The sequence below is a fragment of the Musca vetustissima genome, unplaced genomic scaffold, assembly GCF_032173495.1.
Source record: "Musca vetustissima isolate MV318-11 ecotype Yass unplaced genomic scaffold, APGP_CSIRO_Mvet_v1 utg18445, whole genome shotgun sequence".
Classification (NCBI taxonomy): Eukaryota; Metazoa; Arthropoda; class Insecta; order Diptera; family Muscidae; genus Musca; species Musca vetustissima.
This window is the reverse complement of record NW_026886584.1, coordinates 1-72,089: the sequence shown is the minus strand read 5'-3', so window position 1 is coordinate 72,089 and position 72,089 is coordinate 1. Positions and strand designations below refer to the sequence as shown.

Below are 72,089 nucleotides of genomic sequence, written 5' to 3'. Positions count from 1 at the left end.
TCCACTTTATGGGCTAACTCACATATATCGGAACCTTAAAATTTGATTTTTTTTTGGGATCTTGGGCACGTTTTTCATACGAATTGGCTGTAATTTGGTATTTTGGGTTCTCTATGTTTACCAAAACTTTCTACCAAAAAGTATCAATATCGGTCCACTTTTAACTATAGCTTCCATATAACAGAACCCCCCCATTTTCGATATTTTAGGTGTTCTTGGGTATGTTTTTGAACCGAATTGGTTGTATTTTAGCTTCTCATTGGGTACCAAAGCATCATACCAAAAATGATCAACATTGATCCATTTTTAGCTATAGCTTCCATATAACAGAACCCTTCACTTTCGATATTTTGGAGATCTTGGGCACGTTTTTCAACGGAATTGACTGTAATATGGTATTTTTGGATCTCTTAGGAAAAAAAAATCTGTTCCAAAAATTATCAATATTGGTCCACTTTTTAGACTAGCCCTCATATATCAGAATGCCAAAATCTTCGATATATTGGGGATCTTGGGCACGTTTTTCATCCGAATTGGATGTAATTTGATATTTTGGGTTATCATTGTGTACCAAATCTTCCTACCAAAAATTATCAATATTGGTCATATTTTTCGTATAGTCCCCATATAATAGTTCGGTATTTTAGGGATCTTGTCCACGTTTTTCATCCGAATTACCTGTAATTTGGTATTTCGGGTTCTCATTTAGTACCAAATCTTCCTACCAAAAATTATCAATATTGGTCACATTTTCAGTATAGTCCCCATATAACTGTACTCAAAATTTTCGATATTTTGAGGATCTTGGGCTAGTATATTGGTTTCTCATTGGGTAGAAAATCTTCCTGCCAAAAATCAATATTGATCCAGTTTTAGCTATAGCTTCCATATAACAGAACCCTCCATTTTCGATATTTTGAGGATCTACTTAACCCAAACCTTTACCCCACAGTGAACTTAAATCCAAGTTGCAGATTTCCAACTCCATCGGTTCACCCACAATTCGAATCTAGTACACAGTAGTACCAATTTCCAAACCTTCCTGCATACCCCAATCCTACACCTCCACAGTGATCATAAATCAACATTTCAGGATTGCAACTCTATCGCTTCATCCACAACGTAAATTGTACCTAATTTGGTACACATTAGTACAAATTTCTAAAACTTTTTACATATCCCACCCTAAAAATGATCTTAAATCTTAATTTCAGGGTTCCAATTCTATCGCTTCATAAACAACTTAAATTGTACCAAATTTGGTACACAGTAGTACAAATTTCTAAAACTTCCTACATATCTCAATCTTATACCTCAACAATGATCCTGACTCCAAATTTCATGATTCTAGCTCTATTGCTTCATCTAAAAGTCAAATTGTACCAAATTTAGTACCATTTAGTACCCATAAGTAATAATGTCTTTAACTGAGTCCTGCCCTTGTATTCTATAACTTTTTAACTACATTCGGTATTGTCTATTTTATAACAATTTCATTTGTTTGTTTTATTGTTTTTACAATAACAAAAGAAAGTTAAACAATATCGAATGTTGTTAAAAGTTAGATAATAGGCCTACTGATCCCAATCCAACACCCCTACAATGATCCTGGCTCCAAATTTCATTTTTCACGCTCTATTGGTTCACCCAAATTCAAATTGTACCAATTATAGTACGATTTAGTACTTTTCGTACACAAAAGTAACAAATTTCGAAAAACTACGTACATATCCCAATCCTACATTCCGACTGTAATTTTACGAATTTCCAAAAACCCCAGCTGTATCCCCCCAGCTGTTTATCTTTGTCATTAATTTTATATTTATTTTTAAATTGATTAATACTTTAAACATTTATTTTTTATTTATTTTAATATGTCATACTTTATTTTTATGCAATTATTTTTATTTATTTTCTTATGTTTCTTATTTTTTTTTGTAGGTTTTTATTCTGGTAATATAATTTGTTAAAATGTTTATTCATATATTTTTCTTTTGTTTATTAATTTTTGTTTGATTTGATAATGTAATTTATTTATAATTTAATTTTTTGTGCATAAAAATATGTTTATTTTATTGAGTTTTAATATTTATTTTAATTTTATTTATTATTTGATTTATTACTTTTTATTATTTAAATATCATATTTATAATATTTATTTTTTTATTAAATTATTTATTTTATTTACCATTTTTTTCTTTTTTAAAATTTATTTATTTTTTTAACACTTCTTGCCTAAAGGTATTCCCCCGAAAACCAAACCCAATTTGACTTCATTGATATGTACATTAAACTCAATTTGTTCTTGTTGTTATTGTATTAAATAAACAAATAATAAACAGAAAATTTGTAGTACCTATTTACGATTAAAAAAAATATTCCACAAACAAACCGGTCGGTCGATCTAACTCCAAAGACAAATAACTAATCGAAAATAATAAACTGTTATATTTTAGTACACATCCCATAGCAATTGGCCAACTGTTGTTGTATTTCTTGTGTATAACACACACACAGAGAGCCCCCTATTATTATTATTGGGGGAAAAAGATAAATAAACAAAACAAAACAAAACAAAAAATATCTCACACCTCATTTCATCAGAAACACAGAGGCAAAGGTGAGTGAGCATGGTTGTGTGGTGTATTAGAGAAGAGTTATAAAACCGGTATATTAGATGATTGTGTGAGATGTCGAGAGAGAGAGAGAGGTGGTAGGGAGTGGGAGAGTAAAGGTGTTGTTAAATTATCATCTCACAATCGTCATCATCATCATGGGATTGATTATTATTATTTTTATTTTGTATGATTTTTATTTTACGACACAACAAATAAACGTCAATAATATGTCTGGCTGTTTGTCGTTGTTGGTGTGTTGCTTCGTCACTCGGTTGGATGGTTGGTTGTTCGGTCGTTTGTGTTCATTTCGGTTTGCTTATAAGAAACCGACAAAATAATAACCGTGAAAACAAATGAGCACACACAATAAATCCGATTTAATATCGATAAAAACGAATGAACTAACAAAACACGAGCAACAAACCAAAAAAAAAAACACAGTAACAACAACAACAATAATAATAATAAACACTTGAGGGAGAAAAATACCGATACATTCAAATGAGATGTGTTGTGATGCCAAACAGACAGACAGAGAGCAGTGGCAGAGATTTGGGGATTGAGAGGAATGGGGAATAGACTGGGGTATGTGAAAGGAATGAATGGGAAAAAAATATCTCTCTGTGGCCTACAAACAACGACAAATTGTTTGAAATGTTTTGATGTTGTTGTTGTTGTTTTTATTGGATTTGCATTCTCACACAACGCCGCATCATTTTTAATGGGCTCTCCTCTCACATATGAAAATTGTGAGTTTTGTTTTTTTATTAGGTGGGAGTGGAGTCAATCAAATCAACGATATGAAACACAACAAAATCAAATAAAAACAAACACAGTGTGACGAATGTTAGCGTAAATTGTTAATTTTATATGGAAAATATTAAATTTTGCATGGGTAATTTAATATTTAAAATGAATTTTCAAAAAATTAAATTGTTTATGGGGAAGTTAATTTGCTTGTGGGAGGGAATATTTTAGAATTCAAAGAAATATTAATTGGAAAAATATTATTAATAAACAATAAAATTTAATGGGTCATGTCTTAGATATTAAATGGAAATTGGGATGTCTTTATGGTAATATTAGAATGAATATGGTCCATTAAAAACTGTTCAGACCCGAATCCGGAAACAAATGTAAAATAAAATTGGAATACATAAACAATTTCTTAATTTTTTCAAGTATTAACAAGGGGGAGAGAGGAGTATATATTTTTTGTTGTAGTAAAAAATAATGAGTATAATAAAAAATGCGTGAATGTTTTGCTTTAAAAAAATTTTAAAATTTATTTTGTTTGTAAAATAAAAAAATTAAAAATGAGTTATTTTTTTGGATCTATCGGATTTATAAAAATGCCAATAAGTTTATAAATAATCCATATAATAATTTATAAAAAATGAATACAAAAAATTTAAATTCATGAAAGCCCAAATGTTTCTCCCATGTCATTCTCAAGCGTTAGGCGAAAAGACCTTGACATCATAATTTGAAATTGACCAAAGAACTGCATTCAAGCCCTTCAAGAGGCATCGATTTTTTAAAGAATATTTTTTTCAAGGGCAATGGGAGGATGCGATTGTTTAAAAATATTTTTTCTATGCCTAGAAGAGGGGTGAATTATTATTACAGAATATTTTTACAACGACTCCAGGAGGCGTGGGTTTTTTCCAAGCCTATGAGAAGCTGGGATTTTTTAAAGAATATTTTTTACGGCCTAGAAGAGACCGGGTATTAAAAAAACATTTTTAAGGCCCACACGAAGCGTGGATTTTTTAAGAGTATTTTTTCAAACCCAGTAATTGTCGTGGATTTTTTAAGAGTATTTGGGTGGATATTTTAAAGAATATTTTTTGAAGTCCACCAGGAGATTCCAAACAAAATTTTCTATGTTTAGATGATATTTAGAAGATCATCAAACGTTAGAACATCTGTCAAGGGCTTCAAGAGGCTTGACATTTTTGAAGAATATTTTTTCATGACTTATAAGAGGAAGACATTTTTCAAGGCCTTTAAGAGGCATTTGGATTTGGCGTGGATTTTTAAAACATTTTTTCCAGCCCTATGAGAAGCTTTAATTTTTTAAAGAATATTTTTCAAGGCCTATAAGACCTGCGGATTTTTAAACATTGTTTTTTAATGCCTCAAAAAGGGCATCGATTTAAAAAAAATCCAAGAGGTGTGGATTTTTTAAATAATATTTTCAAACCTTACAAGAAGTGTGGATTAATTAAATAAGCATGATGAGAATCTTGAAGGATTTAAAAAATATTTCGCAATTAAAAAAAAATCTTGTTATGGCCTTCAAGGGGCGTTGATATTTTTAAGGAATATTTTTTCCAAGGCCTATAATAGGCGTGCAATTTTTAAGGCAAATTTTTTTTCAAGACGTGAATTTGTAGGGAATATTTCTTTCAAGGCCTTCAGTATACTTGGACTTATTAAAGAATATTTTTTCCAGATATCCAAGAAACGTGGTTTGAAATTTTTAAAGAACATTTTTCAGGGCCTACAAGCGGCATAGTTTTTTTTGAAGAATTAGTTTTACGGCCTATTAGAGTCGTGCATTTTTTACAGAATATTTTATTAAGGCCATAATATTCATGGCCATTAGAAGGTTCCATACAAGTAGATTTTCTAAAGAAGATTAGAAGATTTTCTAAAGATCATCAATCTTCACGAAATTTTGCATATAGGATGGGACCTTTAAATTGATACCAATTATATTGTCGTATGTCGTAGAGGGCGGAAACATAGCGCTGATCGCTTTTAAATTTTGCATGAGGTTCCGGTTATGGTCAAGGACAACGCCTATAATTTTCGGTGATGATCAGATAATAATTTTGGGATGAAATGGACCGAAAATTTAATTTTTGTGTTTTTTTTTTCAAGACGATCTATAAGCCACAATTTAAAGACGAACATCACTGTGCAACCCACGGTTAAAGGAAACTGCACAAGTAATTAGAAGGGCTGTACTCAATATTAGTAATATTCGAAAAATGTGTCAGTGTAAGGAAGAGTATGTATCTAGAGGATGTAACTATCACGAAATATTGCCCAGTCTCAGAATAAAAATCCGCAGAAAGTTAGAGTTCCGTGGTAGTAGGGTATTGTGTGGTCGGTCCCGTCCGACTATACTGCTCCGCTCACTGGTTTATCATTTTAATTCATTAAAAAAAATTGTATGCCAATTTAACTAATTTAATTTTTTTAATTATATTTTTTAAATTTATTTTTTTAATAATTTTTATTTTTTTAATACTTTTTTTTTAATTTAATTTGTCATTGTTTTTAATTTAATGTTTTTTATTATAATATAATAATAAAACAATTTTATTTTTTATAATTTTTTTAATTTTTTTTCTAACTAGCCTCCCTATTATTCATAACTTCAAAAGGCATCATCAATTACCTGTTTAAATTTTCTCTCTCTCTCTCTCTCGCCAACTCTTTTTGCGGTATTTTTTGATTTACCTTCTCTCCACTAAACCCTGTCAAAAGAAATCTTTTGTAACTCTTCAAAAACACTTAACACCCCAAGAGAAACAATACCCCGAACATCAACTTATCATTAATCATGTCAAAGATTAATTTGCTTTAAGGCAAAATTATCATCAAAAATCAAAGCAAAGACAAGACAAACCGTATTAAAGTCATTTTGTTACACTGTGCCATCAGATTATGCTCAAACAACCGTAACAAACAATAATGCACACACACTTAAACACTCTCAGAGAATTGCTTACTAATTGAGAGGAGGTGTTAAGCAACAAGACTAAACTATTCTGTATGTGAATGCACTATTAGAAATAATGATAGAAATAAATGATTGTTGTTGCTGTAGCAGCGGCTACAGGTAAAAATAAACAAAGAAAAGAAAACAGTTTATTTTTTTCAACATCATTAAAAAGTTGATGGCTAGCCTAGAGATGGGCAGTGGGTAAATACCCAAAGGGTAAATACCCGGTAAATTGGGTAAATACCCGGTAAATTGGGTAAATACCCATTTGTGGGTATTTATTTGGGTATTTACTATATTGAATCGGTAATACAACATCTTGCACCCTATTTCCGGGTTTCTGTTATCATATCGATTTAGAATGGATAGTTTTACGATACTTTAAAGACGTGGGTAAATACTTGGGTAAATACCCGAGTTTTTACCCAAAAATTGGGTATAAACTCATTAACTGCCGAACCACTTGACATAGGCGGCCAAAATTTTGCACACATGTTTGACAAAGCAAATATAGAAATCCAACATGGGGACCCTGGGTCCAAGTTTTGATATAGCCCCCATATAACCGTATCTCCCGATTTAAGGTATTTTTTGCCTATTAGACACATTTTACAACCAAATTGGCTGTAAGTTGGCACAGAGTGTTCTTTTTGGGTACAAAATGTCCATGCAAAATTTTATGTATGTAGGTCCACGTTTACTGCTAGCCCCCATACAAAGGTACCCCTATTTTGAGTATTTACCCAAAAATTGGGTATAAACTCATTAACTGCCGAACCACTTGACATAGGCGGCCAAATATTGGCTCAGATGGTTTTTATATCAATACAAATATTGAAATCCAAAATGGGGTCCCTGGGTCCAAGTTTTGATATAGCCCCCATATAACCGTATCTCCCGATTTAAGGTATTTTTTGCCTATTAGACACATTTTAAGGCCAAATTGGCTGTAATTTGGCACAGAGTGTTCTTTTTGGGTACAAAATGTCCATGCAAAATTTTATGTATGTAGGTCCACGTTTACTGCTAGCCCCCATACAAAGGTACCCCTATTTTGAGTATTTACCCAAAAATTGGGTATAAACTCATTAACTGCCGAACCACTTGACATAGGCGGCCAAAAATTGGCTCAGATGGTTTTTATATCAATACAAATATTGAAATCCAAAATGGGGTCCCTGGGTCCAAGTTTTGATATAGCCCCCACATAACCGTACCTACCGATTTAAGGTGGTTTTTGACACAAATGGTTCAAAATCAACATTATTTCCTGTATGGGAATTGGGGTCTTCCAAACACACGTCAATTAGTTCGGCTGTTAAATATATATAAATACCCAAAATCAGGACCGTTATATAGGACAGAAAACGTGGACCAGAGTAAACAATTGGTACTCATTGAGAACTCTCTGAGCCAAATTCCAGCCAATAAAATTGGCTAATAGATAAAAATTACCTAAAATCGGGAGCTACGGTTACATGAGGGCTATATCAGAACTTGGACCCAGAGACCCCATTTCCCACACCAGTATTTGTATTGATATAAAAACCATCTGAGCCAATTTTTGGCCGCCTATGTCAAGTGGTTCGGCAGTTAATGAGTTTATACCCTATTTTTGGGTAAATACTCAAAATAGGGGTACCTTTGTATGGGGGCTACCAGTAAACGTGGAAGTACATACATAAAATTTTGCATGGACATTTTGTACTCAAAAAGAACACTCTGTGCCAAATTGCAGCCAATTTGGTTGTAAAATGTGACTAATAGACAAAAAATACCTTAAATCGGGAGATATGGTTATATGGAGGCTATATCAAAACTTGGACCCAGGGACCCCATGTTGGATTTTTGTATTTGCTTTGACATTAGAAACATGTGTGCAAAATTTTGGCCGCCTGTGTCAAGTGGTTCGGCAGTTAATGAGTTTATACCCTATTTTTGGGTAAATACTCAAAATAGGGGTACCTTTGTATGGGGGCTGCCAGTAAACGTGGACCTACATACATAAATTTTTGCATGGACATTTTGTACCCAAAAAGAACACTCTGTGCCAAATTACAGCCAATTTGGTTGTAAAATGCGACTAATAGACAAAAAATACCTTAAATCGGGAGATATGGTTATATGGGGGCTATATCAAAACTTGGACCCAGGGACCCCATGTTGGATTTCTATATTTGCTTTGTCATTAGAAACATGTGTGCAAAATTGTGGCCGCCTATGTCAAGTGGTTCGGCAGTTAATGAGTTTATACCCAATTTTTGGGTAAAAACTCGGGTATTTACCCAAGTATTTACCCACGTCTTTAAAGTATCGTAAAACTATCCATTGTAAATCGATTTGATAACAGAAATCCGGAAATAGGGTGTAAGATGTTGTATTACCGAGTCAATATAGTAAATACCCAAATAAATACCCGCAAATGGGTATTTACCCGGTATTTACCCACCCCTTGGGTATTTACCCGGTAAATACCCGGTAAATACCATCTCTAGGCTAGCCATCATATCGCCGCCCCCTTAACAAGAAAAGTAGAAAAAAAACAAAAGGAAAGGAAAAATATATTGATAGATCTTACAAAACACTTGAAATGAGAGAGATAGAGAGAGAGAGAGAGGAGAAGAGCTCCATCATTAATTCTTCTCAATCATAACCTATCACAAGATGCAGGAATGGATAAAAAATCCGTTATGTAGTTATTTAGGAGAATATTTATAGAAAAGTCCAAATACTGATCTCTGTTACCCGAAGCCGGATCAAATCCATACAACGCCTATAAAAATTAAATATTTGTTAAATGCTATCACAGTTTTGGAATTGATTTTGAATATCTTAATTTGCATAGTGGTGATGTGGAGTACACAGATTATTAATTCTCATAATGAAGGGCATCGATAGAATATCATTGTAGGGTATTTTGATCATAGAAGACCACTAAAGGATCGTCTGACCATAGAAGACCTCTGGAGGGTATCCTGTCCATAGAAAACCTCTGGTGGTTGCACTGGCGATTAAAGGCCGCTGAATGCTCTCCTGACCATAGGAGACTATAAAAGACCTCTGAAGGGTCTTATGGCCATAAAAATCCCTGGAGGGTTTTCTAACTATAACATAATTTCTTCTAGATTTAGATAACATATGAGAAGTCTTTGTTTTGGTGCTGTCGAAAACCTTCCGGAGAGTCTTGTAGCTATTAGACAAATTTATCATAGCACCAAAAGATCTTTGGAGAATCTTTTAACTGCAGACTACCTCAAGAATCCCTTCTGGATTAAGGATTGGGTCTTGTAGCTATAGAAGAGCGCATAAGAATCTATAGCTATATATATATGACTTAAATATGACTTCTGTAGGACCAGATAGTTATAAGAGAAACAATTGGGTCCTCAGTCTAAAGAAGATACCGGGAAGGTCTTATAAATACAGAAGATTTCTGGAGGATGAGATTTCGAACAGTTCTTTAATATACAGAATATATTGAGAAGAACTTCTAGGTACAGAAGATCTCTTACTTACTATTGAAGACCTCTATATACGACCTCTGAAGAGTATTCTAGCTAAAACCTGTAGAGGATCGACTCATAACAAGCTAGAAGAGCTGTATAAGATATTTTAAAAATAAAAAGACCTTTGAAATGTCTTCTGACCATCAAAGTATCCTGGAGGGTCATCTGGTCATAGAATAATTATATCCTATAACCTCTTCCAAATATAGACAACTTCTAGAGATTCTTCTAGTAACATAAACCCTATGGAATATCTCTGATAGGTATTCTTGCTGTAGAATTCTTTTAAACGTTCTCCTAGCTTCCAGAAGTTATTATTCTTAAAAAGGATATCTCAGGGATATCACAGAAGATCTCTTTTTTAGAAGTTAATTCACGTCTTGACGCCAACAAAGACCACTGAACGGCCTGCTGGCTATTGGAGACTTTAAGAACATCTTCCAAGTATAAAAGATCTCCTGAGAGTCTTCTGACAACCGAAAATCTCAGGAGGGTCGTTCAGCTATAAATGTTATTCTGGATGTAGAAGGCTTATGGAGGTAATCCTGGCTTCCAGGAAGTTAATTTATCTTCCGAAGACCACTACAAGTCCTTCAATGTTTAGAAGATTTGTTGTCTTCACTTCGAACACCTCCTGAAGGGCATTCTAGCTTATATAATCTCTTCCAAATATAGAAGTACTCTTGAGGGTTTTCTAGCAGTAAAATCTCCCACGAGGGTCTTTCAGCTATAGAAATCCTCTGAAAGGTTATTTTGGAAGTAGAAGACATTTAGAAATTCAACTAGCCTTCAAAAGGTATATTTTCTTCAGAAGACCCTTACAAGATCTACAGTGTACAGAAGACTGAACTTCTCTATATAGAAGTTCATTCAGCTCCTAAAGGGCCTTCTAGTCATCATAGAGCTCTGAACAGTCTTCCGGTCTAGAAGAGGAATTTCTAACAACAGAAAACCTCAAGAGTTTCTTTTAGATATAGAAGACCTCCGAAACGTTAGTCTGGCTGATTGATTTTTAGCTTCGAAAGGTTCTCCACTATAGACTACTTCTGGAAGGACTTCTGGCTATAAACGACTTCTGAAGCATCCTCTGGCAATAACAAATACTCTGGATAATCTTCCAACTACGGTATTATTAATGATCTCGGAAAGATCCGAAGGCTTCTAGGAGTCGTATTATTCCTATAAAATACTCTTCAAAGATCTCTTTGTCACATTCGAATTAAAAAACTAGACTGGGAGTTCTTTAACCTTCTGTAGAAGTTTAAGAGGGCTCATATCCCTACAAAAATGTCTATGCTCTTACTACTCATTCGATCTAAAAAATCAACCTGGAAGTTCTTCGAAGTTCCTTAACCTTTCAAAAACCTTTAAGTCTCATATATGGAAACCTCTTTGTCACATTCGAATTAAAAAACTAGCCTGGGAGTTCTTTAACCTTCTGTAGAAGGTTAAGAGGGCTCATATCCCTACAAAAACGTCTATGCTCTTCCTACTCATTCGACCAAAATCAACCTGTAAGTTCTTCGAAGTTCCTTAACCTTCCTAAGGCCTTTAGACGTCTCATATATCTATAAAATTGTCCTAGAAGACCCTTTATACCTGAAAGGATTTTTAAAATGACATCTGGCTCCAAAGGCCTCAGCAATATGTTCCCTTAAAGCTTCGTCTGGCTCCAGCAACATAAAACTTTCGTAGCATCTTCTAGCTATAGGAGGTCTTTTACTGGTTATTCTGACTTGAAGATTCGCGAAGACCTCTAAGAGGCTGTTATCCCTACAAGTTCCGCCGTGGAGTCCCATTTCGAACATACGAACTAGAAAACCTAGCTGGAAACACTTTAACTTACCTAAGACTCTATAAGGGACCTCATTGTCCGTGCTCTCCTTATCTACCCATACGACCTAGAAAAACATAGAAGTACTTTTGCCATCCGAAGATCTCTAAGATGTTGTTATCTCTACAAGATCCTCCGTGAAGTCTCCTTTCGAACATAGGAACTGGAGAACCTAGATGGAAGCTCTTTAACCAACGGAAGATCCCATATGAAGCCTCATATCTCAAGAAAATTGCCCCTGACCTCCTTATCTACCCATACGACCTAGAAAAACATGGAAGTACTTTTACCATCCGAAGAAGCATCATATTCTGGAAAGCTATCTCTACATTCTCTATCTCATATCATTAGAAAATATAACTAAAAGACCCCATATTTACCCATAATCAACATTGAAACCCCACCTAAAAGGCCCTTCTCCGCCCATTTCGATAAACCTTCGTTTTAGCCCGTTTACTTTGTACTAATTAATTCTATAAAAATCACTCACATAGTCTGTCAAATTTAATTGCAACAACAACAACAACACAAACAAAAACTATATTTCAAACATCTGGTTATATACAACAACAAAAAGAACAACATCATGCCTATTATTGACTTACCTACATACCACATATCTATCAAACGGTTATATCTCGAAATATTTAAAAAAAAAATTATACATAACAATATATGGGTATGTATCCATCATTTAAAAACAACAACAACAAAAAGAGCACACACACTCACTCATCAGTGGCCACACATATTCACACGTTAATTATACGACAACTGGGCTGGCTGGCTGACTTGACGATTTATCTCCTCCACCTCTCACCCAATAACAAATTATCATCAATTCGTTCGTTTAACTGGCTCGTTTAACGATTGACACGGCCGCCGCCGACGACAACAATAAAACAACAGCAATCAATGTGCCGATGATGATGAAGGCGGTAATGATGGTGATTGCATGGAGAGGGAGGAAGGGGGAGAGGAGAGAGCATACGAGTGAGAATAAATAAATAAATTATTGCACGAACATGACGACTATGTAAATATTTAACTAATTTGTTGTCATCGGCCAAAAGCACACACACACACACACGAACATACACACAAATTGTGGCTGAGACTTAAGGTTGGTCAGACACAAGCTAAGCATCAAAGATAAATTGGGGGGGACCCAGCCATCACACCGTTTCATTTCATATTTCATGTTAGGGCCGGTAGTTTGTTAACAATAACAACACTTCCCTGCTGCGAGCAAAGATCCATGTGTATCTTATATTACCACTTTATTTCTACAGACAATTGTACTAGTTCAAATTTCAACAATTTACGAGTAGAGTTTGGTTTGGGACACTGATTGTAGTGTATTTCTACTGACAATGTCGACAGTTGGCTTTTCTTTTATTGTCATTAAAACATATTGAATATATACACATTTTTATGTAATTTTTTTGTAGATCGCATCGAAACAACGCGTTTTTATCGGCAATTAATTTGTTTTGTGTGTTTTATTGTTAAAAAGGTGATTATTTATTAAATATATAAACAAAATGAGTAAAAGAAATTATAAAAGATTAATTAAAAAACAAAAAATATTGTATAAAAACAGAAGTTTGCAATGTGAACAAGAAAATAGTGAAAGTGAATTTGTGTCAAACGGTGGAGATTTTATAAATGATTTCGTGGAAAATGGAATGGAAGATTTTGCAGTTCCGAAATTAATGTTGCGGGACAAACTTAAAAAGTGGTGCATGGAAACGAATCCTTCAAAGAAATGTTTGGAAAGTCTTTTATCAATATTAAAGGAAGAAGGTCTAGATGTTCCGCTCACTAGAGAGACTTTGGTGGGCAGAGCAAAAAATATGTTAACGAGAAATGTTGCCCCTGGAATTTATTGTCATATTGGCATAGAAACACAACTACGAAAAGTTGGTCACATTTTGGAAAAGTATGAGGAAGTCGAACTAGATATAAATATCGATGGAATTCCACTGTTCAAAAGCTCTCGTGTGCAATTGTGGCCAATCCTTTGCAGAATCGTTAATATTCAGGAGAAAACAAAACCGTTTGTTGTTGGATTATACTTGGGAAACACCAAGCCGGGTAGTGTGAATGTGTATTTGAAAGACTTCATTGATGAAGTGATTCTACTAAAAGGTCAGTTTATCATACAACAAAAACATTTAAAATTGAAGTTTCGTTGCTTAATATGTGACGCACCAGCAAAAGCTTTCGTTTGTGGAGTTCCTGGACATACATCAACACATGGCTGCACCAAGTGTACTCAAATTGCGAAGAAGGTAAACAATGTCTTGACTTATAGTAGCGAGAGTGGTTCCCTAATCTCCGATGAGGACTTTGCTGTGCGAAAGTATCCATGCCACCATTCCCAAATGTTCAAAGAAGAAAAAACTCCTCTCGAAGAAATTGGATTTGGTATGATAAATCAGACTCCTTTAGATAGCATGCATCTCATTGACCTCGGAGTCACCAAAAAAATGCTAACCAGAATAATGCATAATAAAACTGAAAAGAAAACCTCAAAACAAAATATTTCAAAAATATCTTCTGAATTGGTGAAATTTAAAAAATACATTCCAAGGGAATTCCCAAGAAAACCCAGGCCTTTAGATGATCTTTGTCATTGGAAAGCGACTGAATTTCACCAGTTCCTTGCTTATACAGGAATTATTGCTCTTTATAATAATGTACACGAAGATATTTATTATGAATTTTTAACTTTACATTGTGCTTATCGACTTCTTAACAATGCACGACATATGGATCAAAATATTGTTCAAGCTAATAATTTGCTTCAATTATTTGTCGAGAACTTCTCAACTGTATTTGGTTCGAACAGCATTTCTTTTAACGTTCATAATCTGCTTCATTTGGCTTCTTGCGCAGAAAAGTATGGTCCCCTTATTTCGTTTTCTGCATATGCATTTGAAAATAAACTGCAAACACTGAAAAAACATGTTCGAAAACCATCACATATCTTTCAACAAATTATTCAAAAGGAAAAAAATTGCATGATTGTCAACACTATTCAGGATGGGTTAAAATATGAAAAAGGTGTTATCGTTGGAGCTTTTGTAAATGATTGCTACATATCCTGCAAAGAACCAGATAATATTTGCGCGGTGAATTCATGCATTCCAATAAAAATTGATAATATAAAGAAAAAGGGCGAAATATATATTGAAGGCAGTCGAATTTTGGCATTAGAAAGTTTCTACGAAGAACCGGTGAATTCTTGTGAGATTGGTATTTTCAAAACGAATCTGACTCTAGGGGAAAAAGAGACATTTTGTATTAAAGACATTCAGTTCAAATTTGTATGCTTGCCAATTGATTCTGATTTTGTAATCGTGCCCATTTTACATTCCTGCTTTCCAGAGAAATATCAAGCACAAATTTTTACCTCCTAAGTACACAACTCCCGCACATAAACATGTCGAACGAAAATGCCAACCCTTCCAAAGGAAAAATGAAATATTTTGCTCCACAAGGTAATCTCCAAAGATTATCACTAAATTTTTAACAGTATAACAAAATTGAGTTCATATTTTTGATAGCTAATGCAAAATGTTCTTCCTGCCAAGAAAATGCCAGAAAACTAGACACGATTATTGATATTTTGGCGGAGCATAAAGTTTTACTGGATCGTGTTATTTCTCAGAACGCATTTGTGGACAATATTATGACAATTTTTCCAATTGAATCGGAAGAAAAACTTCGAGAATTTGATCGAATTCTCGCAACACAAGCAGATCTATATGTACGTATCTGCGTTTTGGGAATAACAAATTCATAACTAAAACAATTTTTACAATTGCAGACTCGACAAATGAAAAATCTCATTGCAGGTAACGCTGAACGTAATTTGCATAAAGTATTTGGAAGAAATATTATTATGGATTTTAATGTTGACGGAACTTTCGGGAAAAAAGGTCTACGAGATTTTGGTAATGTACTTGCCGCCATAATAGGTAAAACGTGTTTGTTTTTGTTTCAAATAAGTAATGCTAAAATATAGTTTATAAAACAGAAGTTATATCAACATTTAATAAATTACCTGACAAGACTTTACGAGCAGCGTTCCAACGCCAAAAGAAAAAGTATTTTAAGATCAACAAACGAAGCAGGCGCACCGAAGAAAAGGAACAAGATGAAAATGATGAAGAACCACAAATTTAACTGAATGTTTTTATGTTATACTATATAATTTTAAAATCCTAGTTCTAACACTATTCAGTTTTATTAAAAATAAGACAAGGTTTGGCCAGCCTTGAAAAAAGTGAGCTATATATGTAATCCATTTCTTAATTTATTACCTTGCCTAAAATTCGCAGACTGTTTTAGATTAATTAAATATATTGTGTGTAGATTGAACTGTGCTTTACTTTTGTTTTTGTTACTTAATAACTGCGTTAAAAATGTAACGTTGTTAAATACTTATTCTATTACAAGCATTTTCCTAAAAATCTCAAATGACTATTTGGTTCGAATGCCTCCATATGATCTCGAAAGGACTAATGGTCTTCTAGTGTTTATTTGGTTCAAATGTCTACATATAGCTCAGGATACCCAATAAAATGCAGTGATTATTTGGTTCAAACGTCACCATATAAACTTAAAAGATCTAATCTTTTTCTAGTGATTATTTGGTTCAAATGTCTACATATAGCTCAGGATACCCAATAAAATGCAGTGATTATTTGGTTCAAACGTCACCATATAAACTTAAAAGATCTAATCTTTTTCTAGTGATTATTTGGTTCAAATGTCTACATATAGCTCAGGAAACCCAATATAATGTAGTGATTATTTGGTATACACGTCATCACATAATCTCAAAAGATATAATCTTTTTCTAGTGACTATTTGGTTCAAATGTCACCATATAGTCCCAAAAGAACTACTTAGTCAATATAGTCAAGGTCTACTGGTACTTCTCCTATGACAAGCCTATGTTAAATGTCCATAGGAAATTACATTGGTTGTGGTATACTTTTTCACTAGTACTAGCGACAATGTCACCAGTAAAACACTACAATTTTACTAAAGCTGCTCGCTGCAGGGTAGTTTTGGCATTAAGGGAAAACATTCATACGCACACACACACACCCTATCCCAATTAGAAAATTTTTGATGTCAAGCCACCATTGTCATGTCTCGTGTCGCCTCTCTCCCTGCTACTGTTTTACCTCTCTCCTTGGTTTGCTGACTTGACGTCGTGTGTCTCATGCTAAAAATATGCCATGTTAGTTTGTTCATACATGTGGCATGCCTGTGTGTGTTTGCCCTGTACTTTGACATAAAAATGGCAACAAAGAACGGAACGAGGAAGCCGTTCGCTTTTTTGCCATTTCTCCTGTTCCCATTGTTGTCGTTGTTGTTATTTTTGTTGTGGCAATTTTCTTATTATGTCTCTCGGTTTTGACTGTCAGCCAGTGTCGTCTGTCCCATTTGTTGTGTGTTGTGCCTGATTTTTGTTTGTGTACGTGCTTTATCGTTGTGGTTACAATGAATAACGATCGGGTCGGGTCGTTCGGTCGGTCGGGCAGACAGGCGTTTGTGTTTAATGGAGTTTTAAAGAATTTTGCAAAACAGCACACAAATAAGCAAAAATAGACCCTGATGGGAAGGAAACAAACGAACGAACAACCTTGTAACTACTATCACACATTAAAGTCATCGTTGAGTCAATGTGACAGTATGTCTGTCAAACAGGCCGACAGACAGCCAGATGACATTAGGCGTTAAGTACATTTAAATGTCCATAATGGCGGTGGTACTTGTTGTTGTCGTTGTTGAAAAAAACCTACGGAGTAATATAAAATTTAATGATAAAGTTGTTGTTGCTTTTTGTTGTAGTTCGTTTTTGTTTTATTTGTGTGTTATTTTAAAGTCAAGTTCTTGTTGTTGTTGTCGGTGGCCATTACCTGTCAACTGCTATTCATTTGAAACACACCTACGTTTTGCATGCTCTTGAGAGTTCTGTTATTTTTTATTACCATAGCCATTTGATGGTGTTTTATTTTGAAGGATGGAGGGAGGGAATAGTGTTGGTGTCAATGTGGTGAGATTTGCTATTATTTTTTTAATATTAATTTTACACGCTTTGTTTCCTCGCCTCGCATCAGCAAACACTTCAAATTCAGGTAACCCTACACTTTTGAGAAATATCGAACGAAATTAAATTGAAATCAGAAAGATTCACACACGATTTGATGTTCTTAAAAGGAAAGAGACACGGTGTAAATAAAAAAATGGATGGAGTTTTAAAATAAACATTTTGACAAGGAGTGCATTAAAAAATATTTTGAACCATGGATTTTTGAAGGATATTTTTAAAGCAAAAACACATGGCGTTGACTTTTTGAAAGAATATTTTTTAAAGTGATTTCGAATTTTAAAGAATTTTTTTTCAGCAGATAACAAAGCAAGCAACAACATACGATTTTTTGGAAAATATTTTTAAGTCGTGGTTTCTTTAACGCGTAGTTTTTTTCAAAAAAAAATTTGGGGATGGATTTTTTATAGAATTTTTTTTAAGAATATTTGTTAAGGCGTGGATTTTTTGAAGAATATTTTTTAAGGCGTGGATTTTTTGAAGAATATTTTTTAAGGCGTGGATTTTTTGAAGAATATTTTTAAGGCGTGGATTTTTTGAAGAATATTTTTTAAGGCGTGGATTTTTTGAAGAATCTTTTTTAAGGCGTGGATTTTTTGAAGAATATTTTTTAAGGCGTGGATTTTTGTGAAAAATATTTTAAGGAGTGGTTTTTTTGAAGAATATTTTTAAGGCGTGGATTTTTTGAAGAATATTTTTTAAGGCGTGTATTTTTTGAAGAATATTTTTTAATATAGAATAGGCGTTTCATTTTTTGGAGAAACTTTTTTTAAAGCAGTACGAATTAGGGTTTTGGACCCCGATTTTTTGAAGAATATTTTTTAAGAAGAAACAAGGCGTGGATTTTTGAGTAAATAGTGGATTTATGGAGTAAAGAGGTGTGGATTTTTTAAGGAAAATATAGTGAAATATTTTAAAGAAAAGAGCTGAATATCTTTCTAAGAAAAAAGGCGTTGCAGTTTTTGCAGATTTTTTTAAAGCAGTACGCTTTAGGGGTTTGCACCCCGATTATATTGAAAAACCCATTGAAAGTCGAACTTGGTCCATTATAATCCCTCTCATATCTCTGATTCAATTTATCACAATTTGTCCTTTCCAAAATGGCGGGACATGTGGCTGTATCTGTTGTGGATCAATAGTTATGGCCCTTAAAACCCTATAAAAACAAGGAAAATCTTTCTACATGACAGAATCTACTTTTACCCAAAAACAACCATGTTTTTGGGTGACCGGCTTTCGGGATTTAAGAATTTCTCCTATGGACAGATACCATCACCGCCTACGCGACAAAAACTCCTTCTAAATAGAATATTTTTTCTGTAGCCGGACTTCGGCCGGGGATTTAAGACTTTCTTCTATGGACAGGTGCCAACATCGTCTGCGCGACAGAATCTCTTGTTAAATAGAATAGTGTTTTTGGGTGACCGGCCTTCGGCCGAGGATTTAAGACTTTCTCCTATGGGCAGATACCAACACCGGCTACACGACAGAAACTCCTTCTAAATAGAATATGTTTTGTGTAGCCGGCCTCCTATGGAAAGATACCAACATCGGCTACGCGACAGAATCTCTTGTTAAATGGAATAGTTTTTTTGGTGATTTAAAATGTTCTCCTATGGACAGATACCAACACCGGCTACGCGACAGAAACACCTTCTAAATAGAATATTTTTTTGTGTAGCCGGGGATTTAAAACTTTCTTTAATGGACAGATACCAACACCGGCTACGCGGCAGAATTTCCTTGTTTTTGTAGGGTCCTAATGCCCACATCTTTTGATCCACAACAGATACAGCCACATATTGGAGCCAGTTTCGATTTTTAGATGGTTTTCCAATAAAATCGGGGTCCAAAACCCTTCAAAAACGGGTTGAGATAACCTCATCATACACCACTCAATAGAAATTATACCCATTTTATATTTACGGGATCCGTAAAACCGGATATAACCGTGTACCCGTACCCGAACTTCCGGGTCAAATAACCTGGTACGTCCCCCAAGAAAAAAATACTTTTTTTTTTAATGGAAAGAGACCATCATGGGAGAGAAATACTAGAAGAATGTACAACGGATCCGAATTTTTAAAAATTCCTGACCGTTCCCCAGTAAAATGGTCAAAATTCTATGATATTTAAAGATGAAGCCAATCGGATCACTAGGCTTCATCTTTGAGGGGGATTGAAGTGAAAGACATATTACGATGTTTGGAGCAAGTACTCCTTTCAAGAAATATCCATGCGCACCAGTCAGCAAAAGATACAGACGAAATTAAAATAGTCTTGTGAAATATATTTTAAAAATTTCACGCCTTCCCTGAGAAAAATAATTTTCAAAAAAATTCACACCTAGAAATATTCCTTCAGAAAAATTATAAAATTGTAAAGAAATCCGCAACCTTAAGAGAAAATCCTTGGAAAATATTTTAAAAATTTCAAAAACTTCGCTGATGAAAATATTAAAGAACGCCTAAAAATATTTTTTCAAAGAAAGCAATACTGGTGGCTAGACAAATTCCATTATAGATGTTTCTGTATATCAACCATCAATATTTTAAAAATAGAAGACAATTATTATTTTATATTACCCTTGTATACAATTATTATTCCCTTTCTCAGAGTGTATTTATTTCAGAACAAAAATCAAACAGCAATTTCCCTCAGTACCGGTCAGCCATTCACATTGCACCCACTCTAATCAATTTCATCAACAACAACAAAAAAAGCAGAAACAAATCATTCACATGAAATGAAATCCCTATTCAAACTCATCTCACAAAACAACAACAAGACGAACTTCACCTCGTCTTCTTCCTCCCCATAAAAAAAGAGAAAGGCGTATAAACAAACAGAAAAGCAGCAACAACAACAACAACAAGTAAAACAAAAGCAATAGGGCTGCTACAACAACAACAGTAAAACAAATGGAATCAAAAGCAAGCAAGAACACCCAAACAAATAATGAAGATGACACAACGAGAATAATGAGGCTTTGGGGCTGCACTTAACATTTAACGTTCTCTCTCTCAGTCACACACTCTCTTCCTCTTTGTGGAGTAACAGAATACAACAGTTTCCTGATGACGAAGAAATTAAAGATGAACAAACAAAAAAAAAACATGGACATCCCATCCGTCAAAAAGAATGGATGACTGGATGGATGGATAGATGGATACACAGAGAGACAACCCGACACCGTCTCCGACCACGACTGCTGACGACGACGACGTCAACATCAACAAAATAAACGAATGATTAACTATTGGCGGCGGCCGTAAAAAAACAAGTGATCACACAACAGCACATTGCTGCTGCTAAATGTTAAAAGTGTTCACTTGCCGTTAATGATTTATATTTGTTGCTGTTTTTCTTCTTCTTCTACTACTCAAATGAAAGTTGCTTTTGGCTGTTATTTCAACTTCACCAAAGAAATGAAAAAAAAAAAACATTAAAACATACCTTTTTTTCTTGTTGTTGTTTTCTCGGCTGTATTAATTTTCTAATGATTCAAAAAATTTGATGAGACAACACGGCACAGCAAAGTGAAAATCGTTTTTTTGTTGGTTGGTTGTTTTTTTGTTGCTGCTACTGCGGCGACGGTGGCTGCTGACTGCACAGATTTGTTGTTGATTTGTGAGTGCTGTTGTACGCCGATGATAAACCCCCAACGAAATAGTAAGCCTTGTTTTTTCTGCGGTTCTCTTACAAAATTCACTAAATTCTTATTGCCACAAAATAAAATGTTGAACAATCAAAAATATTATTTGCCACTATTAATTTTCACCGAAAAAAAATTCTCTTCACAATACTTTTTCACGACTATTTCTTTTTTTGCCAATAGACAGACAGCCTTCCACAAAACTGTGATTTCTCCCAGAGATTTACTCTATTCACCTTCTTTTTGTATACACTTTTTTGTTTGTTGCCTTTTTCAATTTTTTTTGTCGCTGGCGGAAGAGGGTTTATCACATTCTATTTTATTTGTTTACCCCCTTGAATTTTGATTTTCAAATATTTCACTACACTGCAAAATTTCCAATTGGCATGCAGAAAATCACTTGGGAAAAACTTCTTTTTGTTTGTATTATTTCACTTTTTCTTTTTTGGGTTGTTGTAAACATATACGCGGAAAACCGTCAACTCCGCAACTTCGTTGTCTGACTCTTTTTTTCCAACTGATTCTTTTATTGGTAGTTGTGTACGTCAATTGGGTGGAAATTGTGATAACCGATTACTCGTTCATGCCCATCACATGACAGTGTTGTATTTTAATGGTATAACATATATTAAGGATTGTTCACATGTAATGAAATGGGAATTGTTATCAAAGACATAAAAGTATAAAGATAGGACAATTGAATTTCCAAGTTGGCCGTTAGATGGCTTTTGCTCTGTTGTTACGATATCGTAACAACATTTTCTGTTAATTACAAAGAGAACATGTTTTACTCTCTTTTTACTCTGTATACACATGTGGTGTTGGGTGATTATTGTAAACTCCCGATGCAATGAAAACACAATGTAAATAGTGAAAGACCGCGAAAAAGCATTACTACTTATTTCAATGAACTTAATAAAAATCTGGATACTATGAAGAGACCTTGAAAAAGTCCTTCCACCTGTCTGTCCGTCTGTTGGTGTTAAATTGTAAACAAAGTACAGGTCACATTTATGATCCGATTTGGATGAAATTTGGCTCACTTATTTGGCCCAAGGACGAACCCTATTGAAATTGAAGAGAATCGGTTCAGATTTAGATATAGCTCCCGTATACGTTTTAGTCATATTTTATGTAAATGGTGTACCAATGTCTTTATATATCTTTCGATTTGCACGAAATTTGTCACAGCCGCATGAATTTAGTCTAGAATGATGTGTGCTAAGTTTCGTGAAAATCGGTTCAGATTTCGATATAGCTCCCATATATAGTTTTGTCAGGTTTTATGTAAAAGGCCCCCCATTCTCGGTGTCAATTTTTTTTTTTTATTTAATTGGAATCTGCTCTTGGAGATCTAGCCGATTTATTGTGTCAGCATCAAGTGACAGCAAGAGTGATTCTCAAACATTTTTAACGCATTTTTCTGGAAGCAGTGTTTTGCGAATGGCGGGCACGATAACTCATAAACTAATAATCCAATCGGTTCCAACTTTTGACACGTTTCTCTGGGAGTGTATAGCTATCGTATGAACTAGGATAAAGCCAATCGGTGAACAAGTTTGAAGTGACGGAGGATATTTTAGGCATAACTAAAAAAGAAAGATTGAAAACCAATGAGCCGAGCAGTATAGTCGGACGGGGCCGACCATATGATACCCTACACAACTTCAACGAAAATTTGAATTCCTGTAGTTCTATATTCTGGGCTCGAGCAATATTTTGCAATATTTGCACCCTCTTGACCGACTAGAGGTTCACAATTATTACAAATATTCAGTACAGCCCTTCTAATTGCTTGTCCAAATTCCCTTCACCGTGGGATGTGCTGTGATGTTCAGCTTCGCTCCACTTCATCCCAATATTATTATCTGATTATCACCGAAAATTATAGACGTTGTCCTTGACCATAACTGCAAACTCATGGAACATTTTAAAGCGATCAACGTTATATTTCCGCCCTCCAGTGTGGTAATGGTTTACTAAATAATATTTGAATACCTAAACACCTGTTAATATTTAAGTGTAACTCCCGCATCCGAGTACATACGACAATATAATTGATATCAATTTTAATGTCAACCACAGCTCTTGGATATACCCTGACAACATACTTGTGTAGGCAATGAAAGCATTGTTGTTTTTGTATTCACGGGTCATTATTTGAATCCGCATCATAATTTTGAGGCATTCACATCAGCAGGAAATAAATATATTGCAAAAAAATTAAAAATTTATAAACAATTTATAAAATTTGGAAAACTTTCTTCAGTTCAAACATTAGAGCCCAATCAGCCTTAATTAAATCATCACGGAAGTAATCCTTGCAAGCATCGAGACCTTGACCAACATATCATCAGCTTCAAAATGACGGCCAAACATTTTTGGTGATTCACCGGGTATGGATTCAATTTTTACCCAAATCTCTTGACCTTTGCGAGCCGATTCCAATTGTTTGTGATTTGATTTGATTGAGGTGACAATGCCAATATATCGACAAACTCCTTGCTAGGCACACAAATCGGTGTACCAACTTTCACAATACCATTTTCGACCATTAAATCCATGACAATGGGGTCATGACTGTTAAAGATGAACTGTGGCAGGGGAAGACGTCAATTGATTTAAATTCTTCAAAAAAAGCACGAAAAAATAATAATAATAATTTCATTTCATACAATCTCAAACATCACTTTTGTTACCATATTTTTCAAAATAATTAACATTGCTGTTAAGTATTTTTTGGTGAGAGAACTTCAAAAAGTGAATTTTCCATTAAAATGTGTAGCCCTCTATAACACAAATTTGACACTAATATTGGAAAATGCGTCTTGTCAAGTCTTTACGATTGTACGTCTTTGCCTTTGCTATCATTAGGAAACACCAAATCACGTTTTTCTGACATATTTGAATTTGTCTTCTACGAATCGTTTTTATTTGCAAAATGCCCTGTTCCTATTTCTCATCTAATCTTTTGAGCAGACTAATTGACGTGTACTATGAAGAAAATCAATTTAAATGTAATTTAAACTTTTTAATAACTTCTGTAAACGTGCTGTTAGTAACTGTACAATGAGAACCTCCCTTATACTTCTCTCTCACACTCTGACAGTTATCTCACAAACGAACGCCATCTACAAAGCTGCTGTCAACAAACAATTAATAACTGTCGATTGACATAACCCTAAGTCTTTGTGTGTGTGCGAGAGAAGAGATACAGGCAATAAATAGAAAAATATACAATTTTTTGCAAACAATATAAGTCGCAAATAAAAACAAGGAAAAATATTGGTGAAATAAAGACAATTTATTGCAATTGATAAGTAAATTGACAAATAACAGAACACACAAACACTTGCATTTAACAATGTCCGATAATGAAAAGAATATTCCTGAAGGTTGGGAAGTACGCACAAGTCGTTCTACCGGTAAGTGTACGGAAAGAAAAAAATAACCCTCATGAGTTTTTTTCGCGTGAGTGGTGCAGCTTGCTTGCTGCTGCACAACCCTTTTGCAATAGGACATTTGGAGGAAATGTATTTTGTTGATGATTTTTTTGGAAAATATATTTTTAAATGGCTGTAATGGAATTTGAAATTTAATAAGGGACTCCACTCGGATCGCTTAAAGTGAAAACACGAGAATTCATGCCCGGCATGCTATGTTTATGTTTTTTAGGGAAAGTTTTCGTTATAAGTTTTAAAATGAGTTTCAAAATGCCGTTTTAACCAAGATTTGTTCCGAACATTCAAGGTCCATATCTCGGGAATTATGCATTTCCCCCACATAAAATATACATCATTGTAATCAGCTCAACGAGGTCTACTTACGGTTTCAAAGCGATCCGAGTGGAGCCCCTAAACTTGACTTAAGCGGAAACAAATAATCGAAGCCTGACAGTCATCCTTTGTCAACATTAGTGGAATGAGAGGTCCAAACATTGTCACTGCCTCCTCTACTTTGTCCTCATCCATTTCCTTAACATATTCCAACATAATGGCATGTACCTATAAATTATCCACCAATTGTTTATTGGAAACATGTTCCAAATTTGCCTTGACATGATCCAAAATCGTATTCGATACACTGTGGTAAACACTTTGTCTCCTCCTCCCAGAATTATATTTTTATTTAGAGCATCATTTTACTTCTTAAAATTGCTAATCATTCCATCCTCGATTTCAGGCCTAACATACTATCTAAACATTTACACCAAGGAATCACAATGGGATTTACCAACCGAACCGGCCAAAAAAGAAGTATCTTCCAGTGGACCCAGCGAGGTGCGTTGCTCCCATTTGTTGGTCAAGCACAAGGGCAGTCGTCGCCCATCGTCGTGGCGTGAAGAGAATATTACACGCACCAAAGAAGAGGCCCGTCAACTGCTCGAGGATTATCGCAAACAAATCGAAAATGGTTCTGCCACTCTGGATGAATTGGCTCAAAAATACTCCGATTGTAGTTCAGCCAAACGTGGTGGTGATTTGGGTATGTTTGGCCGTGGCCAAATGCAAAAACCCTTCGAAGAGGCTGCATTTAGCTTGAAGGTGGGACAATTATCGAAAATTGTCGATACAGATTCGGGTTTGCATATTATTTTACGCACAGAATAGATTTAAGAGAAAGAAAATTACAATTTAGAAGCCAAAAGCAGCAGCATATTGAATTATGCCAACAACGTGTGTGTGAGAGAGACAAACCAAAACAGCTCCTAATTTTTTGCATTTTCATTTGTTTTATTTTTGAAAAAGAAACATATTAAAACTAAAAGAAAACTAACTACTTATATAAAGGGAAAACACACAAGTTTTCCAATCATGAAAAAATACACTTTTGTTAAATAAAGAAATACGTTTCTTAATTTTTTGTATGTATTATTATTTTTTTTAGTAGTAGTAACATAAACTTGGAATTTTTAAAACTAATAAAAAAAACTTTATTTAATTACAAAAATATACGTTTTTTTTAAATATTGTATTAAAGATCTAGAAATTAATTCAATTTTTTCCATAGCAACTGGGCACCATTGAATTTTTGTTTTTTCAATGCAGCCATGTGGGGTTTCAGCAAGGTTTTCATTTGTTTTTGTACATCGGTGGAATTGTTTTCGAAAATATTTAGCAAAATGAAACAGGCACGATTTATATTTAACCAGGCCTTGAGTGTGTCTTCGTTGAGTTCTTGTATCAGCAGACTGCCGAAAGTTGTCGCTTCGGCATTTGCTGTCAAACGTTCCTTATCGTTTTTAATGATTTTCTTGAGCACAATATGGAGACCGGCTTCCTCAATACCCAAAACATTAACTGTGGCAGTTGGCTGGAAAGGAAAACAAAAAGAAAATACATTCGGTTAAAAATGTGTGTTTGAGAAAATCCAGGTTTGTCCACTACTCTTCTTTTTGAAAATTGCATATCATTTTGGTTCTAAGATTTATAAAGGTCAGCTAAGACAAGAATTCAAGAATTCGGCGATCATCAACCAGACTGATTAGGCCAATTTCTACGTGTGTGGTCCGCCAATCAGCAAAATTTCCATATGAGGCCCACAAAGTTATTCTCGAGAAGGCTTTCTATCTTCTGTTTGGTTTGGTTTTTAATCCGACAAAATTTTTTTGGGTCTTACTTTTTGGAGGTTGGTAATTTTTATACCCTTCACCACACTGCGGTACAGGGTATTATGTCTTTATGCATATGTTTGTAACAGGCAAAATGAATCGAGATTTGAGAATATGCATAGAATCACTTTCTGAGTCGATATATGCATGTCAGTCCGTAAATGTATTTTTGTGAACAAAGTACAGGTCGCATTTATGATCCGATTTGGATGAAATTTAGCACATTTCACTTATTTGGCCCAAGGACGAACCCTATTGAAATTGGAAAAAATCCGTTCAGATTTAGATATAGCTTTCATATACAGTTTCGTCCGATTTTATGTGAATGATACACCAAACTCCCAATATTTGTCCAATTGGAACAAAATTCTGCACAGCGCACTGAATCAGGTCCATACTTATGTATGCGAAGTTTTGTTGCAATCGGTTCAGATTTAGATATAGCTCCCATATATATTTCCGTCCGATTTTTTGTGAATGATACATCAAACTCCCAATATTTGTCCGATTGGGACATTATTTTGCACAGAATACTGAAGTGGGTCCAGATTGATGTTTGTGAAGTTTTGTTAAAATCGGTTCAGATTTAGATATAGCTCCCATATATATTTCCGTCCGATTTTTTTTAAATGATGCACCAAACTCCCAATATTTGTCCGATTGGGACAAAATTCTGCGCAGAGTACTGAATTTGGTCCAGACTCATGTATGCGAAGTTTTGTTAAAAAAATTTCCGAATCTTGCCATCTTCTGAAAACGTAATCGATATTGTCGGCCGAGATCTGGTGACTATGTCGTTTGGGGCCAAATGAAAAAATAGCCCAGCGTCGATTCAAGACCTTAAACGTAGTGTTCGTTAGGCTATCGAGGACTGTCACTTTGAGGACAGCTGCTGCTGGTGGTCATTTGACGTCCATTATTTTGGGCATACCTTAGTGATTAATTTGTAATTACCATTCGTTTAATTTGTAATAAACATTTACATTTTTCTTGGAGTACAACAACACCTCATACTGAAAAATATGTTATGGTCGATATTCTGATCTAGGAGATCAATATGGAATCTTCTTCAATAGATCACCTTCTCTTCTATTAAGGAATACCATATTATATTGTATACAAGAAGACCTCCTGGAAGCAGGCCACCGTTTTTTTCATCCTTGTATAAATCAGATATTCTGGTATTACTTAGAGAAAGAAGACATTAGGTCGTCGTCCATAGAAGTCCTCTTTTCTTTCGTTCTCTACAAAAGAGGTCTTCATTATCGTACTACAAAGTTAACCTTATTGTCTTCTTATACAAAAGAAGAAAAAACCTTCTGTGTTCTTTAGAGGAGGAAGTCTTTATAGGATTCTGCAGAATAAGACCCCATTGTATTCATGTACATAAAGTAATCTTTTTTGTTTTCTTTTAAAGAAAAATACCTCCATACAGATCACCACCATATCGTATAGAAAACCATCTCAGCCATTTTCTGCTACGCAAGGTCAGATTTTAATTATTTCTTCTATGAATTTACTGTTGTTTCCGTCGTAAGGAGAGTCCCTTATTGGCATCTTCTAATGAGGGAGAGTCTCTTTTTTAAGAACAATGTATTCATCCACCCAAGATCAATATTTTCACTTCTTCCATGGAAGCACCCCTTCTTGGCTTCTTCTAATAAGGGGCAGTCTCTTTTTTAGAATAATACATTCTTCTATCCAAGATGAATATTTTATTTATTTATTTATTTATTATTTCATTTTGTAACAATAAAGCCTAATAAGGCCAAACTAAATATGTTACATTCTAAAAATGTACGCCTAAAATAAATTTCCATTCATATAATTAAACATTTTCAAATATCATAAAAATTTCATTATAATTATGCAATACTGTTTTGGTTCCCCAACCAAAAATATTAAATATTGAAACAAAATAAAAAAGCCCAAATTTAGCAATAACATAGTGCAAAAATTCATTAACTTCAAATAAAATAGCATATATAGATATGGGGGTATAAGTATACATCAAGTGTTTAAGAAGTAATCATTCATTTTTCTTCGAAACACATTGTTAGAGTGTGAAAAAATACGTAATTCCAATGGAAGCTGATTCCAACTCCTGGCAACACGAACCAAAAATGATCTCTCAAATATAGAACAAGATATCCTCGGAATAACCAAATTTGGGTTTCTCGTTGACCGAGAAAAGGTAAAAGACTGTCGAAATGAATAAGGAATTCCCCTTTTGACCATATTGTAAAAAAACTGCAAGTTACATCTGTCAACATAAGACATAAATGGAACTCCCAAAAATTGCTGAGTATGTTCAGAAATGTGATGCCGTCTACCCAAGTTGAAAACAAAACGAACTATGGTGTTTACTAACCTCTTCAGTCTCTGCATATTACAAGATCGAGTTCCTGAAATAATTTCTAAGCCATACCGTATATTTGGCATCAATAGAGCATGTGCTAACCTTATTTTAACCCAACGTGGAAAGTACACACTACAAGAATAAATTTTACGTAGAGTACCATAAACTTTGGAGTGTATGTGGTTAATATGCACACCAAAATCCAAATTTTTGTCAACATGAACACCCAAGCACACATGACTGCTCACAAATTCAATCGTATGTTGGCCCAAAACAATGCTAAGATTAAATTGAGAACCTCCAAACAAAATGGCTTTAGATTTTGACGGGTTAATCAAAAAGGAATTTCTATTTGCCCAATCAAATGTTCTTTCTAAAGAAGAATTTATTTTTGCTTCTAAAACATCAGGACTGTCCTGTTGTGCATTAAAAAGAAGAAATATGTCATCCGCGAAAAAGAATGGAGTACAGATATCGGAGTCTAAATACTGCGAAAGATCATTTAGATATAAAATAAATAGGAGGGGTCCAAGGACAGATCCCTGTGGGACACCAGATTTCAAAGAAGCAATATTAGATCTTACACCATTGATTTCAACAAACTGAGACCTATCTGTCAAGTATGAAAGTACCAAACGACATGCAGACTTTGAAAAATTGAATTGTGTATGCAGCTTATTTTCACTTCTCCTATGGGAGCTTATTTTAAGATCTTCTTGTTTTCTTTTAATTGTACATTATTTATATTCCCTGCTGGCACATACCTCTTCCTTCTCTTCCTCATCCGAATCATCATCAGCTTCCTTATCATCATCCTCGGCATTCTGGGCATCCCCATCCTCCTCTTTAGCCGCCAATTTTTGAGCCTGCTTACGTTGTTTGGTTTTTTGTTTTGTTGCCTCGGCAATAATTTTTTCAACATCTTGGGGTTTCTTTTTCTGTTTCTCTTTTGTCGTTTCATCTTCTACGCTAACACTCCAATCGGGCTTGGCAATGACTTTGGTCAATGCCGAGGCGGCAGTTACAAAGTGATCACCCGTCACTAAAAGAAAAATATTTTGATATTGAATCTTCTCATAAATGTTTTGTACTACTCACACTTAATCAAAATCTCTGCAGTGACCAAACCAATATGTTTATCCGATAACCAAAATTCTGGATTTTCAGCAATGGACGTGGCAATCGGTTCTTCAATTTGCTCGAAAATTTCTTTACGTCTGACATCCTTATCTTTTTTACCATATTGTAGACCCTCTTCAATGGTGGCAATAAATGTGGGATGGAAACAGTTGGTGCCACCGGGCGATATAAGCCACTCAATGACACGGCGGCCCCATTGGTTGGCCATGAGAGTTTGTAACTCAGGATGTATTGTATCGTAGATTGCCTTTTTGGTTGCCTTGGTGTCATCCAAACTGTTCAGCAGAGCAATGGTAAACAAATGGCCATGTTCATGGGTACAAATTTTCACCAAGTGTTCCTTAATGGTCTTAATAATGGCCTGCAAAAGAATATATAACATAAATACATTTAAATATTAGGAAAGCAATTAACAACACTCACTCTTCTATTCTTTGGTGTAGATTTATAGAAACAAATAATCGATGCCTGACAGCCATCCTTTGTGGTCAACATCAGTGGGATGAGGGGACCAAACATTGTCACTGTCTCCTCCACTTTGTCCTCATCCATTTCCTTAACATATTCCAACATAATGGCATGTACCAATGAATTATCCACCAATTGTTTATTAGAAACATGTTCCAAATTTGCCTTGACCGCACTCAAAATTGATGCCTTCATGGTGGGCGTATCTTTGTAACAATCTGCCAAGGTGTTAACTTTATCATCTTTACCCTTTTTATACAAATCACCATAGAATTCCTGACGCAAGTAGGCCTTCTGTTTGGCACTGGCCACACTCAAATAGACATGATCCAAAATCTTACTCGATACACTGTGGCAAGCCAATTTTACAACATGACCATAGAATGCATCAACCAATTTACTCTTGGTCACTGGGGAACCATATTTGAACATACGCAGTACACAAAAGTGGGCATATTTCGAAATGGACATTTCCACAGCCAAGGGCATGAGGCGCTCCGACAGTTGTTCTCTTACCGAAGGTGAGGCAAACTTTAGCATACACTGTATAACACGAGCCGTGTCGTGAGCCATTACCACTTTCTTAATGGTATCGCCTGTATTAAATAGATTATATAGTTTCTCAACTAATTCGGCTTTCTTTTCAGTCTTGCGGCATTTGAGTTTCTCATAGATCTGTTTAGCTTCAATGGAGATTTCATAGGTGTCTTTGCCTTGTTTACGTTTCAATTTCAAGTCTTTCTTTTCCTGTTTGAATTTATTCCAATCTGTTTTCTCCGGCTTGGCATCTCCGCCACCAGCTCCTCCATCGCCCTCAGGTTTTCCAAATTTGGGTTTACCAGCAAATTTGTTATTTGGATTTTTGGCAAATTTGTTATTGGGGTTACCAGCAAATTTATTGCCCGGTTTACCAGCAAATTTGTTACCAGGTTTGCCAGTAAACTTTCCTGGTGCTTTACCTTTATCTCCAGGTTTTCCAGCACCACCACCACTGGGTTTAGTTGGTTTACTGAACTTGGCTGTTTTCTCTTTTTTTACATGATTATCTTTGTCTACCTTTGCGAATTTCTTCTTTTGTGGCTCTTCGCCAGCAATGGTCTTTTCTGCTTCACGTTTTTTACCCTTAATCATTGTGAATTTTTATAAGTTTTATTTAATTCAGAAGTTTTAAATTTAAAATATCTCTTCAACTGGTCACACGTGTTTTACCAGTACTGAGCAGAATGCAGCAAGTTTTGTTTTCATTTGAAATGTCAAAAAACAAAACAGAGTTGCCGTTACTTATGATTTGTGTGGCAACTTTCTCTATGAGAGAAAATTGTGGGTGGGATCACACTGGTAGTTATTTCTGTTTTAAATTAAAAGAAACATATTGGAGGAATCAGGCTTGGCTTGTATGAAATGTCAATTTATAAAGGATCAGAGACAAATTTGATTTCCATCAAAGAAGTGTACTTTTTTAATTCAGACTTCTCAATAAAAATTTATAGTTGTTCCCATTGTACAATATTACAAGGTAGGACAACTTCAGGTGAATATTTCTCCAAATTCAGTAGGGAATACCATCAAATGTTTGTGTCATCCATAACAAAGTAATTACTTCCAGACGAACATGTTAAAAACATAATTTTCATTTCAATTAAATTTGAATATATTTCAATTTATTTTGAATTTATTTGACATAGTGTTCAAAACAATACACACACATACACAAAATATGTATTTTGATTGGATGGGACAAGCCACCTTGAGAATAAATTGTAATCAGTTGGTAGCTGTGCCCTACCTTGTAATAATTATACCATGATTATACCATGATTGTTCCTGTCAGAATGGTTTCAAGTTATTGAAACATCTTCTGGCGACAAAAAATTCTACCGGATAATAAAGAAGTTATTGGGAGCCATTCGAGATCTTTGTCGAACAAAAAGGCACTGTTCTAAGCCTTCTGTTTTTCGTTGTTAGAATTTATCCGAACAAAAATTGTGGAAAAATTTTCCCCATCTGCTGAAGACAAAAACTAGTCTTATTGGAAAATATTTTATGGTCGATATTCTGATTATCTTCTTTTTCAGAAGACTAATATGTATTCCTCATCAATAGATCGCCTTCTCTTGTCCTGGAAGCAGATCAACGTTTTTTTCTACCATTGTAAAAATCAGATATTCTGGAATTCCTTAGATTCCTTGGTCGTTGTCCATAGAAATCCTTTTTATTTTTCCCCCACATGATTTTCTTTCCCTACAAAAGAGGTCCTCATTGTCATACTACAAAGTAAAAGTAATTATTTCCAGAAAAGTGCGGTAGAAATCATTTCAATTTTTGTGCAGAAATTTTAAGATCACTCTATAGGTTGCCAACAAGATTTTTTTATAAGCTCCCAAACGGTCAGTAACTTGAGAAAATGTAGCACAAGTATCAATGTTTTCACTTTGGTGTTACAACAATGAGTCCGCTTTAATTTTGTACCCTGTAAAAAGCGAAAGCCATACATATAGAACATTTGTTTAATAGTTTATACCACACCTTCAAAATATTTGTGCAGAATGACATGTCAAGCGTTTCTTCTGAGTTGTCATTTCCATATTCTCTTTGTTTTATAAGCATGTTCCTACGGTTCCATCAATTGTAATAGAATAAAAAGTGTACACGTAGCACCGTCTGAGCTTAATTTACATGAAATCGATTAAAAAATAAAAAAAATGTGGCCCACGTATCAAAATTGTCACTTATGTGTCACAATGATCACTCATTTTTCGTTTTGTACCACGTAAAAAGCGTAAAAGCGAAAATCAAACAAATGACTTACTTGTTTAATAGTTTATACCACGCTTCAATATAACTGTCTACAGTGGCGAGTTGCCATTTCATTATACTACTCTACTTTATAAGGATGTTCACACAGTCCCATCAATTGTAATAGAATAGAAAGAGACAAAACTATATATACACCACAACTCAATAATCTTCTTCTTCATGTTTTGCTCTTTTTCGATTTAACGTCAATTTATTATTATACCGATTGTGATGACATTAAAGACGCCGACATAGAATTTATTTGGTGAAAAAGAAATTAATAAAATTAAACACTTTTAATACTTTATGTTGGTATTCGTTAGCAAAGCCAACAAATACGTTTGGCCGGGTCTATTTTAAAGGCGATAAATAATTAACTAAGTAACGCGTACTTGAGTTATCGTGTAAAGAAAACGGCGGCAAAAAACACAGAACAAACCCAACAATCTCCTCCAAATAAATATTTTCGGTGTGTACATTTATACTTGAAGTGACTTGAGAGTGATAAGTCTTCGTTGTCGATTTAGCCAAAATGGTGGGTAAACATATGCACAAGAAAAAAATGTCCGAATATACGGAAAATGAGGACTACAAAAGTGATGCGGACGGTGGCGATGATGATGTGGGAGATAAAGAGTACCGGGTCAGTGGCAGCGATGGCTCGGAAAATGGCGATGCAGCCAAAAATGATGTTGGTGGTAAAACGAATGAACGCGATGACGACGAAGAGACTACACTGGGCGAAGATGATGATCTTGCCCAGGGTTTGAACAGTTATTCACATGGCGATGGAGATGATGGTGGCAGCCCGGCCGAGGACAACGATGATGATGAAGATTATGGTGCCGATAACGCCAAAAAGTCCAAGAAACGTAAAACCGCTGGTGCCAAAAAATCACTGGACACCAATGAAAGTGATGATGAGGCGCTAAATGGTGTTTCGCCGAAAAAGAAGGGACGCAAATCCGGCAAAGCTGGTGGTGCTGCTGCTAAAACTCCGGCCAAAGGAAAAGCTAAAGCCAAGAAGGCTGCACCCGTTGATGACGAAGAAGAAGATGATGGTGGCGAGGAGGAGGAATATGAAGTCAAAGATATTGTTGGACACAAAACAGAACGTGGTGTTTCATATTTCCTGATAAGATGGAAGGGCTACACCAAGGCCGATGATACTTGGGAAGCTGAAGATAGTCTTAATTGTCCGGATATAATCGAGAAGTATAAGAAAAAGGTAAGTGGCTATGGAAGATGAGATATGTTTTATTTTAAATCGAATGGAAAAATCATATGGGTACAGTTGCCACCAAATTATTTGATATGTGTGAAAAAATGTAAATAGGGTTGCCATGCCACTGTCTATTGTTAATGTTGCGGGGAATTTTTTGTATTGCCGGTCATTTTCTACAAGGGAGAAAAATGTGTGAGTGTGTGTGTACGTGCTTGTTATTTGTTTACATTTGCCATGTAATTGAAGTTGAGTTCAACTTCTTGGTTTGTTGCACTTAGCTGTATCATATTGTAGTGTATGTATGTATATTGGGTTTAAAATGTTTATAATAGTTAAGGCGACCAGATTTTGAAAATGAAAATAGATGACAAAACGAAAAAAGTATATTTTCATAAAAATAATACTCTTGGAATCTTTAAGGAACATAGCAAAGAAGTAGACCTATGTCGACTATGTTTTCGAAGGATATTTTGCAAACAAGGAAATCCACTTAAGAAGGCAAAATTTTGTAAAATTAAAAAAAAGAGATGGGTTTTCAATCCTATGGAAAAGCTATTAATAGCTTCTGGGGAGAATATCCCAACAAAAAACTAAGGGAACTGATGAGGATCAGTGGCGAGATCCGAAACTATAGTCTTCCCTGCCTTACCCCTCGGCGGACAATGCCATACATTCCCCACTAATAAATAGTTGTTTTTTATAAAAACAACAAACTGGGATTAAGCCTGACTATTTTGCAAAAACAAAATACAAATGGTATCCCAAATAACCCGCCAACACTACTGAAGTTTTCAGAAACCCTAAAAACATTTTTTATGGAATCAACAGATAATTCGTTTGGAAGATGTGTCTAAAAATACTGAAAATACATTTTCTAAATATTTCATTAAGATTTCATTAAGTTAATTAATTTGTTTTAATTACAAAAATAAATAATGATGAGACATAATTCAGTACGCTATGCAAAAGTTCGTGCAAATTGAAAGATTTTCAGGGACTTTGGTGCAAAATTTACCTGAAATCGGACGAAAATATATGGGAGCTATATCTAAATCTGAATCGACTCAGAAAGTGTTTCTAAGCATATTCTCAAAATGAAACATTGGTCTATCTCGATTCCTTTTGCCTGTTACAAACATATGCACGAAGACATAATACCCTGTACCACAGTAATAAAACAAGGTGACCATACGTCCTCTTTTTTAGAGGACAATCATCAATTTAAACTGTCTGTCATCTATACAATTTGTGTCCTCTATCTTTATAATCTGTCATCTTTGTCATCATCTATATTTTTAAAACCTTGATCATTATTTATTTTTGTAATAGCTCCCATATATAGTTTCGCCCGATTTTAGGTAAATGGTGCTCCAAAGTCCCTGAAAATCATTAGATTTTCACGAATTTTATTGAGTTTAGAATGATGTGTGCAAAGTTTCGTAAAAATCGGTTCAGATTTAGATATAGCTCTCCCATATATAGTTTCGCCCGATTTTAGGTAAAAGGTGCACAAAAGTCCCTGCAAATCTTTTGATTTGCACCAAATTTGGCATAGCGTACTGAATCAAGTCTAGAATAATGTGTGCAAAGTTTCGAAAAATCGGTTCAGATATAGATATAGCTCCCATATATATTTTAGTCCGATTTAAGGTAAATGGGGCACCAAAGTCCCTATATATCTTTCGATTCGCACGAAAATCGGTTCAGATTTAGATATAGCTCCCATATATAGTTTTGTCCGATTTTAAGTAGTTTAGATATAGATAAATCTAAAAATATCTAGAATATACCCAAAGTGGTGAAGGGTATCATATAGTCGGCCCAGTCCCTCTTTACTACTTACTGGTTTTAATTTTGAAAAACTAATGAAGCTCTAAGTTGAAATAAATAAAAGGGTATTACGTTCATTTAAATTTCGTTCACCTATAAGGTGAACTAAAATCTAATAAAAATCTATATTCCCCGAGATCCGAAAATAAAAAAAAAAAATGATAATGGGATATGAACATCGTAAGTTATAGCTGTACTGGAAAATGTCATTAAAAATATGTGTCAATATAACTATGTTGGAGAATATAAAAAATTTGTTCCGTTCGAACTTAATTTAAATCTAGGAATTCTATTAAGATTTTCAAACCAAAGCTATTTATAATAATTAAAAATAAAAAAATTAAATATATTTACCTTTACAATTTCAGCAAGCTGCTGCCACCTCACCGAAAAAAGGTGCAACGCCCGCCTCGAAAAAAGGTAAAAAAGGTGCTGCTGTCGCTTCCGCCGCCAAAGGCAATAAAAATGCCAAAAAACAAAATGATGCCGATGAAGATGATGACGAGGAACAAGAATGGGAAGTCGAGAAAATTATCGATTATGCTGAAGAGAAAAAGGGCCGCGTATTCCGTATACGCTGGAAAGGTTTCGGTCCCAAACATGACACCTGGGAGCCAGAAGCAAATCTTAATTGCAAAGACATTATCGATAAATTTATGAAACGTATGAAATCGGAAGAGAATGTCTCCTTTAAAGAGCTACGTGAAGAACCGAAAAAGACTAAACGTTTGGTAAATGAGACAGCACCACGTACCAATATACACAATCCGATTGGGCGTAAATCGAAACGTGGTGGCAACAAGCAAAGGTAAGGTAAATATTTTTGCTAGTCCCCTCGATCACAAGTGGTTCCGAAATTTTTCTAATGGCAATATTTTGTTTCTCTTTGCCTTTTGTTTTATTTATAGAGTTTACTATGGCGAGGATGATTAAAAACATTAACGTTTTTTGAATTGAAGAAACTCGCAACAAAACAAATAATCACTTCAACAAAAAAACAAACAACAACCAATTTTTTTAAACATCATCCGTTTTGATTTGATTATCGATTTTTTTATAATTTATTATATTTTCTCTTTGTGTGTTGGTGTGTGTATGTATGTTTTTAGGTGTAACAAAAATATTAGGATTTTTACGTTTTCTTTTTTCAAATGAGAAAGTTATACAAACATTTTAGTTGTATCTTCCATAGATATGGCACATCATTTTCAAGTGGTTCGAATATTCGAAAAACACACATTCCAAAAAGGTCTTTAGAAAATGTTCAGTAATTTCATATATTCATACGTATAAGTTTGGAAATTACAAGAATTTCTTAAGGGAAATTCCCTCTTATAAAGTATTTGGAATTTTTGGCGTATAAAAAATATATTATAAAATTTGCATCACTTCAAAAATTATCGAATTTAAATTACAGTTAAAATTAAATAACATTTGAAAATGGTGTAATCATGTAATCATAATTAAGTCCTACATTTATCTGCAAATCTCAATTCACAATCATCATCACGTAGAAAGTGAAATTACCTTTTTTAAAAAAAAACCCACTTTTAACTTTCTCCCTAAAAACATCAAAATTTTGATATTTTTTTATCATTCCTTTTTATTAATTTTTTTGAACAGAAAGAAATTTACAATCATTATTATTATTACTCGTCTTTATAAATAGCAAACCATTGTTTGGTATATTTTAAATATTTAATATTTAAAACCAAACAAATCCCAAATGAGAATACAAAATAATGTACCTATTTAAAGGTATGACAAAACAAAAATAATAATCCCACTCAAATTACAAATACAAAATTCGTATAAAACAAATATTTAACACATGAAAAAAAAATAAATTTTAAAACAAATATTATAATATTATATATATAACAACTCTGATGTCTAGATTAAAAAAAAAATGAAAAAAAAACACACACACAAGAAAAACAAAAAAAGAAGAATGAACGTAAAAACGTAACGAAAAAAAAAACAATAAGAAAATATGTTTTAATAAAAACAAAAATTAATGAAATTAGTATTTTTTTACAAAAATAATATTAAGATAGGTGGCAAATTTGCAAAAAAAAAAAAAAAAAAAAAATCTCCAACAAATTTAGAGAATATTAGTTAGTTATCAAGATAGGTGTCGTTAAAATTGCAAAATTGTCTAATATAAATTTAGAGAATATTATTTTTTTTTGCGAAAACTTTAAAAGACTTTGCAGCAGTTTTTTTATTTGGCCCAGGTATACAGAGAATGACTATAATGCTATTACAGCCTTATATATTTTCATATATTTTTATTGTATTTTTAATTGTTATTTATTGCTCCTTAAAAGAGCTAGGTTAGAACTCTTAATGGCTGTATATACATATTTGATCATTGTAAAGTTATAATTATGATCATGAGGCTATAGCCAACAAATAAGGGGTTTGTAACATGGTGGAGAATTTCGAATTGTCAAAAACCTCAACAACAAGAGATTGCTTTATTATTAAACCTACGTACTATTGTCTACTCAATTTTTCTATTGGGCTTCCCAATATACGCAACTTGTGGACGCATCCAACATTGGTCCCCTTTCTTGTCATTTTTATACCCTTCACCACACTGTGGTACAGAGTATTATGTCTTTGTGCATATGTTTGTAACAGGCAAAAGGAAACGAGATAGACACATGGTGCATAGAATCACTTTCTGAGTCAATTTTTGCATGTCCGTCGTCCGTCTGTAGATTTAAATTGTAAATAAAGTACAGGTCGCATTTATGATCCGATTTGGATGAAATTTGGCACAAGTCACTTTTTGGGCCCAATGACGAATTAGATATAGCTCACATACATATTTATGTCCGATTTAATGTAAATGGTGCACCAAAGTCCCTATATATCTTTCGATTTCAATGAAATTTGACATAGCGCACTGAATAAAGCCTAGAATGATGTGTGTTATGTTTCCATGAAAATCTGGTGAGAATTAGATACAGCCCCGATTTAAGGTAAATGTGGCACCAAAGTCCCTATATATCTCTCGATTTGCATGAATTAAGTCTAGAATTATGTGTGTTAAATTTCGAGAAAGACGGGTCTGATTTAGATATAGCTCCCATATATATTTACGTCCGATATAAGGTAAATGGTGCACCAATGTCCCTGTATATCTCTCGATTTGCACTAAATTTGGCATACCGTACTGAATTGAGCCTAAAATGATGTGTGTTAAGTTTCATGAAAATCGGTTCAGATTTAGATATAGGTCCCATATATATATTCGTCCGATTTCAAATTTTTCATATAGTAGGGGAGAGGGGGGCACCTTTGAACGTGGGGCACCTTTGAACAGCGCTCATAAAATCTTGGTTTAATATTTTTCCGACCCGCAACCACATTTTTGTATATGGCAATCTTGTTCTCTATATGCGTAAACCACTTTGACTTGATTTTTCACTTGTCGAAAAATTGTGCATGGGTGACCATGTTTTCTCAGTGTCATTGTAAACTTTTATTCATTTGGTTGTAAGGGCGCAGGAAGAATTCTGTGATTATTTTCTTTCGCCAAGCAAATTTTTTGCATTCCAACAATCATTTCAAACATAACTAATGTAATTTCTTTCATATATATTTATTACAAAAAAAGTTATTTTAAATTTCCGTAAAATGCCATGGGTGGGGCACCTTTGAACATGCCCATTAAACTCGAGTAAAAAAAGGATTTTTTAACTTTTCGCTTCGATTTATCAAAATTTCAAATGGGCTAATAAGATTACGAAATTAACTGTATTTTTCACCATATTAATTTTTGTTTTTAAGACATTTTATGTTTTAATAACTTTTGATCTAAATTTTTTAAATTTTGAACATTTTTTATATATTTTTTAATGAATTAATGCATTTTTTGATATGTATGAATAAAATACATACATATTTGAACATAAACACTGTAAAAAACCATGTCGTTCAAAAATGCCAACCCCTTTTCAAAGGTGCCCCCCTGGGGGGGCAGTTTTGAACACTTTGAGTTCGTCCATTAAAACAGTAATAAAATATATTTATCAAGCTTATAGTATGTCATATGTATATTCATTTTAAAGGTTACATATGTACCTATTAGTTAAAATTTATAAGAAATCAAAAATTATAAAATAAAAAATTTTATAAGGCTTGAAAGCAAAAAGTGTTTGTAAGGATACATATGTACAATATACCCAAAGTGGGAGGGGTATCATATAGTCGGCCCAGTCCGACCTTACTACTTTCCTTACTGGTTTAAATTTTAATAATCAAATTAAAAATAGAACATATTATATATATATATATATATAATTTTGATAATTAGATTAAAAAATAGATCAGATTTGAAATCAAAAAAAAAAAAGAAAAAATAACTGGACCCAAAATATGTTATATTGAGGTTATGTTTAAATGAGATATTTTAGTGTTTTTTTTTTGAAAATGTTAATGCAGGCATTTTTTATTGAAACTATTATAATCTCAAGAAATTGAAGTTTAGAAAATTAATATTTTCCTATTTTTTTTTTTATTAAAAAATTATTTTTTAATTGCCAATTAATTATTTCCAAAGTATGTTATATTGAGGTTATGTTTAAAAAAAATACACGCTGAGATATTTTAGTGGTTTTTTTGAAAATGTTAATGCAGGCATTTTTTATTGAAACTATTATAACCTCAAGAAATTGAAGTTTAGAAAATTAATATTTTCCTATTTTTTTATTAAAAAATGATTTTTTAATCACCAATTAATTATTTCCTATTTTAACATAGTTTTTTATAGAAAATATATTTTTTACAATATTAGATTCGATATTATTTTTTTTTCAAATTTTAATAATTAGATTAAAAAATAGTTCAGGATAAATAGGTTAGATTTTTATTTTTATGTTTTTGTTGGAATATTTTCTTATTATTTATTTAGATTTAGTGCGCCTCCAAGGTCAAATCAAACGAAGACTGTGATTTCAAATCATCATCTCATCTCATTATTGAAATTAATAGAGTAACAAATTTAATTTGTAGTTAAATTTCATGAAAAGGTTCATTAACACATATTTTGAAATTGAATTTCAGCAGCGATGACTCGGATGTATCACCCTCAGTAGCAGACTTTGCAACACCCAAAACTGTAAGTATAAAAAATAAACTGATAAGTTCACATTCGATAATTTGAAACTTAAGGGAAAAGGAGAAATACTCAATTTCCAATTTTCTTTTTTTTTTTTTTTAAAATAAAGAATATATTTTCAATTAATTAAGAGATGGAAATTAACCAGTTTCAAATTATCGACCGTTGACCATACCCTATGTAGGTAGTGACAATCGAAAAAAAAATCAAGTGAGAAACTCGATGAAAATTTTAATTTTACCTTGAGGAAGTTTCTGAAATAAATTAATATGCGAAAAATTGAAATAAAATCAAGTGTGAAACTTGATGAAAAATGTAACTCCTCCTCAAGGAAGCTTCTGAAATAAATTCATGTACGAAAAATCATGTACCTTGAAAAATGTAACTCCACCTCAAGGAGGCTTCTGAAATAAATTCATGGGTGAAAAATATATATTTAATACTTTGTGTCGTATTATTAATGTTCCTGATTTTTGTATCTTTATATCATTCAATACGTATTAATGAGAAAAATACACCTAAACTTATAATTTTTCTTGTTTTTGTTCTTGCAGAAATCTGGCCGCTTTAATGGATTGCAACAGGAAACTCCCGGTAGTGTGGATTTCAGTGATTTTGGTGAAAATGCTTCATTTTTAAATCATGTCGATTATGTAATGAAGAAATTACCCGCCTCAACGGTGGAACGCATGCAAGGAAAAATCTTCGCCCTACTCTATGAGGAATTGGGCAAACATACGCCAAAGAGAAAAGGCCTTTAAGAAGTCGTCATAATTTTGTTTTTGTCCAAATATATGTAAGATCCATCAGCATCATCATCACCATCAAGATTACAAAAATAGAACACAAGTCAACAATATTAAAAAAAAATATTACACACTAAAATTTAGTGCGACAACAATTTTAAATAAATCAGAAAACATAACCTCTAAAAAGTGAGGTTATGCAAATGAAAAAATATTTATAAATGATTTTTTTTATTAAAAAAAAAAATATTTTTATCATGTCAACAATATCATTTTAAATTACTAAAATTTAATACAGCAAACCTTTTTTTTAAATAAAACAAAATAACCTCAAAAAGTGAGGATATAGAAAATACATTTTTTTTAGATTTTTTTTAATTTCTACAAAATTTATTGAAAAAAGGGAATAAAAAATAAAATAAATGTTTTTTTATTAAAATTTTTGAAATAAAATCAATATAACCTCAAATGTGAGGTTAGGTAAAACACAAATATCATCAAAGATTTTTTAAATTAAATTTTAAATCAATGCATTTTTATTAAAACTATTATAACCTCAAAAAATGAATTTTAGAAATGGAAAAAATTTTTTTAGTTATTATTTTTTATTACAAAAATGATTTTTATTATTAAAACATTTTAAATAAAATGTTGAAAAAACACAGTATTTTCAATAAAAAAAACACGCCTTAAAATGTTCAAAAACACTAAAATATCTCCCCGTGTATTTTTTAAACATAACCTCAATATAATATTTATAAAATATTTTGGGTCCAGCTATTTTTTTCTTATGTTTTTTCTTACAAAACAATTTTTAATATTAAATTTTTTTAATATTAAAAATTGTTTTGCAAGAAAAAAATAGCTGGACCCAAAAAATTTTATAAATATTATATTGAGGTTATGTTTAAAAAATACACGGGGAGATATTTTAGTGTTTTTGAACATTTTAAGGCATGTTTTTTTTTATTGAAAACTATAATAACCACATGAAATTGAAGTTTAGAAAATGAAAAATATTTTTCCAGTTTTTTTATAAAAAATGATTTTTCCTATTAAAACATTTTAAATAAAATGAATAAAAAACACGGTCTTTTCGGGATTTTTTTTTTAGTAATAAAAATTATGTTTTGAAATAAAAAATAATTGGATCCAAAATATATTTATAATATATTGAGGTTTTTTGAAAACTTTAATGGCTTATATTTTAAATCGTCAACTAATGTATTTAAACATACATTGGAGTTTTTTTAGCATACTGAACTAAAATATTCGAATATTAATATAAAAAATAACAACAAATGTTAATTAGTTTGTTAAAAGCCTTAGGTTTTCATAAATGAACTCCGGGCCGATTTGCAGTGTTAATTTTATAATTTTTTTTATAAAATAAATAAATAAATTCATACTTAATGTTGATAATTAGCATAAAATGCCACTGGCTATATATTTTTATTAAAAAGTTAATTTGTCACTGGTGTTACCTCAAATGTATCTAATTCAAATCCATATATGTTAAATAACATATATACAGTTCTCATATTGTTGACTTGTGTTTTACGACGCCATTATACCCCTTAAAAATATAGAACTCCATTAAAAATATAACGCAACTTTTGGAACTACAGCACCATTTTTTATAAACGTTTAATGTTATGTCTTCAACATAACCTTAAAGACATGTAGTGCCGTTATTTTTAATTAATGCGGAATACATTTTAAGCTATATGACCATATGAAACAGAATTTGTAAGATTTTTTTCTTTCTCACTTCACACAATGAATCGTTAAAAAATAATTTACTTTTAAATTAAAAATAATTCTGCATTAATAACAAATTATCAGACATATTATTATATTTACTTGTCTTTATCTTACATACAAATTTGTTTTCCTTTTTTGTTCCCTTTTATCGTCAGCGGATGAGGCATCATATTATTTACTTAATTTTTTTATTTACTTCACCTTTAATGTGTTAGTTTATTTTAAAATATACGACTTTATTTTCCATTTTTGTTTTATTGTGAAGATGTATGTATTCAAAATCATGTATCAATTAATTTATACATAATTTGAAATAATAATAAAATTAAAAAAGACTTTTAAAATAATGTATTTGTTTTCCTATGTTAGTTCATATATTATGTCAATTTTATTGGACATACTAAAATACTATTAATATATAGTATTTTACTATCGAATATACAATATAGGAAAAAATACCTGGAAACCCTGTATATTTAATCCCCAAGGAATAAGGATATTGGATTTTGAGAATCTTCTTTATAAAAATCATTTCTATAGAAAAATAAAGATATGGGGTTTAATAATTTTTTTATAGAAAAAAGCAGTAAGGAAAGTAGTAAAGCCGGACGGGGCCGACAATATGATACCCTTCAGCACTTTGAATATATTCAACAGATGCATTCTAACAGACGTCGAAGGACTATTGACATGAAATTGGATGAACTAAAATATGTGATATACATATATCTAAATGTGAACCGACTTAGAACAATCCATAAACATGTTATTTTGAACCAATACTATACTATTCATTTCGATTTCAATAAAAAGCAATTATGTCGTTCTATACTCAATTTGGAACGTTGTGTAAAATTTCGCGTCAATCTGACAAAAATAAGGAGTTTGGCGACTTATTTAATTAAATTAAAAATTAATAGAAGCTATATCTAGACCGATTCCAACAACATTTGACACACGTTGGTCTAAACTAACTTCAGTACGTAGTACAAACTTTTGTGTCAATCGTTTCAACTTTGGGTCTTGTGTGCACCATTTACTTAAAATCGGGCGAAACTATATATGGGAGTTATATCTAAATCTGAATCGATATTCACGAAACTTAGTAAACATCATTCTAGACCCCATTCTGTACGTTGTGTTAAATTTCGAGCAAATCGAAAGATATATAGAGACTATGGTACTCCATTTACGTTAAATCGGACGAAAATATATATGGGAGCTATATCTAAATTTCACGAAACTTAACACACATTATTCGAAATCGAAATTAATTTAGGGGCTTTCGTACACTATTTACATAAAATCGGACGGAAATATATATGGGGGCTATATCTAAATCTGAACCGATTTTCACGAAACTTAACACACATTATTCTAGGCTCAATTCAGTACGCTGTGCCAAATTTCGGGCAAATCGAAGGATATATAGGGACTTTGATGTACCATTTACATCAAATCAGAATATATATATATATGGTAGCTATATCTAATTTCAATAGGGTTCATTCAAATAAATGACCTGTGCCAAATTTCATCGAATTCGGATCATAAATGCGACCTGTACTTTGTTTACAATTTAACATGGACAGACAGACGGCCGGACGGATGGACATGCATAAATCGACTCAGAAAGTGATTCTATGTATATTCTCATAAGGAACCATGTTACCTTTTGCCTGTTACAAACATATGCACAAAGATATAATACCCGGTACCACAGTGTGGTGAAGGGTATAAGCCCTCGGAACTTGACAATTTATTTCTATAAAAAAATTAAGAACTTGTTTCATGAAAAAAAAAAAAATAATAATAATAAAATATATTCAACATTTCTCTGAGACTTGGCTTTTAGGTATTTCACATATATATAAGAGTCTCAATAGAGTCGGCATATATTAAGTGCTGTCTTAATCTTCATCACTTCTCCTCGAGTCCACATCGTGTAGGCAAGAATTTCAACGGCTAATAAATTTTATTTTTTGTTTTATTATTTAACATAAGAACTTCATGGAACTGGGTCTATATTCGTAGAAACACACATGGTAACATTTTTTCGCCATATCTCGTGAAGTTCTTCTAGCGCTTCTTTCTTTTTTAATATAACAAGAAAACATTTAGTTGTCTTTCATTCATTCATTATGTCCTAAAAATCCGAATACGCAAGCAGGATCCAAAGGTGAAAGTATGTAAATCGGATGTCCTTTGATTTTATTATAGTTTTCAGGCTACCATTGATTGTCATTTTCTTGCCATTTCGATAAAAACCTGCGATGTGATTGTAGATTTGTTTAAAATCCATAATGAAATATTTAAAATAGAATTAATTATATCGACACAATACATCCGTTTTCTCATTTTTATGTAGATACAATCATTTATCGCACTACCAACTAGTTTAAGTGTGTGCAAAACCCCAATTTCAGTACTTATATGATAAGGTTTCACATTAAACTCCTAAGCGCGAATAAAAATACCAATTACGATCTTTGTTAATTTTAAAATTCTTTTGCAGCTTGACCTCACCTTCCATGTTAAGTAATTCAAAAACTTCTTTGATTTATCACTTCGACAAAAAAAGAAAAACATGTTATAATTTATTTATAAATCTTCCTATAGTTAACGCATTAGGTTGTGATTTTTTTCATTTGTTTATTTTCTAGCATTCGTTTATAGGCCAGGTTGAAGACCGAAACCGGGGCCCTTGGGTTCCTCACTCAATGAGGTGGGCTCACCCTTGGGTTCGCTGGCAAAACGGCCATTACGGGGACCGGGAGGAGAGACACGATCAGCCTTGCAGTCGGCCAAAATTTCTTGCATATCCTTGGCGGTTAAATCTTCCTACAAAATAAAACAAAATATATTAATTTAAGAACAAAAAAACTAAAACAGATGAACTTACATAATAATCATCATTAATGGCTACCATGGGAGCATTGACACAGGCACCCAAACATTCAACTTCGGAAATGGTGAATTTCATATCCTTGGTGGTTTCACCAACACCAATGCCCAAAGTTTTCTGCAAGAGAAAAAATGATGTTTTATTGTTATTGAAAATGCATAAGTAAGGCAAAGATTTTACCTTGCATGTTTCCAAAATTTCATCGGAACCTCTCAACCAACAGGGTGTGGTTGTGCACACCTGCACGTGATATTTACCAGTGGGTTTACGCATAAACATTGTATAGAAAGTGGCTACTTCGTAGACACGCATATTGGGCAATTCCAAAATTTCAGCAACCTTGTGCATGGCGGAAATTGGCAACCAACCGTGTTGACGCTGGGCCAAATCCAACAAGGGAATCATGGCACCACGTTTGTGTCCCTCAGGGTAGATGCTCATGATGGCTTCAACGCGCTAGAAAAACAAAACAGAAACTTATTCTAATATATTTTTCAAATTAATCAGCCAGTAATTTAAATCTTTTTTCTATTGGCGGATACAAACTTCGGTTATTCTTCGTAGTCGGGACCTCAGCCACATTAAAATTGGCAACCAATGATATCTTAGTTAATTTTAAAATGAAAGGAAAGTAACAAAAACATTTTAAGGACCCGTACCTCAGGAAGTATGTCGTAATCACATATAAAGAAGGCCTAACCGGCAACTTTTCTTTGGGACATTTGGATACCGTCCTTGTAACTTATCTGTTTGCGCTACCGCAAGAACAAAAGTATATATTTCACCTGCCATTGTATAATTACAATCCACAACCAGGCCCCTAACTAGATCCAAGTTTAAATTCCTATTGGAATGCCAATTTGTGATTCCAATACCTACAAAAATCTCACAATATGCAGCATTTCATACATTGTTCATCCCGACCATTGAATTAACATTTCGTAGGTTGACCAATAAATAGTTCGGACACAATTTCTCCTAATTCCGTTCAATTCAGAAAAATATATATTTTATAAGGTATTCAAGAAGAAGCTCTGGAATTCAGATAATCCGACTGAGACCTTCATCGAATGGCGGTTTTTTATGCCGTATAGAAGGACTTCGTTCCGGAATCGATAACTTTTTCCTAAGGACAGTTGGACTATCTACATGTTCTGTTAAAATAACATTATATCTAAATATCCAGTATTCTCAAAGTCCGAAAGACTTTATTTTGGGAATTATGGACCCGGGACACCAAGAGCTACGTTTGATGACAAGAAGTGGCCAGGTTTTCCCAACAACCAAGAATCCAAAATCGACAACTTCACCAAATTACGCTAGAATCCACCCTATAATCTCCAAAATACACATTAATCGCTTGGACCATGCCATTATTAATTACAAAATCACATCTTCCAACAGACTTACCTTCTTATTTTCCGGTGTAAATTCGAATGGAATATCAGGATTGTCTTCGGGTGTATCACGATGGACAAACAAGTTGTCACTGCGTTGGGTGGCTGATGTAGCGATGGCACGTAGGCTGCCCCGCTAAAATCAACAAAAGAACACAAATTCATTAATGAATTATCAAAACAATTTCAAGCACATATTTTGCGACAGGATTTATTGTGCCACAAAAAAATTACATAACCTGTATTCTCTTCAAATGAACTTTTTTCCATTTCATTATTATTTACACTTACCACATATTGCAGCGTTTTGGTGGCACAATTAGCAAGCATTTTTTTATATTCAATGGAAATGTGCTGAATTTTTCGGTTTATTTCCAAGGAGTATGGAAGAAATCGTTGATCTCCCTCAAATACCGACAGACTTTGCTAAAAAAAAACACCAGTCAAGCTAATTTTCGTCTTTATGTCAAATTGATTTGACAAACTATAAACAGCTGTTTTCTATTTGTTGTTGTTTTGGTCATTTCAATGCATGGCACAGGGTTGCACAAGAGAGTAGTCAAAGTGGGATGATAACAAATGTTTGTGAATGACGAGCGTAGTGTTTTATTTTTAAGTGGACAAATTGAAGGTATAGGCGTGTTTAGACTCGATTTATTAATCGTGCTACCAAATCCAATCTATTTAGATTAGTATTAGATCGCGTTTAGACTACTAAATCGAATCCATTTCAAATGTCAAATCTATAGCGTTTACGTCACCTTATAGTACGTTTACATTTAACCGGATTTCGTTAACCCAGTGAGTTTCAATTGTCAATTCCTTTGCATATACGTCAAATAAATCCTCATAAAGTAGGTTAACCCGGTAAAAAGTTCTAATGTACAAGGAGTTTTAATTATGCTCACAAATCTAGTGGATTATAATTGACGTACATATACGCTATGGAATTGGTATTTGGAATCTAATCGAACTTTTGGGTGACGTAGGGGATTATAGATAGCAAACAACGGCTCCCAGGCTTATCTTGGTCCCTCTTTCATCTCAATTGTGGACACTGACCTCCCCGCGGTGTCACCTGGGGTAGCTACTTTCATCATCCTTAGAAATATGTGCCGCGAATTCACCCATAAGAACTATAAAAATCGGTTGAGGCATCCGATTAGTTGCCTACACTCAGAAAACCACTCGTACTATGAAAAAGCAACGAAAAAGAAAAAACCCCAATGTTGACGACCCTCGAAATCGTATGAAGGACCATGATCTACGAATCTGCACTTGGAATGTGCGCACGTTGGACACATGCGATGGAAAGGGACTGGCGTAAGTAAAGCAGATGATTACGTCCTGTGTTATAGCTGCCATGAAACGAGACTTGAATTTGGCTGCGGATTTATGGTTAATAGGAGAATAAAAGACCTCGTCTCCAGACGAGACTTGATTCAAGCATCTCGATATACACAAGACCACCTAGATTTCTCTTGATCAAGCAGCGATAAATCAAATTGATCATGTTGTGATAGACGGAAGGCAATCATCCAGTGTTTTAGACCTTAGATCGATCCGTGGAGCGAATAACGAATCGGCCCACTACCTTGTGGCAACCAAGTTTCGCACTCGTCTTAATTTTGCAGCAAAGGTGCAATCTAACACAACACGGAAATTCGACGTCGAAAAGCTGCAAACACAGCAGGTAGCAGATTCCTTGTCCGCTCAACTTACCCACCTGCTTGACCAAAGTACTCCTTACCCCGATAATAATATTGAAGCACAATGCAAAGAATTGCCCAGTCCCTACAAACTGCATCTTGAAGGAGCATTTTGAAAAGCTTCTGGTATCAAATAATAACGATGAAGAAGATACCCCAGAATTAATAAGTGATGACACCCACCTAGCCAAGATGAGGTCAGAATAGCAATTAATCAGCTGAAGAAAAATAAAGCAGCAGGGGCCGATGGATTACCAGCCGAACTATTCAAGGCCGGTGATCAGACGCAGATTACGAGCATGCACCAACTGATTAGTACAATTTGGCTAGAGGAATACATGTCCAGTGATAGGAACCTCAGCATCCTGTGCCCCTGGCACAAAAAGTAGACAAGACGATATGTGCCAACTATAGAGAAATTAGTCCCCTTCCAATAACATATAAAGTGATATCCACCGTTCTGGGTGAACGACTGAAGCCAAGGGTCAATAACATTATTGGTCCATACCAGTGCGCCTTCAGATCTGGCAAATATACCATAGACCAGTTTTCACACTGCGCCAAATTCTGAAAAAGACCTACGAAAAATACATCGACACATTCCACATATTCGTCGACGCATTCGACAGCCCAATCCGGTCAGAGGTGTTTAACCCTTTCAGTGTCAAATAAAATTTTTGTCGGAATAAAAATCTAAAATTTTGTATTTAAAATCATACAAAGGGACATAGTTTAGAAAATATAGCAATTGTCATTTTAACCCTCGGCCAGTTTCGTCTGTCTTTTAGCAAAAAATAAACCATCAATAGTAACGGTACATAAGATAACCGAAAATTTGCAAAGAAAGAGAGTATTTTTAAATGTCGAATATATTCGACAAAAACGCTGAAAGGGTTAAAGCCATGTCTGCGTTTGGCATTCCTGCAAATTATGAAGGATAGCCTTAACTGGCACAAGGTCAGCAGTTAAATCGGAAAAGACCTATTGGAGCCCTTCAGTACCGAACGAGGTTTCAGACAGGGTGACAGTTTGTCGTACGACCTGTTTAATATCATGCTGCAAAGCGCCAGCAGATGTGGCAGCTCTTGAAGTGTTTGAGAGAAAAATTCTCCGAAAGATCTATAGGTCGATCTGCGTCGACGGCGATTATCGCCCTCGAATGAACCATGAGTTGTACCATCTATTCTCGGACATCGAAATGTCAGTTGTATCGATCTGCAGCGACTACGTTGCCTAGGTCATATTGTCGGAATGGATGACGATGCCCCAGCTCAAAAGGCATATAAAAGCGAGCCAACTGATGGTGCACACAGACAACAGCGTTGGCAATGAAGTAATCGAATTTCTGACAGGATGAAGGATCTCGGAATCATTCTGCACGACCGCCACGTGGGTTACGTGCTGTCGAAGGCAAAGAAGAAGAACTTCGCCTTTTCCGTATGCGAGATTGATAATTTACAAGCAAGTAATCCCTCCCTACCATCACGTACTCTCTCGCCGTTTGGGCAGACATATCGTCAGCTCAAATGGAAATAATTAGAGCATGGAAAAGAAGAATATTGGCAGCATGCGTGGGAATGAGGCCAACAAAAGATAGCAATGGGATCTACAGACGCCAGCCAAACCAAAACGTCTACGATGCCACAGATTTCAATCGAATCGATGTCTGCATGATGTGGAATGAGCTCAACTTCCTGGAAAGGAGCCAACTTGCGAAGAATAGGATAGTGGACTCCAGGAATTGGAGTATAATGAGGAACTCCCCGCCATCCTTAGAAGGAAACACCTGCCGCTGGCAGCATTGCTTAAGTTGCGAGATGAAGGAATTCCGTATGAAGATGACCAGTTGATGTATTACCATCGAAGATACCACCGTTTTGACGCTGATGTTGAGCCTGTGTTCAGCACAGAACTTCAAATGTCTACTATTTCATGAGGACTCCTCAAGGGTCCACTTCATATTAACACTTGCAACATGTTTAATATTGGACACCATATGGGATTATACACGTTTATGAAAGTAAAAACCTGACAACCTGTCTAGGTATGATAATATGTGCAATATGACCGTAGTTACAAAATTTATTATTTATTACCATAATTTAAAAAAAGTGTGTACCTACATATGTGTAAAAAATTATAATGAAATAATCGAAATTTCGCTAGGAAATATGTGTGTAAAAATTAAACTAATGAAAGTGAGTGCAAAGTTACTGGCGCTGAAGAGGTAATACCCTGCAAACACGTATGTACAGGTATTGGTTACAAATATGGGCAAAGTTCAACTCAATACAATCGAAGAAGGTAACGGATTGGGCACGGAACTTGTTAAGGGTGTTTATCCAAAAAAAAAAAAAAAAATGTTGAGACATACCAAGTCAATGATCGTGGTGGCGGTACATTTAACCAGAAAAACAACATACCATTCATGATTTTAAACTGAAGAATGTCAACAACAAAAACAACATCGGCAAACAGCATACACACATATATAAACGTATACTTATTTAATACAAATATGACAAAAATGAAGAAGCAGCAGCAAAAGAAGAAGCAAGAAAAAATATTTTTACGAACGGTATTATAAAAAAAAACACTTTCCCCAAAAGCTAAGTTTGTGTTGCTGTTGTCGTTATTAAAGAATGAATTAAAAACAACAACAACATGAAATAACAGTGTCAGAGACAGCAGCGACAGTGACGGCACATACAAAAGCCAAAAATAAATTCAAAAACCCTCCACACGAAAATAAAGGTAACACCACATGTCAACGAACAAGCCATTGAGCCAACTCAACGAGACCAACCGAAAAAAACCCGACCACAGCCAACAACAAACCTCAAGCCCCAAACCAACATTTCTTTCAGGTTGCATTAACCATAAAGAAAAAACACTATGCAACAACAACGACAACAATAACATCAGAAAGCTAAATGACCACGGAAACTATCCGACTGACTACCAACTAACTAACTAACCAACGGGTTGGCAGTCAACCAAAATCACGGTTAATTAAAATTTGTTTGTGCCGCTAAAGAAGTCACCAACAAAGGCCTGATGAGAATGTTGATAACAAAAAAAAAAAAAAAAAAATGAAACCAAAATCTTGAAATAATGTTCTAGTTACAAATAGTTCCAGTTTGTGTTCCATTTCAGGTCTATGTTATGTGGTTGGTATCTTCAGTTTGCCGGGCCCTTTTCTTGCGGTAAGAAAATGAGGTTATGTAGTCATAATGAAAAAAAAACGTTGATAAGAGAGTCCAGAAAGTTAATTCGAAGCAGAATCGATGGTTATCTTTTCTGTGTTGTTCCTCTAATTTCTAACATCAAGTTTCGATAAATAGATCTCCACTTTCAACGCTTTAATTATATGTGAGTATATCTCGGGACATAGCTTATTGATGCTCTATGCGTTATTCGGCTATGGTATTATTCTAGTTCCAGCTTTACAGTCAAAGATTAATTTTAAGAACTTGTTTAGAAAACTTGCTAAGAACAGGGACTTGGGGTTGTTGTTGAAGGTTGCAACCGTAGATAATTCGGATACATGCGAGTAGGCTTAGTTGGACTGTTGAATAGGTGCAACGTGTTGTGTGGTCCTAGTTTGTTACGTGTGCCTGCATATTACTTGGGCATAGTATCAATCGGATTCCGACTCAGCCAGACTTATTCTTCTCTGGGGATAGTCCCAACCCTGATATCCCTGCCATTGACACGTAACCTTAATCAAAGGAACAAATTCAAAGAACACTGACTCACATAATATTTTATCAACACTCGCCGGATGACTCTCGTTTCGCCCTCCCAACCATGATCACAATGTCCTATTTTATCCTGCCACCATATTTCTTACCTTAGCCTTACATCCTCTTTGCCTCAAATTAGCACATATTCATCATTTCATGTCAAGCATTATCTACCCATATATTTGTTAACAAGTTCACATGCTTTGCATGTGCTTGGTATCGTTCCCGGAAGGTATTGAGGCAAGCCATCAGTTCCTATATTCCTTTTGAGCTGGGGCATCATCCATTCTCACAATATAATCTGGCAGCTCGATACGACAATGTCAATGTCCGAGAATATGTGCTATAGCTCATGGTTCATGGCCATATTCACCGTCGATGCAGATCGGCCCATAGATCTTCCGGAGAATATTTCTCCCAAACACTCCAAGAGTTGCCTCAACTGCTTGTGCAAGTACCCACGTTTCAGCTCGATACGACAATTTCAATGTCCGAGAATATGTGCTATAGCTCATGGTTCATGGCCATATTCACCGTCGATGCAGATCGGCCCATAGATCTTCCGGAGAATATTTCTCACAAACACTCCAAGAGTTGCCTCAACTGCTTGTGCAAGTACCCACGTTTCAAATCCATACGGTAGCACGGGTATTATCAGCACCTTGTAGAGTATGAGTTTGGTGTGGCGAGATGTGGCCTTGTTTTTGAATTGCTTACTTAGACCATAGTAGAGTTGTACAGTTCACGAACTAGTTCAAATGAACGATTCACTGAAAAGAGAGACTGAACTAGGTCTCACAAAGCGACGCCGACCCCAAACTATCAAATGAATTCGGAGAGCGAGGGACTATTAAAAGAACGACCGAACTAAAACGACAGCTGAATAAAACAGCTTAATTACGAACAATTGAACTAAAAGACCGATCTAGTTCACTCAAAAGAGCTGAACTAAACAGAGCGATCAGTTAAGTGAACTAGATAGAACAACTCTAGACCATAGTAGCATCTATTGGCCAACAGTATTCTCCTCCGAATTTCAAAACTGATGTCATTAGTTTTATTTACCAAGGTTAAAAAATCTTTGACTACCTCGAAGTCCGAGTCTACTGGACGTCTTGTCCAGCTTGGTCTTCTCGCCATTTACTGCCAGACTCTTTCTCAATTTGTTCACAGTTGGCTGTTACCGCTCTCAATGTTCGACTCATTATGCCGATGTCATCGGCGTATGCGAGTAACATGTGTTTTGTTTGGTGTACAGAGTGTCATTTCTGTTCACCGTGGCATTTCGTATGACCTTTTCCAGCAGGATATTAAAAAGGACACACGACAAACTGTCACCTTGTCTGAATCCACACTAAAGGGCTCCGAGTGGTCCGTTCCTACTTTAACTGCTGACATTGTACCAGTTGAAGTTATCCTGTATAGCCGTATTAATTTTGCGGAAATGCCGAACACAGACATGTCATTAAACATCTCTGAATGGTTAGGGCTGTCAAACGACAGACTGTCACCTTGTCTGAACCGGCACTAAAGGGCTCCGAGTGGTCCTTTCCGACTTTAACTGCATACCTTGTGCCAATTAAAGTTATCCTATATAGTCGTATTAATTTTGCAGCTTTATTGTCGATGAATAAGTGGTGTATGTCGCTGTGTTTTTCGGGGGTCTTTTCAAGGATCTGGCGCAAAGAGAAAATCTGGTCAATGGTGGATTTGCCAGGCCTGAAGCCGTATTTGTATGGTCCAACAATGTCATTGACTATGGGCTTCAGTCGTTCACACAGTGGGCTGGATAGCACTTTATATGCGATGGAAAGGAGACTATAGTTGGCACAAATCGTCCTGTCTCCTTTTTTGTGTACGGGGCACAGGATGCTGAGGCTTCAATTAGTGGGCATGTATTCCTCTACCCAAATTGTAGTAATCAGCTGGTGCATGCCCATGACTAGCATCTGACCCCCAGTCTTGAATAGTCCGGCTGGTAATCCATTAGCATCTGCTGCTTTATTGTTCTTCAGCCGATTAATTGCTACTCTGATCTCATCTTGACTAGGTGGTATAATCTGAGTTTATAAAACTCTATACCGTTGTCTCTTATTGGTTCTGAGGTATCTTCATCACCGCTACTATTTGATACCAGGATGAGCCTGCAGCAAAGCCTTCGGTTTTGGTGTTTTATCTCGATTTGCTCACGTTCACGTTTTTCTTGTTCTTTCTTATTTTTTTCTGAAAATACGTCATTCTATAGATAGTTTCAATATTATCACTCGTAGGGTACTGGCCTGGTTCACACAGATTCATATTTCGTCTGTAACTAGTTTTTCTTCCCACGCTAATATAATCTGAGATCCGAAATCTGGAGGTAAGTATTAAATCCGAATATCTCCATGAAGCTTCTTCGTATTTATATTTATATATATTTTATCCATTAAATGTGAATACCAACTACAAAATGTCCGACCCAAGAACAATAGAAAATGCGAAGAAATTTTGCATGCTACTTCAATATTAACCATTGAAAACGCGATTCTACACGTCGTCTACAAATTGCCGCATAAGTGATTGTAAGTGTAACGTAACGAACAAACGAAGAGTGAGAGAGAAGCGTAAGTGTACGACACGTTAATGGGTAATGAGTTCAGTTCACCTTAAAAAGTGCCAAGAAAATTACTGTGTAAATTATGTCGCTGTCGATGCCAATGTACCATCATCATCGTCATCTTGTTGTTGGTGGTGGTGTTGCCTCGTTTCAATGAAGTCGCAACTCGATTCACATAAAAAAGTAAAGAAGTAAGACGAAGTAGAAACCGATTACGTGATAATGGATTTTACTGACCATGTATCCATAATGGGGTTTGGTGTTTTTGTGTGGTAGTGTTTTACATGCAATGACTGGAATTATATGACTGGTATAGAAGCACAGCGATATAAAGAATTGTATTTTATGGCGTGAAAAGTGAGATGCCAAAGTGAATCGAAATGTAAATTGAGAATGGTGAAATTATTGTCTCAATGGCGCCCACTAATTAAATAGGCAAATGTGAGGGGTCTCAATTGAACTTGAATTGATAGTTTGGTTAGCAATTTTGTGATCACAAAGTATGTGTAAGTTTAAAGGAGGTAAGGTGAGTGCTATTTCCAAATAATATTTATTAGACTCTAGTCAAAATAAATCTGCCTATACGATCAAGATGACCGACATAAAAAGTGATATAAAAGTGCGAAGAAAATACAAGAAGTCCCTAGTCCGGCCAATAGGAATATCTACAATGTAAACGATTTCAACCGGATCGATGTCTGCATGATGAAATATGCAGGAGCCATGCAGGAGTCATCTTGTGGAAAATTTAATAGTGGAGTAATATCTGTAGTGTAACTACATACTTATAAGGAAGCTGGAGCTGCGAGATAGAGGAATTCTATACGATGAAGATGACCGACTGATGTACTACCATCGAAGGTACCACAGATTTGATACCAAAATTGAGCCTGTACAGATCAATAAAATAGAAATTGAAAATAATTTAATTAAATTTTTAATAGTAAAGCTCAACTCTAGTATAAATAAATGTAACTATAACACTGTAAACAATTTTAGAATGTTACCGATCTTTTAAGAATATTATCGACAACGATAAACATATTTTGTAACCCAGAAAACAAGAGTATAAAAGAGCGAAGAAAATACAAGATTTCGATCGCCCGACCAATGGGAACATCTACAATGCAATCGACTTCAACCGGATCGATGTCTGCATGATGAAATATGCTCTCAACTTCCTGGAAAGGAGTCAGCTTGTGGAAAATTGAATAGTGGAGTAATATCGGGAGTGCAACGAGGAACTTCACTTCATACTTAGAAGGAAAAGCCTACCCTCTGCTGAAGCTGCGAGATGAAGGAATCCTATACGATGAAAATGACCGGCTGATGTACTACCATCGGAGGTACCACAGATTTGACGCCGATATTGAACCTGTATACAGTACAGCTCAGTAAAATAGAAATTGTAAATAATTTATTTGTAAGTTTAGTTTTAAGGTAGTTCTAAGTTAATTTAAGTTTCTAGGCTTGTGGAATGAATGGGGATAGAGAGGGTGTGGAAATTTGCATTGAGAGGTGTTGGTTTTTGCATTTTTTTCATCCTCTCCTAATGGTCATTCCATTGGGGAGAGACTGCAGCTATTAGTTCAAGTATTAGTAGTTTCGGCTACGGAAACGTGCAGAGGTTAGTCTGTGGGGGAACACACCCGAACTAGCAGACTTGTGGAGCAGTTGTTGGGAGGGGTGAGATGCATGGTGGCTACCAATGTCGTGAGATGTTGGTGGTAATTTTTGTTTTGTATCCCCTTTCAGCGATTGTTTCATTGTAGAGAGCCTGCATATTAGTTCTAATGGTAATAGCTTCGGCTATGAGACTATATTCTGTGAGTGATCAGTCGCGAGAGGTTTTGGTTTTTGCATCTGTTTTTTTCATCCTCTCTTAATGGTCATTCCGTTGTGGAGAGCCTTCAGCTATTAGTTGAAATAGTGGTAGTTTCGGCTACGGAAACGTGTAGAGGTTAGTCTGTGGGGGACCATTCCCGAACTAGCAGGCTTGTTAAGCAATTGTTGGGAGAGGTGAGATGCATGGAGGCTACCAATGCCGTGAGATGTTTGTATCCCCTTTCAGCGATTGTTTCATTGTAGAGAGCCTGCAGCTATGAACCTGACCGAAGGTTTCGGTAGCATGGGTGTCAGGGCCTCTGGGTCTGTGGATCTAGCCTGGCAGTTGGTGCTGGTCCTTCGGAGAGCATCATACTGGACGTGATTTATACTCAAATCGCGGGTAGAGCTGTTGTGTCTCGATCTGGAGTTGCATTACAACCGGGTGCCTGACCCATAGAAAGGCAGGAGTTTTAGATGATCTCCGCTCCTCATCCAAGGAGTTGATCGCGTCCAAATACGTGTGATCGATTGGTAACTGCATTTCTGTGTGGGGGCATTGGTTGACGCTTTGTATTAACTGGTGTTTACATCATCGTGGGGTAAGACTGCAAGGTAGCCACGTACTCTAAGCATTTCTACGTACGAGGATTCAGGCCTGGCCTGTTGAGTTGGCTTTGTATTAAATGTAAATTTATAAAGGAATATCAGAGTCAAACCTGAATTCTTTTACAATAAATGTAGCCAACATAACATGCCAATCCTGAAGTTCTGTTATGTATTTTCCCCTTAAATTACCTAAAGCTGCTCATTTTGTAATCTCCATCAAAACATAATACATATTATCCATCTGATAAGATTGCACATAGTAGTTGTTAAGTCCGCACTAAAGGGACTTGGGTGGGTGGCAGGTACAGTGCAAGAGGATTCTCCCAATAGAGTCAGTGCGTCCAATACGCACTCGTGAGCAAATAAAAAAAGATAAAAATAAAACACAATAGTTTACCAGTAAAAGGTTCGACCAATGCCGAAATTTATTGTTGGTAAACTATATTACCTTTATTGTACAACAAAATGTACGGTGGCTTACAATAAAGCCCAAGTGATCAACAATATGTTTGGCCAGTCAGGTTACAAGCAAAGTTAATCAAGTAATAATAATGTTTGTTGACACAAAGATGCCTAAAGGTGGCGCAAAATCAAAATGTAAACAAAAGTCCGTTGAAATCTGTCAGCCTCATACTATTACAAGGATGTAATAATGAGGAGTAGACAGATTTCAATGGCTACGACCTCTTAAATTAAAGGCTAACTATTTAACGATTTTAAATAGCATTTCTTGCTTAAACAGTAGTAATAAAGTTTTTGTTTCAAAATAACCAAAACTCTCGCTTTTATTTATGAATCGCTACAAATTGCGAAGCAAGGCCCTTTCGCAGACATCCAACATAAATAATGGGGCTTGCTTCATTGACAAACAATGTTTAGTTGCTTTATTCACTTAATTGACAACCCAAAGTCTAGCTGCTTTATGTTCTAATTATACTTTTCCTAAGTAGAGTCCGATTTCCTCCTTTATTGAAACCCCAAGTTGACCTGCTTTATTGGCGCCAAACGTGGAGCTAGATTCATTTAAACCCAAAGTTGAGCTGCTTTATTGACGTCGAGCGTGGGGCCAGCTTTATTGAAACCCAAAGCCGAACTGCTTTATGTTCCAATAATACTTTTCCTAAGTAGAGCCCATTTTCCTTTTGAGCTATGCCTCTATTCCGGACACACCACTTTTTGGTGAGGAAGAAGGCGAGTGATGGGCTTATGAAACTTAAATCTGTTTTGGGTAGATATTATTTTGTAAACAATGGATGTGCGTAGATTTTCGGACGGAATATAAGACGACAACGAAGAACTATTACCCAATTCAACTCATAGATGATCTTCTGGGTAGAACTTTTCTAAGTAACTCGACTTAAATAATATATTAACTATAATGTACAACTGCAATAATTTTCTAAATAAATGACAATTTTGAAATGACAAGAGACAAGAAGTCGCTCATTCCGCAGTCTCCATTCAAGCAAGATACATGTAATCCATCTGATAAGATTGTGCTGAGTAAGAATAAATTATCTAAAGCGGCTCATGTCGTATTCTCCATTCAAATACGATACATAGTATCCATCTGATAAGATTGCTCGAAGTAGTAATAAAGTGTTCATTTCAAAACACCCAGAAACCCTCGCTACAAATTGCGAAGCAAGTCCAATTCGCAGACATCCAACATAAAAAATTTTTATGGGCGCCCAACGTGGGGTCTGCTTCATGTTTCATTGGCGTCCCAATTCTCTGTCGTCATAATTTTTAATCTCTATGACTTCCAGGTGTCAGGAATTACAAACATAATACATCATCCTACCTAGGCTATTATCGATCTGGCACCTCTGTGAGTGCTGTTTAACGTACCCATGTTCCGTTTACTAATTGTTATATGACTTTAATGGAATTATGCATTGAATAAGTATGTATTGTCTTTTCGCGCTGTTGTTGTTGTTACATTTCTTCATCAGCCTTTTGCATACTTATGAGAAGATGGTCAAGTTCGAAGTGAATGCCATGCAAGCGGTTAGGTGGAGAGGTGGGTATGAACACCTGTTGGAACGTGCCTATAACGATAAGCCGTTACTGGATGGCTGGCAGGTTGGTATGCATGCTAATGCTGCTACCAAACAAATAAGGCTTACAAAAAAGAAACCACCATCAAACCAATCAATGGGGTTGTAATCAAACATGTTTGCAGTTACTTGGTGTGTGTGTGAAGTGAAAATATAGATCTCAAGGTAATGGGAAAAATGAAAACAAATAAGATTTCAACAGCGAGCGCATGCTTGCCTGTCTAGCCAAGCCAAGCCTCTATGGTGTTTGTTTGATGATGGCTTTGGTATGTTCCGTCTGTGTGTTGTTGGCTTACAACTTTCAACACTTCTGGTTGGAAACCTCTGCAACATTACATTTATTTCTTCGTGGTGTTTGGCCCCACATAACAATGTCTTTGACCATCAATATCAGCATTTGATCGCCACAATTCGATTTAGTTTTAATTCTCGACGCGAAGCGTCTTAACGTGTCTTCGCTCGCTCGCTCATTCACTCGTCTGCTAATTGACCATAAAAATTCAAGAAAAAAGCCCAAAAGCCACAAAATCCAGATCTTAGTGACTAATAGTAAAAAAAAACAACAACAAAAACTATCAAAGAAAAAAGTGAAATTAAATTTCAAAGTCAACGCTTATTTTCGTGGATAAAACGCTGATCTTTGGCTTTATCCGTGTGCCGTGTGTTTTGTGCGTACGTGCGTGTGTTTTAGGTAATAATGAAGAACTAAAATTGAACTAAATCTCTGATGAGAAAAACAAATAAAAAACAAGATGACTCTATGAATGAATTTCGAAAACCAACAATAACAACAGAAACAACCTTACATAATAACTGACTTTCTTTTCCCAAAAAAATCTCAATTTTTTAAACGATTACATGAGCTGAGATCCATTTGAAGATACGTGATGATGACCAGTACCATTATTAACGTCACTATGACAGTAATGATGCATGCCCACTTGAAATGCCCATTTGTGTGTGCCTGTGGAATGACAAGTTCCGGTTCCAATTGTTATATTTGTTACATAAAAAATTTGGGTCGTCTAAGCCAAATGTAAACGGAGAAGATAAGATGGTGGTTTTCAAACATTGGCCCAGACTTGGCAACCGGTTCAGATTAAGTGAAAATTGTTTAATTGTTTTAAACTTTTTTTAAAGTTATTATGATGGTCATTGACTGACAGCCAGTTTCTTTAAGATTTGGTAGTGAATGTTTTGTCGTTAAAAAAAGACACGAGAAACTTCGAGACCATGGCATAATTATTATGTTCGAGACCTTCAATTTGAAAAGAAAACTTAGAGTTGCATATATAAAGAAATTGTAATAAATAAATTCAAACAGAAAACATTTTTCTTCAAAATAAAGTCCCCGTGGAATTCTCAGTTTCAGAAATTTTCAAAAACCTTCTATACGAGGTTTTCAAATTCTATGTCAAGTTCTGATTGGCTTAAGGAGAGAAATTCTCAATATTTTTTAGGGAACTTGAACATAATTCAGCTTGAATCAGGTGTTTATTCTAGTAATAGTTTTCTTTTCAAGTAGGAACCTTTATCGTTGGGAAATAATTCCAAATACACATTCGGTAAAAAAATATATGTATTCTACAGGACACATTTTGTACGAAAAGTCGGAAAGTTTTTCGTAAGGAATTCGGAAAAAAATATTAGAGTTTCTAACCGAATTCGGATAAAAATTATTGGGGAATTCTGAGAGAAATTTAGATTTTCTAACAGAAATCGTTCAGAATTCTGAAGAAGAGATTTGTTGTGAAATTCGGAAGACAATTTACTTTTTGTAAACATAACAACAACAATAAAAATCCACCACCATTTATTCATGTCGGATATAATACGCCAGAAAAAGTGGAGAGTCTACTCTCCGTTTGGGATATTTTTTCGGAATGTCTTACGAAATGCACAGGAAATTGTGCCGAAATTCTGTAGGAAATTTTGAAAAAAAAAAATCTGAAAGCAGAGCCCTCCGAAAAAATTATTGGCTGGGAAGTAGCAAAATAAAATAAAAAAATACAACCGTAAAATAATTTTCCATTTCAATCCGAAATTGAACATAATCGGAAATTACGAATTTAAGAAAAATTAAGGATAGGAATCCACAATTTTTTTTTCGACTTTTGCAATTAAGACAATTTTGAGTTGTTAAGAGCACACCTGTTTGTAGAAAAATAGTGTTTTGGCTCTAAAGCACTACACCTAAGTCTGCTTTTACACGGTCTTTTTGTACACGGTTTTGATATAACACGGTTTGAAAATTGAATATTTTTAATTTTTCTGGACGATTTTTTTTCCATTTAGCACGATTTGAAATTTTATGTACTTACATTTTTTGTCAAATTTAATTTTTGCGAAGTATGTTCATATCACAAAAAATTTATGAAAGTATTTATGAAAGAAAAAAGAAAAAATTTATGAATTGCTACAAATTGCGAAGCATTGCCGTTTCACAGATTTCAAACATTACCAATGTTTCATTGGCGCCCTACCTGTGGACCTGCTTCATTGAAATTCAAAGTAGAGTTGCTTTATTGGCGGCCAACCTGGGACCTGCTTCATTGACAACCCAAAGTCGAGCTGCTTTATGTTCTAATAGTACTTTTCCTAAGTAGAACCCCTTTTCATTTTGAAATATGCCTCTATTTCGGACACTACTTTTTGGTTAGGAAAAAGGCTAATGACACTTGATTCTATACCGGTTAGATAAAGATATGTGCATAGATTATCGGACAGAATATAGAACTATTACCCAATCACAGTCATAAATGGTCTTCTGGATAGAACTTTTTATGTAATTCGATTTAAAAAAATATATGTTTTCATATCTATAAAAATGTTCTAAAGCTCCCTTTTTCAAGTTATACATAGGGATCAAACAATGATACCTATGTATAACTCTCCGTCGGCATTATTTTTAATCTCTATAACATTTAGGTGTTTCAAACGGAACGCCAAAACATAATTCCCAAGCTTTTATCGATGTGGTACCTCCGTGAGTGCTGTTTAACGTACCCATGTATGTCAAACAGCATATATATACATATATAATATATATGGGAGCTATATCTAAATTTGAACCGATTTTTCCGAAACTCACCAATCATCATTCTAGTCTCAATTCAGTATGCTATGCCAAATTTCGTGCAAATCGAAGGATATAAAGGAACTTTGATGCATCATTTACATAAAATCGGACGAAAATATATATGGGGGCCTTTATCTAAATCTGAACCGATTATCCCGAAATTCACCACTCATCATTCTAGACATAATTCTGTATGCTAACCAAATTTCATGCAAATCGAAAGATACATAGGGACTTAAATCGGACGAAAATATACATTGGTGCTATATCGAAATCTGAACCGATTTTCACGAAACTTAACAGACATCACTCTAGTACGCTATGCCCAATTTCGTGCAAATCATAAGATGTGTAGGTACTTTGGTGCACCATTTATCTTAAATCGGATGAAAATATATATGGGAGCTATATCTAAATCTGAACCGATTTTCATGAAATTTAACACACATCTTTCAAGACTTAATTCAGTATACTATGCCAAATGTCGTGCAAATCGAAATATATATAGGGACTTTGGTACACCATTTATTTTAAATCGGACGAAAATATATATATGGGAGCTATATCAAAATCTGAACCGATTTTCACGAAATTTAACACACATCATTCTACTCTTATTTCAGTGCGTTGTGTCAAATTTCGTGCTAATCGAAAGATATATAGGGACTTTTGTGCCCCATTTACTATAAATCGGACGAAAATATATATGGGAGCTATATCTAAATCTGGACCGATTTTCCTGAAATTCATCACTCATTATTCTAGACATATTTCAGTACGCTATGTCAAATTTCGTGCGAATCGAGGGATATAAAGCGACTTTGGTCCACTATTTCCACAAAATTGGACGTATATATATAGGGGAGATATATCTAAATCTGAACCGATTTTTCCCAATTTCAATAGGGTTCGTCCTTGGGCCAAATAAGTAAGCTGTGCCAAATTTCATCTAAATCGGATCATAAATGCGACCTGTACATTGTTTACAATTAAACATCTACAGACGGACAGACGGTCAGACGTACATTTATAAATCGACTCAGAAAGTGATTCTGTGCTTATTCTCAAAAGGAACCATGTGTCTCTCTCGTTTCCTTTTGCATGTTACAAACATATGGACAAAGACATAATACCCTTTACCACAGTGTGGTGAAGGGTATAATAACGCGTACATAAAAAGTGTTGCCAACAGTAAAAACTTTTTGCGATTTTTTCTATTCAATATGATGTGTATGGAATGCCATCAATTTCTTTTTTAATTTAAATTTGAAAAATTGATTTTTTGCCGCTAAAAATGCTATCTCAAACAACAGTGAATAATTTACACTATAAAAAATATCGTTATATCCTCATAAAGCTTTCAAAAATAGAAAAATATGAGTGTTTACCTTTCAAAGTCTTTTATACGTTGGCAGTTCGGAAAGTTCTTAGCCTAGCTCAAAAAGCGCGGTATAAAGAGAAATAAGTTAAGTGTTTTGGTTTTGTTTCGATCTGGCAACTCCTTTATATAGAAACAGGTGTTCAAAAAAGACACATCCGCAATTTTTCCTTTCCAAACTGTTTTCGTATTAAGAATTTCGATAAGTAACAACTAATAAACCTTTTACATTTTTTTCAAGAAATCCAAAACATCAATATTCCATTTATATAAAATCATAGAAATATTTTAGGAAGGTCATCTATCTATAAATCGACCTTTTATAAGATGGTGAAATTTTTTTATTAATTATACAATTTAGTAAATCAAACAAACCCCCAAACAAATCCCCCAATCTCTCTAATTTGTCATCCATTTCCCAATAACGGCTTAAAATAAAATAAAATCAATCAAATAATGCAAATGAATAGATCTTCCCCTCCCCCTCTATTTTTGCATCTCCGATGCATCACCATGGCTACACATCATTAACTCGTCGTTATTATGAAATCATTTTATTCGGAATGTTTGGCATTATTAAACATAATGATAATCGGTCGGTTGGTCGTTTGTTTTGTTTATTTTAAATAAATATATATTTTTTGTCTACTTCGGCTTCTTCTCCCCTCTGATATTGTTGCTTGAGATTATATCGATTTCACAAAAATTAGCATTTATTAATAATTAATCGTTTACGAAAATAGAAAGTGTTTTTTATTCACGTGTTGGTGGTGATGGCGGTAGTAGTGGCGGTGATGCTGCAGACGTTTAAGGGGGGTTTTGGATTTCATCGATGACAAACCTGAGAAATTCCATCTGAAATATACATTTTTTTCAAATTGAATTGTGTTGAATCAACAACCACACAGACAACCAAAATGTAACAATTAATTGTGTACACATACATCGATATATGTATGTGTGTGTGTGAATGTGCATATTATTTAAATATACCGCTATTTAAATGAGTCGTATTTCAAAGATGATAAATGTGATAAATGTTTAAATGATTTTATCTGGATTGACAACATATTTTTCAACATCATTTGCAAACAACCCACATAAATTATAGGTTATTGATGTGGATGGTATTACATAAGTAAGGTATTTGGTAAGAGCTATGTAAGTAGAGGAAGTCATATTAGGTCTTTCGAAATGGTTTATTTTAAATTATATTTTTTTCGAATCAATCTTCAGGCGTGTAATTTTTTGAAGTGGATTTTCTAAAAATATTTTTTTTCAAGTTACCTTCAGGCGGGGATTTTTTAAAAAATATTTTTTCAAGCTACCTAAAGGCATGGATTTTATTAAAAAAATATTTCTTCAAGCTACCTAAAGGCATGGATTTTTTTAAGAAATATTTTTTCAATCTATCTTAAGACACGAATTAAAAAATATATTTTTTAAGTTTTCTTAAGGCGTGGATTTTTTTTGTTAAATATTTTTCCAAGCTACCTTAGGGCGTGGATTTTTATACCCTTCACCACACTGTGGTACAGGGTATAAAGTACTGGTCGCATTTATAATCCGATTTGAATGAAATTTGGCATAGCTCATTTATTTGGCCCAAGGGCGAACCCAATTGAAATTGGGAAAAATCGGTTCAGATTTAGATATAGCTCCCATATATATTTTTGCCCGACTTGCGGTCTTTAGTCCTGAATATCTTTCGATTGCCACGAATTTTGCCATAGCGTATTGAATTAGGTCTATAATGATGTCTGCCGAGTTTCGTGAAAATCGGTCCAGATTTAGATATAGCTCCCAAATATATTTTCGCCCGATTTCATATAAATGGTGCACCAAAGTCTCTATATATCTTTCGATTTGCACGAAATTTGCCATAACGTACTGACTTGAGCCTAGAGTGATGTCTGTCAAGTTTCGTGAAAATCGGTTCAGATTTATATATAGCTCCCATATATATTTTCGTCCGATTTTATGTAAATGGTGCACCAAAGTCCCTAAATATCTTTCGATTTGCACGAAATTTGGCATAATGTACTGAATTGAGCCTGGAGTAATGTCTGCCAAGTTTCGTGAAAATCGGTTCAGATTTAGATATAGCACCCGTATATAGTTTCGACAGATTTCATGAAAATGGTGCACCAAAGTCCCTGTAAATCTTTCGATTTGCACGAAATTTGGCCCAACGTATTGAATTGAGCCTAGAGTGATGTCGGTCAAGTTTCGGTTCAGATTTAAATATAGGTCCCATATATAGTTTCGTCCGATTTCATGTAAATAGTGCACCAAAGTCCCTATATATCTTTTAATTTGCACGAAACTTGGCACAGCGTACCGAATTGAGCCTAGAGTGATGTCTGCCAAGTTTCGTGAAAATCGGTCCAGATTTAGATATAGCTCCCATATATAGTTTCGTCCGATTTCATGTAAATAGTGCACCAAAGTCCCTATATATCTTTCAATTTGCACGAAACTTGGCATAGCGTACTGAATTGAGCCTAGGGTGATGTCTGCCAAGTTTCGAGAAAATCGGTCCTGACTTAGATGTAGCTCCCATATATAGTTTCGTCCGATTTCATGTAAATGGTGCACCAAAGTCCCTATGTATCTTTCGATTTGCACGAAATTTGGTATAGCTTACTAAATTAAGTCTAGAATGATGTGTGCAAAATTTCGTGAAAATCGGTTCAGATTTCGATATAGTTCCCATATATATTTTCGTCCGATTTATGGTAAATGGTGCACCAAAGTCCCTATATATCCTTCGATTTGAACGAAATTTGCCATAACGTACCGAATTGAGCCTAGAGTGATGTCTGCCAAGTTTCGAGAAAATCGGTCAAGGTTTAGATATAGCTCCCATATATAATTTCGCCCGATTTTAGGTAAATCTTTCGATTTGCACGAAATTTGGATCAGCGTTCTGAATTAAGCCGAGAATGATGTGTGCTAAGTTTCGTGAAAATCGGTTCAGATTAAGATATAGCTTCTATATCTGACCAAATGAAAAATTTAGTATCGGTTGCAGAATGACATGCTTATGGATCCAATTTCATTTTACTGGTCCTTTAAATATGCGACATCTCTTAGCATTCATCTGTTGAATATACCCAAAGTGGTGAAGGTTATCATATAGTCGGTCCCGTCCGACTTTACTACTTCCCTTACTGGTTTTCAAGCCACCTTAAGGCTTGAATTAAAAAAAAATATTTTTTCGAGTTCAGTATCAGTTTCATACTTGTAAGTCTCCGTTCTAGGTCTACCTACTTTTCATTATCCCACCTCCCCTATCATGGCCCCACTGTAGGCTACCATAAAAAACAATGGAACTTCAAACATGTTCGCATAGCAATATTTAATAATCAACATTGTTGTGTTGTTAACGTAATAACAGCCAATATTTTTTCTGGGTTAAAATACACTTTCTTCCGTTAGACTTGAAAGCAAAAAAATCCAACAACAACATTAACAAAACATATGAAAAGAAGAAGAACCCAGGGAGGGAGAAATATGAAGTGCAAAGTATCACCAAAACAAACAAAAGTGAAAAAATTTCACCAACAAAAGTTTTATTTTTGTTTAAAAAAGAGTTCCAAAAAAACTTACGCATTCTTTAGGTTTGTGATTAGACTAGTTTTTTTGGGTGGGGGGACTAGAAGGGGGTTGGGACTTCAAATATGGGGAAGCAGCAGCAAAAATGTGTTGATGGTAAAGTGTTGAAAACCTCTGAAATAGTTTTTGTTTTGTCGAAGTTCTGCTCAACTATATTTCACACATTTCTGATTTGGACTCTAATTTTTTGTGTTGGCTCCCCCCTTCGCTCCCACCCACTCCTCCATTTGTTCAATAAATAAAATACCACTCTTCTTTATTGATGAATATTCATTTCTAATTTAACCTCAATTAGGTAACACCAAATTTGGTTAAGACCTTTCAACACAAAAAATATTATTTTTTTCGTTACGACGTGACCACAATTAGTGAGTGAGATTTCGGTGCGGGGCTTTGGAATTCTTGCAGCTGATTGGCTTCCCATAATAATTTCACTATCATTTTGAATTTCCATACATACATATATTTCTTTGATTGCTTTAAATATGTAAATATTGATTTAAGTTATGGATATTCGGCATTGTCATTGTTGTTGGCATTGGCCGTTGGTTGTTGTTGTTGTTGCAACAGAAAGGTGAAATTGAGGTTTCCGGCAGACTTGTTTAAATTTGACGCACAACTGTTGTTGGGGTACCTAATTTGGGGTCTCACATTTTTTTTTTTGGTATTGACATATCGGTGATTCTTTATTTGGCATATTTTCCAACGTGTCTATTTTTTGATAAAAAAGTGAAACTTTTTTCACAAAACAATTTTGGCACATAGATTTGAAAAAAAGTGGTTTTCAAATAACTCCAAGGCGGGGGTTTTTAAAACAAAATATTTTTCGAACTAGATATTTTTCAAGCATCCACACAAGGCGTGGATTTTTATACCCTTCACCACACTGTGGTATAGGATATTATGTCTTTGTGCATATGTTTGTAACAAAGAACCACTTTCTGAATCGATTTACGCATGTCCGACCGTCCATGTATTTTTGTGAACAAAGTGCAGGTCGCATTTATGATCTGATTTGGATGAAATTTGGCATAGCTCACTTATTTGGCTCAAGGATGAACCCTATTGAAATTGAGAAAAATCGGTTCAGATTTCGATATAGCTCCCATATATATTTTCGTCCGATTTAATGTAAATGATCCACCAATGCTCCTATATATCTTTCGATTTGCACGAAATTTGGCACAGCGTATTGAATTAGGTCTAGAATGATGTCTGCCAAGTTTCGTGAAAATCGGTCCAGATTTAGATATAGCTCCCATATATATTTTCGTCCGATTTAATGTAAATGGTCCACCAAAGTCCCTATATATCTTTCGATTTGCACGAAATTTGGCACAGCGTAATGAATTAGGTCTAGAATGATGAGTGTTAAGTTTCCTGAAAATCGGTTCAGATTTCGATATAGGCCCCATATATATTTTCGTCCGATTTAATGTAAATGGTGCGCCAAAGTCCCTATATATTTCGATTTCCACGAAATTTGGCACAGCGTACTGAATTAGGTCTAGAATGATGAGTGTTAAGTTTCCTGAAAATCGGTTCAGATTTCGATATAGGCCCCATATATATTTTCGTCCGATTTAATGTAAATGGTGCGCCAAAGTCCCTATATATATTTCGATTTGCACGAAATTTGACACAGCCTAATGAATTAGGCCTGGAATGATGTGTGTTAAGTTTCCTGAAATCGGTTCAGATTAAGATGTAGCTTCTATATATGACCAAATGAAAAATTTAGTATCGGTTGCAGAATGACATGGTTATGGATCCAATTTCATTTTACTGGTCCCTTAGAAATGCGACGTCTGTTAGGATTCATTTGTTGAATATACCCAAAGTGGTGAAGGGTATCATATAGTCGGCCCTGTCCGACTTTACTGCTTTCCATACTGGTTTAAAAAATATTGTTTAACAAAACAACACATAATGCGCAGATCTGAGTTTTCTTCTATTAATAGTCCTCTATGAAATCCGATTTTAATGAAAACTCTTCCCCTCATTTATTTCCAGTTTAAGTTTCCCTCCTAAGAAAGAAAATGCGAAGCTCCTTTATTATCCTCTGCCTAGCGGCAGTGTGCCTCATTGGCGGCTGCCATGCTGCATCCTACAAACGTGGTGATAAAATTTCCGAACATTTTAAACAATTAGATTTGGCACCCGAAGAAATTGATCCCAATGTAGCGCCACTAGATAGTGAAAATGAAATTATTTTCGATAGCGAAGTTGTCGATCAAGCTGAAGAAGAAGCTGTTGCTGCTGCAGCGGCTATTACGGAAAGTTCAGTTGTCGAAGAGGCAGCCCAATCGGTAGCTACTACAGTTGCTCCGGTTACTGTTGCCCAAACTGCTGCTGCCGCTGCGCCTGCCACCGAAGCACCCGTAAAGGTCGAAGAAGAATCTACCAGCCCCTTGGCCAAATACTGTAAATGTAGCGGTAACCACTGCGATTGTTGCCGTAACTTCAATTTGCCCTTCATTCCCGTCAAGGGACCCGGTTGTGCCCGCATGAGCTATTTGGGTAATGAGAAAATGTCTGTCAGCTTGAAATATGGTGATTTGACATTGGTCTCCAGAACTGTATCGAGTAAGATGATTTATGAAGAATTAATTA

At 34.7% G+C, this 72,089-nt stretch overlaps 7 protein-coding genes across 11 annotated transcripts; 4 read left to right on the top strand and 3 right to left on the bottom strand.

The window, feature by feature from the left end:
- The first annotated feature begins 12,938 nt into the window (after positions 1-12,938).
- Positions 12,939-16,008, top strand: LOC133334081 (uncharacterized). 5 transcript variants are annotated; one of them, XM_061542378.1, is made up of 5 exons: positions 12,939-13,213; positions 15,091-15,203; positions 15,270-15,472; positions 15,533-15,683; positions 15,743-16,008. In XM_061542378.1, exons 2-5 carry the CDS (start codon positions 15,146-15,148, stop codon positions 15,889-15,891), a joined length of 561 nt encoding a protein of 186 aa, XP_061398362.1. In that variant the 5' UTR covers positions 12,939-13,213; positions 15,091-15,145; the 3' UTR covers positions 15,892-16,008. The 5 variants fall into 5 exon arrangements, 2 of the variants coding, with proteins under 2 accessions (XP_061398362.1, XP_061398361.1); XM_061542377.1 differs by having other exon boundaries at positions 12,939-15,203; XR_009754480.1 differs by having other exon boundaries at positions 12,939-15,203; positions 15,270-16,008.
- Positions 16,009-24,849: 8,841 nt separating this feature from the next.
- Positions 24,850-26,095, top strand: LOC133334085 (putative peptidyl-prolyl cis-trans isomerase dodo). Its single transcript, XM_061542382.1, has 2 exons — positions 24,850-24,910; positions 25,668-26,095. The coding sequence occupies exons 1-2, from the start codon at positions 24,850-24,852 to the stop codon at positions 26,093-26,095; spliced, it is 489 nt and encodes a 162-aa protein (XP_061398366.1).
- A 379-nt stretch (positions 26,096-26,474) lies between these two features.
- LOC133334084 (protein penguin-like) lies at positions 26,475-26,810 on the bottom strand (the record flags this gene model as incomplete). Its single annotated transcript, XM_061542381.1, has 1 exon — positions 26,475-26,810. A coding segment is annotated over one exon (336 nt), but the record flags the coding sequence as incomplete, so codon positions are not given.
- Positions 26,811-30,192: 3,382 nt separating this feature from the next.
- Positions 30,193-32,194, bottom strand: LOC133334083 (protein penguin-like). Its single transcript, XM_061542380.1, has 4 exons — positions 31,019-32,194; positions 30,554-30,956; positions 30,376-30,497; positions 30,193-30,321 (listed from the first exon to the last, which is right to left on the bottom strand). Exons 1-4 carry the CDS (start codon positions 32,192-32,194, stop codon positions 30,193-30,195), a joined length of 1,830 nt encoding a protein of 609 aa, XP_061398364.1.
- A 2,197-nt stretch (positions 32,195-34,391) lies between these two features.
- On the top strand, positions 34,392-37,847 carry LOC133334082 (M-phase phosphoprotein 8-like). Its single transcript, XM_061542379.1, has 3 exons — positions 34,392-35,087; positions 37,283-37,722; positions 37,823-37,847. Exons 1-3 carry the CDS (start codon positions 34,392-34,394, stop codon positions 37,845-37,847), a joined length of 1,161 nt encoding a protein of 386 aa, XP_061398363.1.
- A 9,378-nt stretch (positions 37,848-47,225) lies between these two features.
- On the bottom strand, positions 47,226-49,232 carry LOC133334086 (NADH dehydrogenase [ubiquinone] flavoprotein 2, mitochondrial-like). Its single transcript, XM_061542383.1, has 5 exons — positions 49,149-49,232; positions 48,871-48,993; positions 47,641-47,916; positions 47,458-47,577; positions 47,226-47,396 (listed from the first exon to the last, which is right to left on the bottom strand). The coding sequence occupies exons 1-5, from the start codon at positions 49,185-49,187 to the stop codon at positions 47,226-47,228; spliced, it is 729 nt and encodes a 242-aa protein (XP_061398367.1). The 5' UTR covers positions 49,188-49,232.
- Positions 49,233-71,515: 22,283 nt separating this feature from the next.
- Positions 71,516-72,062, top strand: LOC133334080 (uncharacterized; the record flags this gene model as incomplete). Its single annotated transcript, XM_061542375.1, has 1 exon — positions 71,516-72,062. A coding segment is annotated over exon 1 (547 nt), but the record flags the coding sequence as incomplete, so codon positions are not given.
- Between the last annotated feature and the right edge of the window lie 27 nt (positions 72,063-72,089).

Excerpts from the sequence above, each read along its gene's own strand:
- LOC133334081 (XM_061542378.1), top strand. The coding sequence starts at position 15,146 with ATGTCGAACGAAAATGCCAACCCTTCCAAAGGAAAAATGAAATATTTT. Across the intron at positions 15,204-15,269 it reads GAAATATTTTGCTCCACAAG|CTAATGCAAAATGTTCTTCC; the intron begins GTAATCTCCAAA and ends TATTTTTGATAG. Across the intron at positions 15,684-15,742 it reads TGTACTTGCCGCCATAATAG|AAGTTATATCAACATTTAAT; the intron begins GTAAAACGTGTT and ends TTTATAAAACAG.
- LOC133334085 (XM_061542382.1), top strand. The coding sequence starts at position 24,850 with ATGTCCGATAATGAAAAGAATATTCCTGAAGGTTGGGAAGTACGCACA. Across the intron at positions 24,911-25,667 it reads ACGCACAAGTCGTTCTACCG|GCCTAACATACTATCTAAAC; the intron begins GTAAGTGTACGG and ends CCTCGATTTCAG.
- LOC133334083 (XM_061542380.1), bottom strand. The coding sequence starts at position 32,194 with ATGATTAAGGGTAAAAAACGTGAAGCAGAAAAGACCATTGCTGGCGAA. Across the intron at positions 30,957-31,018 it reads CTACACCAAAGAATAGAAGA|GCCATTATTAAGACCATTAA; the intron begins GTGAGTGTTGTT and ends ATTCTTTTGCAG. Across the intron at positions 30,322-30,375 it reads AGAAAAAGAAACCCCAAGAT|GCTCAAAAATTGGCGGCTAA; the intron begins GTTGAAAAAATT and ends CAACGTAAGCAG.
- LOC133334082 (XM_061542379.1), top strand. The coding sequence starts at position 34,392 with ATGGTGGGTAAACATATGCACAAGAAAAAAATGTCCGAATATACGGAA. Across the intron at positions 35,088-37,282 it reads TCGAGAAGTATAAGAAAAAG|CAAGCTGCTGCCACCTCACC; the intron begins GTAAGTGGCTAT and ends TTACAATTTCAG. Across the intron at positions 37,723-37,822 it reads CGTGGTGGCAACAAGCAAAG|AGTTTACTATGGCGAGGATG; the intron begins GTAAGGTAAATA and ends TTTTATTTATAG.
- LOC133334086 (XM_061542383.1), bottom strand. The coding sequence starts at position 49,187 with ATGCTTGCTAATTGTGCCACCAAAACGCTGCAATATGTG. Across the intron at positions 47,578-47,640 it reads AAATTTTGGAAACATGCAAG|AAAACTTTGGGCATTGGTGT; the intron begins GTAAAATCTTTG and ends TTTCTCTTGCAG. Across the intron at positions 47,397-47,457 it reads CCATTAATGATGATTATTAT|GAAGATTTAACCGCCAAGGA; the intron begins GTAAGTTCATCT and ends TTTATTTTGTAG.